The 72,089-nt window shown below is 32.5% G+C and overlaps 5 protein-coding genes and 2 pseudogenes across 6 annotated transcripts in view; 4 read left to right on the top strand and 3 right to left on the bottom strand.

Moving 5' to 3' along the window:
• The window catches only part of LOC120152530 (transcription factor MYB108-like), a 1,263-nt gene extending 765 nt beyond the window's left edge, over nt 1-498 (top strand). The window contains exon 3 of the mRNA XM_039164732.1: nt 1-498. This exon is cut by the window's left edge and continues 171 nt beyond it. Coding sequence (XP_039020663.1) covers nt 1-427 — 427 coding nt within the window. The 3' untranslated portion in view covers nt 428-498.
• A 19,490-nt stretch (nt 499-19,988) lies between these two features.
• On the top strand, nt 19,989-21,894 carry LOC120152499 (annotated as a pseudogene).
• Nucleotides 21,895-22,391: 497 nt separating this feature from the next.
• LOC120152497 (ER membrane protein complex subunit 6-like) lies at nt 22,392-24,172 on the top strand. Of its 2 annotated transcripts, XM_039164708.1 has the most exons (5): nt 22,392-22,493; nt 23,218-23,362; nt 23,438-23,633; nt 23,719-23,738; nt 23,937-24,172. In XM_039164708.1, the coding sequence occupies exons 2-5, from the start codon at nt 23,247-23,249 to the stop codon at nt 23,965-23,967; spliced, it is 363 nt and encodes a 120-aa protein (XP_039020639.1). In that variant the 5' UTR covers nt 22,392-22,493; nt 23,218-23,246; the 3' UTR covers nt 23,968-24,172. The 2 variants fall into 2 exon arrangements, with proteins under 2 accessions (XP_039020639.1, XP_039020638.1); XM_039164707.1 differs by lacking the exon at nt 22,392-22,493 and having other exon boundaries at nt 23,185-23,362.
• A 1,360-nt stretch (nt 24,173-25,532) lies between these two features.
• LOC120152502 (cell wall / vacuolar inhibitor of fructosidase 1-like) lies at nt 25,533-26,296 on the top strand. The gene has a single exon (XM_039164712.1). It carries the CDS (start codon nt 25,578-25,580, stop codon nt 26,136-26,138), a length of 561 nt encoding a protein of 186 aa, XP_039020643.1. The 5' UTR covers nt 25,533-25,577; the 3' UTR covers nt 26,139-26,296.
• Nucleotides 26,297-31,549: 5,253 nt separating this feature from the next.
• On the bottom strand, nt 31,550-32,506 carry LOC120152559 (peroxidase 40-like). Its single transcript, XM_039164759.1, has 3 exons — nt 32,337-32,506; nt 32,054-32,219; nt 31,550-31,976 (listed from the first exon to the last, which is right to left on the bottom strand). Exons 2-3 carry the CDS (start codon nt 32,190-32,192, stop codon nt 31,582-31,584), a joined length of 534 nt encoding a protein of 177 aa, XP_039020690.1. The 5' UTR covers nt 32,193-32,219; nt 32,337-32,506; the 3' UTR covers nt 31,550-31,581.
• A 5,929-nt stretch (nt 32,507-38,435) lies between these two features.
• Nucleotides 38,436-40,139, bottom strand: LOC120152501 (annotated as a pseudogene).
• Nucleotides 40,140-55,656: 15,517 nt separating this feature from the next.
• Nucleotides 55,657-56,755, bottom strand: LOC120152558 (transcription factor bHLH148-like). The gene is made up of 2 exons (XM_039164758.1): nt 56,552-56,755; nt 55,657-56,468 (listed from the first exon to the last, which is right to left on the bottom strand). Exon 2 carries the CDS (start codon nt 56,431-56,433, stop codon nt 55,768-55,770), a length of 666 nt encoding a protein of 221 aa, XP_039020689.1. The 5' UTR covers nt 56,434-56,468; nt 56,552-56,755; the 3' UTR covers nt 55,657-55,767.
• Nucleotides 56,756-72,089: the final 15,334 nt, after the last annotated feature.

The raw sequence follows: 72,089 nt of genomic DNA, 5'->3' as shown, positions 1-72,089 counted from the left end.
GGCCGCCTCCGCCGCTACCGCGACCGATAAATCCGCGTCGCAGATGTTCTCACGACGAGGGGTTATGGGGGTTGAATATGCGGCGCAACTGACCCCGGAGAATTCGAGCACCGTAACCGTGGCATCATCGTCGGACTCGTTCGAGGCGCAAGTTTCCCCGGTTTCGGATTTAACCAATTGTTACAACAACGGCTTTCACGTTAATAACAACCCTAATCCTGGTTATAGTTTCCAATCCAGCAGCCGAGTTGATTACTCCGACCTATCGGACAATTTCTACAACAACAACCACAACCATGGCGATGTCGGCGACGATTTTCCGACCAACAATTATCAGCCCCTGTTGGATGGTGGTGATCTTTCGGACAATTTGTTGAATGCTGAAGATTTTTTGTTCTTACAGCAACAGTTCAACTTCAACATGTGAAAAAAAATATACGTCTTATAGAATTTGGGGTGAAATTCAACTGTATAGAAACTTAAGGGGGCAATAGAATAATATCCTTGGAATTCTATGCGTAGATTGTAGAATTTGTCTAGTGGTTGATGAGTTTAGTTTGTATTTTGATACTTTTGTCTTCTTCTTTTATTGGGGAAATTTGTAATTTGAGACTTTTGTTTTCAATTATTCATTTTAATCCCATTCATAGATATTGGTCTTATTGTGGTTTTAGTTCCTCTATCATATTGAAATTTTCGACTTAATCCCTCTATTGTTACGGACAATATGTTATATTCCACCGTTTAATCAGACATCCTATTTATCTAATTTTAATTATTAGTGCGTTTTAAACTAATTAAATTCCTTTCACACGTTTTGATTATGGTTTACGTGCTTCTTGTTTGACGGTAATAACTATGGTATTACGTGGTTTATGGTGTAATTGAAATATAGTCCCTCTTGAACATAAAACAATTCAATTTAAAATGAAATTCATAGTTAGGGATAAAATTATAATATTTAAAAGTTTAATGACCAATTTAAAATGAGTCATAGTTTGGAGTGAAAGTAGAACATTAAAATATTTGAGAACCAATTTAAAATGAAGAATTAGTTTGAGGGTTTATGATTGAATTAACTTTTTTTAAAATGAAAAATAATTTATAGCCGGTGATGGCAACCATCTTCGTGTGTGAATACGAAGATACACACTATAAAGGGTGGTGGCACGTGTGAAAAAAAAAGGTGGGCGAAGCACGTGATGGAATAGTGTAGAAAGAGGGATGGCGGCAGGGGAATCTCTGTAGGCCATGTGCCTATGGGAGAAAACAGCCATGTGCCATGTGGTCCCATAACTGTTTGTGTTAATATTGTGACACGTGTTTTATGTACGGAGTTTATGTTTTTCTTTTCCCGCTTGAAGATTCCCAGCAAAGCCTCCCAGCGGCAACTCTTGAAACAGCCCAATGCAACAATTCCACGTCAGCCTTACGATTATTTTATCTATTTTATATTAAAATCGGTATGGGGTGTGCAAATTTAGATATCAGATTCGATTCAATCTGAAAATTTAAATATCCAAAAATTTTAGATATCTAAAATAGTGATTTGTATCTGATCCAAAAAAACTCGAATATCTTAATTTTTGGACATCCAATATTTTAGATCGGATATCCGAATATCAGAATCTAAATTTAAAGTGTAATATGAAAAAAAATTAATTTTAAATTTTAAAGTTTGTGATTTAATGTAACTTATTCAATACTTATACTATATATATATATATATTTAATTACTCACACACAATAAATAATTAAATATTTTAATTTTTATTATGTTAGAACTTTAATGGGTTGGTAAGTTACTTGGACTACAAGGTAGTTTTTTTGGTACATTACCGTGGGCTCCAAAACTATTTAGGGGAGAAGGGATATCAAAAAATTATTTTGGGATTTACGTTATTTCCTATAGTGCATAATAAACTCGTCATTTTGAGGTACCAAGTTTTATTATAAAAATATTTTTTTTAAATTTTTAATATAAATTTATTTTTTAAGAAAAAATTAGAATTCGTCACCTCAAGATGAAGAGTCTCTTTTAACGTTACAAATTATCATTTTTAATATCTAAACTATCCTTTGATATTTGGTAAACTACATGTTTAATATATAAACTATCATTTTTGTTTTCTTTTAGTATCTCAATTTTTATTTTTTTCAAAATTATACATAAATTTTACTTTTTTATTTCATTTTGGTACTTCGATGTTGAAAGTTTAGCGGAACAAGCATGACATTTTTATGGGTAAATTACATCATTTATTACTCAACTATCTTCTCACTCCTATTTTGGTCAATGTAGTTTAATTTTTAAATTTTGTGACATCATATTTTTATTATTAATTTATTAACATATAATTAAAATAAAGCATTAAATTTAATAACTTTCAAATTACTCCTAATTTAATCACTCTAACTTTTAAATTTACTTTTAACAGCGAGGTACCAAAACAAAATAAAAAAATAAACTTTAAATATAATTTTGAAACAAATAAAAATTTAAGTACCAAAAGAAAACAAAAATGATAATTTATATATTAAACATGTAGTTTACACAATACCAAAATTCGATATTTTTGCATGGGTATTGTTACACAAGAACTCGTCACCAGTTCCAAATTTAAAAGAAAAATCATATTAAAAATTAAAAAAAAAAGAATTTCACAAGAAATATTTAAATATTAGACTCGAAATAAAAAAATAATATCTTATGAAACACGTCATCTTGAGATGATGAGTTCGTCCTGCACTGTAGAAAAAGTCGTATATCCCAAAATAATTTTTGAGGCCTTATTGGGCCAAATAATTATTTCGGGTGCCCTATTGGGCCAAAAAACCTAAGGGGTATCTAGACTCTAAAAGTCCAATATATTTTAGGATTTTCAGATAAACCGAAATTGAAATTTATCTGATTTGTATCCAATTCGATTATCAGAATTTTATTCCGATATCCAATCCGAATCATCCAAAATTAAAAAAAAAACATTTCAGATATCCAAATTTTCGAATCGGATCTTTTTGCACACCCCTATAATAAACTGCTACAAAGATCAATTTTGTTTTCATAAAATATCAATTTAAGCATAGAAATATTATTGTTTATCATTTTTTTCACATTCTTAAACAACCTAAAAATTCTCTCAACCTCGTAATCCAATAAAGTCTCCTGTCACTAATCTTGGTCATTTGATCCATGGCTTCTCAAATAAGGACTCATCTGATCGTAATTTTTCATATAAGGACTCATTTGATCCATCTCTTAATTTTGATGAAGTTCTATTTCGAAAGCGATCCCCCCTTAACCACAAAACAAATCGATGGAGTTTCAACCGAAGTTTTAATCGATGGAGACATCATGTTCCTAAGGCGTAACAACTTAAGGAAATGATCCTGTTGGGTTTCCACTATTGGTATCCAAGTTCATTGTGCTTATCTTCTTTCCCCACTAATCTCAAAACCCAATCCTATGATTTCATATCATACCAATGTAGTACATGTTTGAACTAATATTGTACTCAGATGTTCATGATTAAGAAACTTATTGAATTATCAAAACATGACTAAATTCAAGTCACCTAACAAGTTAGTGCCAATATTTATTAATCCATCTTGAAAATAGAACCAAATTAAAGTTCATCAAGAAGTTTGGGCCTAATTTTTTAATCGATCTTGAATTAAGGATCAACTTGAAGTTAATTAAGAAGTTAGGGCCAAAATTTACTAACCATAATTAGGACTAGATCATAAGATATTAGAATATTCAAGCCAGAATAGTCAAATTATATATATAAGAAAACTGACTACTAAATCTTAAAACATAACATGACCAAATTGAGTGAAATATAAAATTGTATAGCCTGAATTATCAGATATTTAACAAATTAAGGGCCTAATCAAAAGTCCACCCAAAAGTGGTAGGACACGAAGGCAATTTCCCGTAAAACTAGTCAAATTTGATATAATTGTAACACCCTAATTTAGGGGCTAAATTTAAGAAATTATAAAGTGGTGGATTTAATTGGTATTTTAGAAAGAAACGGTGGATTTTGTAAAATTTCAAAGTTGGCAGACCATTTTAAGAAGTGCAAGAAATTCAGTGGCTAAACTCATTATTTGACCATTTTTCTTTTGGGATGAATTATAACACTCATTCCCGTATGTTTTTTTTTCAAAAAAACATCAGTTTTCCCCTTCCCCCTCAACCCTTCTTGCAACTTCGATCTACTCGTCGTCCGACCTCCGATCGACGAGCCGAAACCACCATCGTGTTCGTTGTCAACCGAAGAACAAAACCCCTCAAACCTTTCGTCGTGAATCGTCGCCGTTCGTCGTTAATTTCAGTCGGAAGTATCACCGGTAATAACTTGATTTCAATTGGTTTTTTGTCGATTCACGACGATTTGAGCATCCGTTTACGACACCTCCTGCACCATCGTGTTCCTTGTATCGTTCCGAGTCTGTCAGTGTCATCGTTGGTCTCCGTAGACGGCGGCGCGTGAGGAGGTGAAGCGGTCAAAGTTTCTGATTCGTTGAAATCGAGCACTCCACCGTTCAAAATTGTGAACCGAGCTTTGTAAGTGCCTTGAAATCGCTTAAAATAATTTTTAGAAATTTTTCGGGGAATTTTTCGACACCATAGCACTGTTCACGTGCCCCCACTACGCGTGGGGAAGGGAAAAATGACCTGTTTGACTGGTTTTGGAGCTGTTTTGACCGGTTTGACCGGTTCCAACCGACCCGACCCGTTTACCCGACTCGACTCGTTGACCCTACCCAACCCGTTGACCCGACCCGTTGACCGGTGTTGACAAAAAAAAATTGACGGGCTTTGACCAGGCATCAAACGACCTTTGACTTTGATCGATTATACCTATCCTGATATTTTTCGATATTCCAAATCCGATTCTGCAGTATATTTTTCGAAATTCGAATCCGAAGGCCTCGAAATTGCCAGTCAAACCCGTTGACTTTGATTTTGACCAAAAATTCTAAATTTTCGAAAAGTCATATTTTATGCTTTCGACGTCCTGAATCCGAATATGAAGTCTGTTTCTCCAAATTCGAACACGGTAAGCTGTTTTTCACTGATTTATCATCCGATTCGATCCGTTTTTCAGAATTAAGCTCCGTTTTAATGTAATTTCTGTTGATATGGATCCGAGGAAATATTGGAAGATGATTTTAAGATCAAGGGTATTCGAATGGAATTTAATGGTCGATCAGTATGGCACGGAAATTGAGGTAATATTTTACTACCTCTTTATGCTTTATGGAATATGTTGATATTGGTAAATGCATGAATAAGATAATGTTGATCACTTTTATGGAGTTGATTAATTTATACACTCGATATGAATGTGGTAGAAATTCGATAACTGAATACAGATCGAATGATTAATATAAGAGATTGAGGGATTGTTAGAATTAAATTACAAGTTGTGATTAGTGATAAAGAAATAAGCCATGGATTTGTAACTTATATTTTATATCATCAAATGTTAAATGTTAAAGGTACTTGGATGGGAAATTATGAGAATACTCTGGTAGGGTAAAATTACGAAAATACCCTTATGTTGTAGGATGACAAGAATTGTCCCTGGAAGTTGGTTAATAACTCTGAAAATACATATTGATCCAATATAATTACAGATGTGCATAAGAAATGATAGTTTTGATTAGAAAATTTGGATAAGTGGGTTTTAATGCCAAAAAGGGTTTGCGCAAGATACTAGAAGTTTGTTAAGGAATAATTTCAAGATCAGAGAATGTTCGGGAAAGCAATTGACCATAAGATATTTAAATTATAATTATTTTCGTTAAGAGCTAATATCGAAATTATCTTATTAGGAAATTACAAAAAAGCCCCTAAGAGGTAAAATAGTCCGAGTTGACCCTGAATGAGAATGTACTTTGAGGATTTGTACTTAACTCGATTAAGTACGAATTTGATTGTTAAGATCCTGACTTAGTGCAGAAAATTCTTGATATTCCGTTGGTAAAAATCTAAGAAGGCACTTGACCCGAAAATATCTGAGTTACGAGTAAATACCTGAAGAACAATTTATCAAGGTGTTCTTTTATTAGAATTGTTCAAAGGGACTGAAATAGATGATAAATTAGAATTAAATAATAAGACAGGATGGAAGGAAATGATTGAAATAAATCGGATTTGTAGAATGATCAGAATACTTCTGTAATGGAAATAACCCAAGAATATCACCAAGCTCAGGAATGATTGGATATCATCGAGCTCTGTAATGAATGGAATAAAACTGAACACCAAAATGACCAAAATACCCTTATAGTCTATACTAAGTAAATGTCTTGGATTAATTAAGAAATCCAAATAAGCATAGGTGTTGGACTATCTTTAAAAGTTATGGAATAACTTAAGTGAGCCGATCAACCGTAATGATATGTCAGTACCTAAACGACATAGGTATCAGTTGAATGTGCGTTCGTCTTCTCAAGTGTGGTTCGATGATAATTTTGAAATTATTCAGCTCAGCTCAACTCTAGATCACATTCAATACTAAGAATTAGACGTTTGTTCAACAAATCAACCACGAAGACCAAATAGAATGGAACGGAAGTACAACATGTATAAAAAATTCAGGAACGTTTGAATTACTCTAGAAAATTCCGAAGTAACTGTAATGGACTTGAATGCTAAATGAACTAAGTAACCTCGAGGACTAAGGATTAAGTAAGTGATTTGGATGAGTCTGGAAACATAAGTGAACATACATGATGTAATGTTCTTATGGATCTTGAACTACAAATCAAGTACGTCAGCATTTCATGATATAGTGGAAGCATGAACATGAAATAAAGACATTGGAAGATTTATTCATCGATTATTTCAAAGATTATATATGGACTAGAATTTGTGGTATTAAAGTGTAAATACCCTGTAAGGACAATGAATTGACCAGTCGATAAGCATTAATTCTGGGAGATATTCATCTGAAGTTGTTTGATAATGAAATCAATCGACATAGACTGTAAATGTCCTGAGTCTTCATTTCTTTCTTATCAACTCAAGTCTCATTCTGAATAATTGATAATTACTTCAGTTATTGGACTCTTCAAATAATGATTCTAAATTCCGATATTATATCGGTATATTGGAGATCCTTATTTCTCTGTCTGCTAAGATTATTCAGTACCTCTGAATAATATCTGTAAACTCTGGTGTGTTCCCTAATCACATGAATATTTTATATGATTTATGATTTGAATTCTGTTATGATACATGACATGGATTATGATTTGATACTTGACATGAACTATGATTTGATTTTTGATATATATGTTTACGGACAGAACATGTTTTATTGGGGGTATAGTTGGAGGAAGAATACTTGCAAGTTCCTCGGCTTTGTGCTGAGAGCCTTACTGTTCGTGACGGAGTTGATTACTTGTAGGTTCCTTGGCTTTGTGCTCAGGGCCTTACTGTTCGTGATGAGGTTGTATGGTTATGGAGAACCTACACATTTTGTTCGTGACGGATGGGGAAATTACTATGGTTTTTTGAATAAAAAAATGTTTTAAAAGATCGATATCTTTTCACTGGTTATGAGAGAACACACTAGAAAACCTATTCTGATCTCCTGAACCTAAACATCCCAAATATTTTCCATCAGAACTGAATACTATCTGTTAATACCTGAAATATCATTGGGACCTCAGCTCAGCCAAAGAAATCTGTAGATATCTGAACTAATAAGGAAATATATGTTTATCTGTATCTGCACGTTCTTCAGCATCATCTGGTAGTTCTGTATTACTGAGCTTTCCGAAGCTCACTCTATTACTCAACATTGCAGGTTAAAAGAATTGTACCAGTGCAACTATCGTCATCAGTAAGAGAGTTCTTCCGGTGCTGTTTGCAGAGTACGGTACATTTAGGGGGCATGTAATTGTATTTTGTTTTATATACGAGTATAAAAATCTTTTTTTTCCTGCATAATGATAAATCATTTTATAAGTTTACATGTTCTGATAAAAAGTTTTAAATTTTCCGCTATTTTTACAGTGGGTCGCTCCGGTGGCCCTAATGTGACACTCCAGATCGGACCGGGTTACCCGCATCGGTCTAAGGGGGTTACAATAATAGTAATTTAGTAATCATACAAAAATTATTTTTTGAATAGTTTATGGTGACGACAAGTAGGGGTGTAAACGAGTGGAGGTGAGTTCGAGTATTGCTGAGCTCGATTCGACTCGAAAACTCTGAAATAGAGCTCGACTCGACTCGAAAAATCGCTAGCTTAAAATTTTCAAACTCGAATCAAACTCGAAATCATGAAATGAAGCTTGTAAAAGCTCGAAAAGGCTCGAAATGAAAAAAATGTTAAACTTAACTTGATTGAAGTCTCAAACACAAAATATTATATTTTTGAGGTGCTCACTAGTTTTTTGAGTCAAGTATCAAGTAGTTCGTTTGGGGTCATTAAGAACTTGAGTCGAGTATATACGATTTGAGTATTTATCGAGTCTTGACCGAGTCAAATCTCGAGTAGCTCGCGATCTGTCTCGCCTAATTTACAACCCTAACGACAATATAATATATGTTCAAAACCTTTTTAATCAATTAACAACGCACATATCCTACATACATAGTTATAACAAAAATTATTACTGGTACCACTTAATGGGTTCATCGTAAAAAAATAATACTATATTTTAGGTAACATTTATGATTTGAATCTATACATTATAAATAAAATAAATCAAGTTAAAATTATCATCTCTGAATTAATCAATAGATCAAATTTTAACGGAAAAAAACAAAATAGAGAGAATAAAATAACGGGAGAGACAAAGATATGTTGCTTTTAGTTGCGTGATAAACTTAGTTAAATAAATAAGAGGGAAAATGACGGAGCATATGCTAAACATGTTTTGCATTGTAATCCTCAAATATTTTGGGACAAGAGTTGGACCATCTTTAAATCACGACAATCACTTTTGTCCCCAATTACGACATTTTTTTTATAGAGTTTAAGGAAATTTGCTGTCCACAAATTAGGGATGGGTATAGGACCCGAATCTGAAGGGTTTTGACCTGAGATGTTCGGGTTTTTTTAAAAAAATTAGGTTCGGGTCGGGTCGGGTCGGATCCGTGCTTATGGTGAAAAATATTCGACCCGACCCGAAAAATATATAATTTTATCTTATATATTTAGAAATAATTACATTAATACCTATCTATATATTATTTTTTTAATTAAGTCATTGTTTTTATTGAATAAAAATAATATTCTTTTTATTTCGGGTCGGGTCGAGTTTTTAAGTTATATATCAGGTTGGGTTCAGGTCAGGTGGAATCTTGTTTTGGTCTGGTCGGGTCGGGTGGAGGGTTCCTTGTTTTCAGGTCGGGTCGGGTAGACAAAAAAACTGACCTAACCCAACCCATGCCATCCCTTATATAATAGTTCAATCAATCCATTATCTCATGCTTCTCCCACCTTCATTAGTGTTTGATTCGCGGAAAAATCATTATCAAGGAGAATAATCCTTTTCGGAATTGCATTCACACGTTTGAATCACGGAAAAGATTATTACTAATAGTAACATCTTTTAGTTAAAATAGTAGGGATGTGATTACCTCCAAATTATTAAGTATTAGATAATACTCACTATTTTGGACAAAAATAACCCTAAACTAATAAATTTTTTTATAATGATCCTTCTCGATTCTTCTTTTTTGTACTTTATTCAAAATTATAAACATAATAATAATAATATACAAAGAGTTTGATTTAATAAAATATTAATAAATTTGAGTATTTGAATTTTTTTTATTTTTAATGTTCAATATACTACTTATTTGTAATTTTATGAAAAATAATATTATTGTAAAAATGGAATTATTTAAAAGAATATCTAACTTTAAGTTATTAAAAAGTAGGTCTTATACATTAAAAATAATATCTTTGTCCACTTGAGATCATGATATTATTTTTTTCATATTATATTATACTTTTATATAAATAAATATGATACTTATGAAAGTGATTTAAAATATAAGTTTAATATACTAATTATATATTAAATGTAATTTTTCTCAAAAGTTAGATAATATAACAATTAAAATATTTTTATGAATTTTTATTCAAATATTTATAATTTAATTATTAAAGTTTAACTTAAAAAAGCATATATAGCATAATAATTTGGTAAAATATACATTAAGTAATCTTATATTCCTTCAACCAAACTATAACTTTATATTCCTGCTAAATAAACCAAATAAGGTAATACAACATTCCCATAGTAATGTTATATTCCAGTAATATTATTCTCAAAGATAACCTTACATTTCGTGAATCAAATGTCACCTAAATGGAAACTGGGGTTTTCTATTTGGGATATATCAATTTTAGTCCCCATAATTTTTCTAACTTCTTTCTTATATTAATCCCTAAGCTTAATTTTTTTTATTACCTCGATGATGTAAAACTCTCATGTTATGCCATATCATCAAATGTACTAAAATGCAAAAAATTATCAAATTCGGGTACTTTTGTAAATAGAAATTTAGTGATCAATGTTAAACAAAGTTTTCAAGTTTAAGGACTACAAATTAACATATCCCCCTTTAGGGAAAATAAAACTGAAATTAGTATGGACATTTTTTTATCAGTCTAGAATGACAAGGCAAAATCTGTTTAAGGACATTTAATCAATTGACAATAAACGTTAATGCATCTTTACGTATGTGGTGTTCGAACCTAAAACCTTAAAGGATAACAATAGTCCATTAATTATTGAAGTTGTTCGGTTCATGTAATCGGTATGAAATTGAATTCCTCTATTTCATAAAATTAACACAAAAATTTTCATAATTTGAAATGCAAATTCAATCTATTCCATCAATCAAAACTCAAATAATTTGATATTAAACTCAATAATTTTAGATTTTATAATTTTACAGTTTTTAATCCTAAATCATAATTTTACTTTCTTAGTGAGATCAAAGCAGCCAATTGATTGACTTCAAAGCATGTCTAAAAGGGAATCAAATCATGAACTTCCTGGCTTTAACACCGGTCGTGATCGTGATCGGCTAAAAATGTGTCGTGATCGTAGCTGATGGCATTTTGTGTCGGCATCTGGTGTCGGAGCCAGACGAAGATGGCATCCTTGTTATAAGTGAAAATAACTTGAGTGACCAAAAATGCCTTATAATATACGATTTTAACCAACTTTTTTGGGATTTGCAAAACTAATCAACGAATTCGCAACACAGAAGTCAAATTTGCAACTCGAATTTGACAATTTCGCAACACAAATTTGTTTTTCGCAACGCGATTTTTAAATTCGCAACACAAGAGTCCTTTTCGCAAAAGATTTTATAATTCGCAAAGCGCATTTCAATTTCACAACTCGATTTTCGAATTCGCAACACACATTTTAATTTCGCAACACAAGTTTTAATTTCGCAACACAAATGTTTTGGGTATATAAACTACGCAGCAACAACAACTCATAACCTAAATCCCTAAATCGCAACTCAGCCCATCTCCATCTCACTCTCTCTAGCGACATCCATTCCTATATCCGACGACATCCTTCCCCATCTCTAATTTTTTTTACATGATTTTATTTCTATATAATTTTTCAATTATTTCTCTCCCAAATTATAAAGTATCAACTTAATAAAGGTATGCTTTCCTCTAAGTTAGTGATGATATTTCATTTATAGCTTGTTTATTTAGTAAATTAATTTACAATTTGTAGAATGAAATCATCTAATGTTGATCATGTTTGGATAGACTTGTGTTATGGAGAGCCATGAGAGAATGTTAATGGTGTTTTACAATATATGACTTTACCCATGAATCTTCAACTAAAATTTTCATTAAAAAGTTAAATTATGAAACTCTAATGTTACATGTTTCAAAGAAATTGAGTTTAGAGCCTCTAAGTGGATTTAGGCTATCTTATCAGAGAAAATGTAAAGTTTATTTGTTAACCGACAATGAAGATGTTGAACGATTCATTGCTTACATTAGTGTTTCGCAAGATGATGTTACATTGTATGTTGTTGAACCTAGAAGTAGTGAAGTTGGGTCAGTAACGGGTAGTAATCAACTAAGTTCTTCAGCCCTAATTTATGGTGCTCACAATGTACAACGTTGTTATCAACCTCAAAATTTCATGGTTTCACCATAATTTCATCACCAAGAAAGTTTTGTTTCATCACATTTCCTATACCAAACACAATATCAAAATCCACAACTTTTCCCTAATCCAAATCATATTCAACTTTCAGCACCAAATTTCGATTTTCGTATTGTCCAGTTAGACGATGATGAGCCAACAGATAAAAATGTGAGTACTAGTTAGTATTCGAAATTTGATCTTGGTCAATACCCGAACTTTGATCTTGGTCAATACTCAGATTTTGATGATGTTTCAGATCAGATTTGGGGTAAAAGTAAAGAAGAAGAAACATACCCTTCTTATTACAATAATGATTTTGATATTAGTCAATACCCAGATTTTGATGATGAAACAGCCGCTGCCAAGGCATATGTTATTGATGATAATGAGGAGGAAGTTACGACTGTGAATGAACATGTTGAACATCCATTCCGTAATTCATATAACCCTGAAGAAGAAAAAGAAGAAGAAATCCCCAAAGAAAAGAAGAATAAGAAAGTGCCACGGGAGTATAACTGGAATATGCCAGAATTACTTCCGATACCGGAAGAAGAGTTGGTAAAGATAGCAGTTGATTGTTACACAAAAGTTATTCGTATCAAGAAAGATGATTGTTTTGATACAAAGGAAGACTTCAAGATAGCTTTGTATACGAAATGTGTGGAAGATGGGTATCAACTAAAAGTTAACAAATCAAGCAAATATCATTTCGAAACAAAGTGTAGGATTGACAAAAATTGTACGTGGCGTATGATTGCAAAGAGGATAAAAGATTGTGAAATGTTTCAAGTTTGGACTTTTATTGATAAACATACATGTTCAAGAACCCACGTTTTTCCTCACCATAGACAAGCAAACAAAAATGTGTTGAGTGATTTTCTGGCTGAGTTAATGTTTTTGAATGGCAGGGTATATCAGGGACTTGAAATTATGACTGATATGAATGCTTGGTTCAAGATTAGTATATCATATTCTCAAGCTTTGAGAGCTAAATTTTATACCTTGGAATTGTTGAGGGGGTCGCCAGAAGCATCGTTTGCCCAACTGTCAGCTTATTGTCACAATTTAAAGCTGAAAAATCATGGGTCGGTAACTCTTATCAAAACAGATAGAGATGGACGTTTTGAGTTGTTGTTTATCGCCATTGGTGTTGAGGTTAGTAAATCAATATAATTTTGTTGACTCATTTTTGTTAGTTACATGCATTTCATATTTAAATGATTATATTTTTTGTGTATATTATTTTGTAGATTCGTTCGTTTATTACTTGCATACACCCAATTATTATAGTTGACAGAACACATTTGAAAGGTCGATACCTTGGAGTAAACTTATTAGCAGTTGCCATGGATGCTAACAATGGGATACTGCCAATAGCTTACGGGGTTGGAAAATCTGAAACCTCTGATTCATGGACATGGTTTGTGGGGCATCTTAGGGATTGCATAGGTCCTATTAGCAATCTGACAACCATATCTGATAGGGCAAACTCAATTGACAACGCTATTAGAAGGTGTTTCCCATATACTTTTCATGGAATTTGTGGTGTTCATTTGTACAGAAATCTAAAATCAAGGTCTGTTGGTATAAAAAATCACAAATGGTAGGTCCATGACGTCTGATGTGTGACCCCGTCATGCAAGAAAAACCCGACGTAAAGCACCTACCTCATCGGGCCTCTAAAAATAAATTAATATATAAATTAGTAAATAAATAAATAAATAAATAATGTCGAAAAAAGGTTATTTTCATTTTTAGTATAATATTTCTTATAAAATTAAACAAACTTACCTCTTTGCGTAGAGTATGAACCTCATTCTACAACGATGAAACAATTTCACGTAGAGCACCTACCTCATCACGTAAAGCACTACCTCACCACGTAAAGCACTATTGTCATCACGTAAAACAGCTACCTCACCACGTAAAGACCCTACCTCATCACGCCATACACCATTGTCATCATGTAAAACACCGATCTTATCATGTAAAACACTGACCTCATCACATAAGGCACCTAACTCATCCCGTGGAGGTAGAGAACGGGGAGATAAATATCGTGGCATCTTTGCCGGTTGCCTATCATGAGGTGATGGTGGAGAAGATGCTCGATGATGTGATGGAATAGGTGATGGATCTCGGTGTCGAGGTTTAGAGTAGGCTAGAGGTGATGGCTCTCGGTGTCAAGGTGTAGAATCAGCTCGATTAGGTGATGTATCTCGTTGTCAAAGTAGAGAATCGACTCGATGAGGTGATGGATCTCGGTGTCGAAGTGAAGAATTGACTCGATGAAAAAGTGGGGGTGCTCATCATCCGTCCCATAAAAAAAATGCCTACTAGTTTGCTACCAATCAGTGACAACCTCAGCCTCTATGGGTATCAATGTCTGTAATTAATAGTTTGCCTCCTAACAATATAAAAGCCCAAACAAAGTCAAACGTATACTAGTAATAAATTGTTTATATATGGTAGTATTTGTGTTTACTTACATCATTGATCGTCATATGTGGTAGTATGTCTTCCCAATCCAACAGCCGGATCCTCTTCCAAGTAATAGCCCTAGGAATATCATTTGAATTCTTGATGGCATAAGTACGCATACTGGGAATTGCCTCAAATATCCAAATCTATAATATAATACACAAACATTAATTTTAGTAATTGTTAAATAATTAATTTGGAAAATTATATAGAAATTCTTACCTTAAAGGCCCAAATAAAGCCTACCAAAGTGTATTTGAAACCATGCCCACGCAAACTACGCCGGTCCTCAAAGGCAGACGACAATTTTTTCCAAGTAAATTTCCATATATATGAACCCCACGGAAACACGTTCCATGCATCTAGGTCATCTACTAATAATATTAAATCATTACAAATAGGTTGTTTACCCTATTTAGCTAAAAAACTGGCATACAAAAGTAACAAAAGGCATACTCGAACAACATCAAGGTATTTTATCCGAGTAAAACCATCTTTAAGAAGTAATATTCTCAAATCGTCGACGTGTAAAGTGACCTTCACCTTTGCCAGGTCAGGAAAAACCCGAAATAACCATGATGGGGTTACGATATGACTAGTGTACGAATCTAATTCATCGTGTCGTCCGAAACGTAGACCAATGACCAAGTAAAACTCCTCTCACCCAAAACGAGTATACGCCGGTGGAAAATGAAACCATATCTCCTCATCGCCATGTTGTATCCCCTCGGGTAGATCGTTAGTCATGGTCTGTAGAAACAAATGAGTCAAAAAAGCATCTCCACTCGGATGTTGTACTTTCAGCCATGGCCCGGAACAAGTATTCTCAAACAAATTTCTTTGGACAGGTGTAAGTGTCGACGCAATTGTAGTAGCTAGGCTTAATTTATTCCTTAAAGTCAATGCAGCCAAAAAAAATTCCTAACAAAATCAATAAAAATACTAAGTTAGATATACTAATAATATACCAAAAACTACAAATCATACACAATAAACAGACATGATATTAAACAGGGAAAATATAGCCAAATATGTTTCAAACTAGCCTGGTATTCACCCAAGTTATTATTCTATCATAGTTCACAAAATGCATCAGATAACATTCCAGAAGTAAGCACTTATATAAACATTAAAAATGACAACATATATGTTTAGTGCAGGTTCAAGGACAACATTCTAGAAGAGTATTAGTTTTTTCTTGAAACTTAAATTCGCAACACTGTGAAGTTAGTATTTGTATTTGTTTTTTGGTTGAAGTAATGCAATTCATTCAAGTTTCAATTTGCAGAAGAAGAGTAGTTTATTCTTGAAACTTAAATTCACAACACGAAAATCACAACTCGAAAATGAAATTCGCAACTCGAACGTGAAATTCGCAACACGAAAATCAAAACTCGATAATGAATTAATTGCAAATACTAACTTCACAGGGTTAAAAACTAAACTGTTTAGCAGTATTGGCAGCAACCGAATGAATTTACTAAGCAATCTAAGTGAAATTGTTAATCTATATATTGAAATTACGAGTAAATTTAATATCAATTTAAATATGAAAATGATTAAGTATCTAATAATAATACAAAAATTTCAAAATAAAAATAATTAAAAAAACTAACCCTCGGTGGTTGATTTTCTATTTGTGGCCATGAATGGTTGTGAGAGGGTGGATGTGAGAGATGGAGGGGGGTCGGCGGATATGGGGACAGATGTCGCCGGATATGGGGACAAATGTCGTCGGAGAGAGTGAGAGATAGAGATGAGATTGAGTCGCGATTTAGGGGTTTATGTTATGAGTTGCGATTTATGGGATATACTATTTATATTTGTGTTGCGAAAGTAAAATTCGCATTGCGAAAGTAAAATTCGCATTGCGAAATTGAAACGCGCTTTACAAATTATAAAATATTGTTGCGAAAAGGACTCTTGTGTTGCGAATTTAAAAATCTCATTGCAAAAAAGAAATTCGTGTTGCGAAATTGTCATATTCGAGCTGCGAATTTGACTTTTGTGTTGCGAAATCCAAATTCGTGTTGCGAATTTGGAAACTGTGTTGCGAAATTGGAGTTCGTGTTGCGAATTCGTTGGTTATTTTTGCAAATCCAAAAAAAGTTGGTTAAAATCGTATATTATAAGGCATTTTCGATCACTCAAGTTATTTTCTCTTGTTATAATTATATTCATGTAATGGTTTGAATTTTTCCTATTATTTTCTCTAAACTCATTTTTGGTTTAATTTTCTTGACCCTCCCAAATTCGGACGAAAATTTAAATTTACTCATCATTAACTATATACATTATAATTTTTAGAATAATATCCACTAAATGAGCATTAAACAAAATAAAGAATTTCCCAAAAAACAATGAATTTAAAAAATATAATAAATTTGTATTATTTTTTAATAGTATAAAGTGATTAGAATATAATATTTGTTTATAATCTTTTTTAATCATCGATAATATATACACCATGCGCAATTGCTCAAAAGAAGAACAACATTCTCTTTAGTCATCGAGGCCACTCAATAAGTGTAACACCCTTAGACCGATATGAGTGACCCGATCTGATCTGAGGTGTCATATTATGGCCACCGGAACGACCCATAGTAAAAATCCAGGAGAAATTAATTTTTTTGTTAAAACATGTAAAATCATAAAATAATTTATAATTAAAATACAAGTTCAGAAAACCATTCATATATTACAAGCAGAATTAAAATCATACAAGTTACAGACTCAGTATAAAAAATCAAATGTGACCTATATGCCCCCTAATTATACAGGTATCGTACTCGCCAACAGCGCCGAAGGAACTCGCAATGATGATGTCGATAACTGTACATGATCTACTTGTTAACCTGAAATGGTAAGTAAAAGAGTGAGCTTTGGGAAGCTTAGTAATACAAAACTACCAGATGATATTGAAGGACAAGCATATAAACAACAAGCATAAACATTTTCTTATTGATATAGGCATCTACAAGTTTTCGAGATAAACTAAGGTTCCACTGATATTTCTTCATGTAACAGACAAGAAACTTATAGTTCAGAGGAAACGTTTATAGACCAGGGTCATGAGATTGAAACAAACGACTAGTGTGTCATTTCAAAACCATAATAAATGAAATAATATTCTATAAACAATAATAATAATAATATATTTTAGTAAAACATGTTTTTAAAATCAATGTAGTACACTTCATCCGAATACTTTATGTGAAATTCCCCAGGACATCATCCATAAGGACTTTCCCTAGACCCTAGGATCTAGAAGTCCAATATGAATGACAAGAAAAAAAAAAAGGATTTACCAGCTAGCTGGATTTCAGAGACTCCAGAATCATATCCAATCAATTCCCTAATAAAACAGTTTCAAATATAACCAGTAATATCATAAAACAGAAACCAGAAGTTTGGTTTTTATTTAAAATACGGAGTTTTCCTCCAACCATACACCAAATGCAGTACCCCAGAACATGCATCTATAAGGACTTACCCTAGACCCCTAGGATCTAGGAGTCCAATATGAATGATCAGAACATAAAGGATTTACCAACTAGTTGGACCTCAGAGTCTCTAGACACCTACCCAAATAGTACCCCAATAAACAGATCAAATAGCTAGTAGACATTAATATCAGAAATCAAGAGCTAATTGTACCTCGTGTCAGAAATTAGAAACCAGATATCATGAATCGTACTTTATATCAACCAGAGAAAACATTTTTTTTCAATAGGAAACATACTAGAGGATCCATATATTTTTCGAAAGCACTTGGAAATTATCATGAACAAAAAATATGAACTTACTCAAAATTGATTAGATTTCAGGATCGATATCCCTATTAAAAGGGTTTAATTGCTAACAGATCTAAATAGACATTCAGAGATTGATTTTTCAAGACCATTTAGGATTTCGGGTAATCATAAATGTATTTAGGAACCTTTACATCAGAATAAATTAATATTTCAGATATAACCAGAGTGATTCCATTATTTAAGCCATCAGGGGTATTTCGGACACTTTGATTTCTAGTGGATTCTTAGCAACTTAATCCAATAAGGGTGAAAAGATAATTTATGGTATTCAAGATTCATGTTGATTTGTCAGGAAATCGAGTCAACTTGAGCTGAACAAATCCCAACACTACGATACCTCTTAACCACTCGAATCAATACACTTCAAGAATATTCACACTTTAATACTGACAACACTAATCGAATTGATCATCTTCAGAACCATAATTGAACGGATCTTAAGGAACTGTACGTATTCCGATGGTTTTTGTGTTATTTATGTATTGCAAAAGTCTCCAAGATAACTGGCGTACTTGGGTCATCTCCATAACTTTGAGGGGCGGTACAATAATTAGATTTCTCGATATTTCTAGCATTATCCAATAACATTCACTTATTTCTAGGTCATTAGGATATTTGGGTCATTTTAGTACTCGAAGTTACTTTGGTCCTTTAGAGTTCAAGGTATTTCACAGCTCGAGAATATTTTGGTAATTATGTTTAATCCAAACATATGAACTTTTTCTAGTAATTTGGTCAATTATGTCCTTTCATTGTTATTTTTCACTATTAGGGGTAATATTGGTTTTTTTTTTGCAACACGATGACATTTTCATAATTTTACTCCATAGGGTTATTTTTGTAATTTCTTATCCAAATATTCTTGGCACTAAACCTTAAAAGAAAATAATCGGAATTTACAGATCCTAAGGCTGATTGTTGATCTTGAATTTCTTTATTATCGGTATTTCAATTTCTTAAGCAAATTATTCGAGTCTTATTCAGTATACCAACTTTATACCGTACTCAATTATAGTCTTAATCAATTTAATATCCTTTTACAATATTCAATACGAATTTAAGAATATTCATAGGAATTTACTTGACTAAACATTAAAAATCATGAATCAGTCGATTACCAACATGTACTGTAAAGCTTGCATAGGGTAATAAAATATTACCTCGATTTTTGAGCAACAACGGTCAGTCATTTAAACTCCATTTGAATGCTCTCACACTTGATTTCGACGTCCCATAATATCTCGGTGACATAGCAAAAGAATTTACTTTAGAAACGGAACTTAATCGGGAACACTATTTGAATCGAAAGATAAAACACTGAAAAATAACTTATCAGATTCGAATTTGATGAAACAGACTTTAGATTTCGAACTCAGGGCGTCGAAAAATATAAAATATGACTTTTTTTTATAAAAAAATTGACTTTTTGGTCAAAATCAACGATCAAAGTCAGAGTCAATGGGTCAACGACTCGATCAACGTGGATTAGGTCGGTCAACGACTCGGCTTAGAAGCTTAAACAGTTTGATAGGCAGTGCTGGTCCATCCTGATAAAAACATGGGTAATGAGAAGGCTGTGGAAGCTTTTAAAAAACTTCAAAATGCATATGAGGTAATCTCTCGGTTTATTACGTATTTCCCCAGATATAATTTTCATTTCTTTTCTGATAATAATAATGATAATAATAATAATAATAATAATAATAATAATAATAATAATAATAATAATAATAATATAATAATAATAATAATAATAATAATAATAATAATAATAATAATATAATTCCATGTCTAGGTCTTACTTGATTCCATGAAGCGGAAAGCATATGATGACGAACTTAGGAGGGAGGAACAGCTGAACTATTTCCGTAGGTTTCAAAATGCTTCTCGAAAGGTTTGAAATGTTCTTCACTTAAATATAAAGGCTGAATGTCTATCATGTTCAAGTTTCTTACTTGAAATTGATTATATATATATTGTGTATATGTATATGTATCTTTGCTTCATACTTGACCTTTTATTGCTTTTGATTGCCCAGAATGTTGAACATGGTATTTTTCCTTCTGGATTTGGATGGTCCGAGGTTGATGGGGAGGAAGCTTTTGGAGAACCTAGGCGAATCGCCTGCAAAAAATGTGGTAACTTTCATGTCTGGATGCAAACAAAGAAATCAAAATCTCGAGCAAGATGGTGCCAGGTATTTCTTTTCTTCCTAAAATACCTTCTATACTTTTTACGTTGTCCTTCAAGCACATGACCCCGATTTCGATAACATGGTGTCTCTAATAATAAATTATTTATGTTTTTTGGAATATTGTCTAAAGGAATGCAGAGATTTTCATCAAGCAAAAGATGGAGATGGATGGGTTGTACAATCTTCACAGCCCTTCCTTTTCGGGTTATTGCAGAAGGTATTCACTTTCCAGTTTCCACCCCTCATCACATGCCGATACATTTCCTTTTCGTTTTTCTACATCCTTTTTTCAGCATATAATCGATTATACATTCTCTAGAAATACAGTTGAAAAATAAGAAGAATGAGAATTGCTTCTAAATACACAGCTAGTTACTTCCCCAAAATGAAATACAGTTTATGGTTGAGTTTTTTCGAGTTGATACTCTTAAGATTCGATTCTGTATGTTTACATTAATAGTTATTTCGTTATCGGTGTAGGTGGATGCTTCCGCTGCCTACGTCTGTGCCGATAGCAAGATATATAATGCTACTGAATGGTATATTTGTCAGGTAAAGCGATGTTTATAGTAGTATTTGGTTATTACAAACGAACCATACAAAGTATATGCTGGAAGTTCGACCCTAAATACATGTCAGAAACTGGTTAGTACGAAGATATCCGGAGCTGAATACAGTTCTAGAACGGGTTTTGCATGGAATTTTCATTCGAAACTTGCAATCTGCATCCTCGTCTAGACTCTTAACCTCGATTTTATTGCAGGGAATGAGATGTCCACCGAACACACATAAGCCTTGTTTTTACGTCAACACTAGTTTGGCATCCTAGCATAGTACCAGCAAGGGATCTAGTTCCGGACAGAGAGGCGGAAAAATACAGATGCCTAATCCGGAAGAAACCATGACAGCGGCAGAATTCTTGGAGTGGTTACAGAATGCAGTACAAGCAGGCATGTTTGACGATTTTCTGAGTAGCTCCTCCACGGAGAGGCCAGTCACTAAACCCGGAAGTGGCTCGAAGACTAGTGGTAGCAACACGGGTGGTGGTGGTGGTAGCTGTAGTGGAAACAAGAGGAAGAAGAAAGGAAAGAAACAATGGTAAACCGTCATCGAGTTGCTCGATGACGATGATGATTAGAAATCCCCCCGGGAAGCATAAATCATGCAGATTTTGTATAGCATTTTATCTTCGTCCTAACTTCTTATTTTTCGGTCAAATAAACAGATATGAAATAGATTGTCGAGGCTAGGCTTTGTTTCTTTTCCTCGTCTTTGAGTGGAAAGAGCAGCTGACAATAGCTTATAACAACGGGAGAGGTTTTGCTTTAAAGGTTTAATTATGGTTTTAGTCCCTTTATTATGTTAAAGTTGAACAATTTAACCCCTTCTATTTTTTATAATTTGGTCCCTCATATAATGTTTATAATTATGTTTTTAAAAATTATAACTATGTTTAATTATTTGTTTCAAAACTGGAAATCTCTGATAAAAATTTCTTAAAAAACTCTTTGGGGTGTTAAATTAAAAATTTATGTATAGTATAAGGGTCAAAATATATATTTAACCAATTAGACTGAAAATACGAGGTTCGATCTCATTGGTTTAAAATTTCACGATGTGCAAAAGGCTCCAACAGACCTGATCTATGTAACATACTATTATATTCGGTGACCTTTCTGTAATTTTAAAATATTTTAGGGGAAATCGAGGATTTTATTAAAGTGGGGGGATAGATCAATAATGTGCGAAACAACTCTCTCGAAGTGAATTCCCAATAGCGGAACAGAAGAACAAGCTAGTCTTTCACATCATATTCTCCGATCCTCTGGGTAAATCTTTGTCTTCGTTTTTTCCTTTGAATTTCTTGTTTATGATTGTAGTACACTGCTTTGTAATCGGAACCGGCTTCTAATTTATTTAAATTGTTTGTTTTTGAATGATTTCTCGATTATTAGATCTAATACGATCCCTAGGTTTCAATTATCTTGGATGTGAAATAAACACGTTGATTTTTCTTATTTTCTCTCTTAATTCGTGCTAATTAATTCAAAATTTGATATTCCATGTTCTTTTGAGTCAAATCTCTAGAAGCTGCCGCCCTCACTTCTCTTGCGTTATTGGAATAATAAAGTTTAGCTTCTTCTTTTTTTCCTCTTCAACATGCCTTATGAATTTGGATTATTTAGTTTCTATTGGTCGCTTCTTGAGCAAATCTCACTTTCCGATTTGTGTCTTCGAGTTGCTCCGAAAAACCTTGTTAATGTTCCTGTGAGATTTTGGGATTTGACGTTCCTATGCTTTGTTCCAAGTGATTGTGTTCCACTTCATTAGGTAATTGGCCTTGTGATAAGGCTGTACCGAGGGGGTGACAACTAGGGCATTTGCCCCGGTTGGCTCCTCGAAGCTCCTTCGATCCATAAACTTTAACTAATATAAAAGCTTTGGTTTTGGCCTTGCTGGTTTTTTTCCCCTTTAAAATTATCGAATTGGGATCTTTCATAGTTCGAATGATATTCATGGTTAACTTGTGTATCTTTTTTTCTTTCTTTCAAGAAAGTTGTAGACCACATAAAGAATACATTATGGCTGGACATAGTGATTCCAGTTCGTCTGAGAAGAAATCAAATGAAGCTATGAATGATGTACCAGTTTTTAGCGCAGAGAATATGCAAAATAACATGAAAGTTATATACTACAGGTTTGTTTTTCGTGTTTACAAGAATGCGAAATTATGCCCTGAAAGCCAATTTCTAAGTTCTGTTCTAATTTGCAGCCGAACATTTATGTCTATCATCGGAGGGGTTATTGCTGGGATTTTAGGATTCACAGGCTTTATGGGGTTTGTCTTTTATTTTCTTGTCATGACAATTACTTCAATTGGACTCATAGCAAGGGCAAAGTTCTCGGTTCATTCATACGTCGATAGCTGGAACAGGATTATACTTGATGGTTTCATGGGTGGACTTATGGTAAGCTTCTTTATGTTTCGAGCTACCCTACGTATTCCATGTTCTAAATTTCCATCAGCTAACAACGTTCTTTAAATTTTTGCAGTCATTCGTGCTATTCTGGACGTATCCTTTGTCTATCAATGCTACTTGGACACACACACACACCCACAGATGATAACACTCGATGTTGAACCCTAGTTGTTAAATTTTATTATTCGGCTTTGCCTCTGCCTGTTTTTCTTTAAATTTTTGCTAGTCATTCGTTCTTTAAATTTTTGCTACATCCTTTTTGCCTCTCGGTACTTTCTTTAACATCGATAGATTTGCCTATGACATTGTGCATATATTCTGAAGAAGAATCTGCAACACCTGACCGGCAAGAGAAGCCGTTTGGTCGCAACCGAATTCTATGGTGTTTTTGTTTTCGAGTCATGAAACCATTAACGGGTTTACCTTTTGATTGTTCTAGTCTTTTTTTGTACCATTTTCTTGTCCCAGATTGAATCAAACTTCGGGGGAGGTATTTACGTCTTAAATGTTGGTAGCGTTGTTGCTGATCTCTTTATTTTCTATAAAAAAATGCTTAAGAGCATAGTTGAGGTCTCCGAATTCACCATGTCAATATGGACCGAAGGCATTAGTCCGAAAATTTTAAATTCTCTTATAATTTAAACTTTCTTTTGTATTTTCAATTAATCTTTATAAATTCACCCTTTAATATAAAATTTTGTGTCTAGCCTGACCGTATCATCTTCGGACCGCTGTCGTGTCCATGCAAAGACAGTGAAAGACAGAGTATCGTGGGGTAGGCTGAAACACCTTTTTCAGTCATGGATGAATCATGCTACATCAATTCTGTTGGCACACGTCTCAGTTCAATCATTGAAATATTAGACTGTCTTGTGTTATTTATAGATTTCATGCTAGTCTTTTAATTTATATCCGAGGTTTACGTTTGAGGTTTGTGATTATTTCTCAGATGAGATCGATTCAGTTCGGTATCATTTTTAAGATGAGATTGGTTTGGTTCACTCATGTTTATTATATTTTTTAAACCGACCATTTTAATTCGAACATGATTAATTAAATTTACTTTATCAATAATATTGTCATAAAAGTTCAAATATGATCACTTATTTAAATAGAGCACGCCATTTTAATAATTGAATTCGTTCACTTGGAGGGTTGAACTTTCTCGGGGGATTGAACATCATAAAGGAGGATAACGATAAAGATAAGCTAATTACCTTTTCCCTCTCTGTCTGCATTATTGCATGTAAAAGGCTATCTTTTTCGATACCCGACAAAACTTTGTCCTTGTAATTAAATTAAAATTAAATTTAGGACGTAAAAGATCTAAATTACATCGTTTTTTTATATCTAATTTAGCATAATTTTCGAAATCAAGTTTTAGGTGGGGCATAATAAGTTATTTTGTTAAAATTTTAAATCTATTTAAGATTAGGTAAGTTTAAACCATTTTTTCTAAAACATATTGTACTTTTACTATATTATATTTAGATTGTCTAAATTATATGTTTAATTTACGATTATGAATATAAATATTCATTATTCCTTAGAATATTTCCTATTTTAAATGGAGTAAAATTATTTGTTTCTATAAAAAAACATCTCTAATTAGATATATGATGTCAACGAGTATTGGTACAAGTGGTTGGGATTTAAGAATTTAAGTTTGTAAGGTCAAGTTCGAATCCCACCACTGTCACTCTTGATGGGCAATCTGTAAAGTCCTATGTAAATCTCACTTGAGTCTTAGATATACCCTGACCCTGGATTGGAGAGTTACACTTGACCATATATATATATATATATATATATATATATATATATATATCTTTAAAAGTAATATTTGTGTCCAAACTCTGTTAAATATCTAGTATAACTCCGAACTTGATCGGATAATCCGGATACACCATAGCTTCGTTTATCTATTTAAAGATGAGGGTGGATGTGTACAAAAACACTAGAAGAATGAACAAAATCATCTGTTTTTCTCTTCACTGCCTCATATTTTCCCTCCCTTTCTCGCCCGTAAATTCTCGAGAAAATGGAGCAAGCTTGATCGACACAACTTGCAAAACAACGCCCTTTTACAACCTCTGCGTCTCGGTGCTCCAATCGGACCCTCACAGCTCGAGCGCCGACATACCGGGACTAGCCCAGATAGCAGCGAACCAAGTGAAAGCCAAAGCCACCGCAACGCTGAAACAGATCACGAATTTACTTAAGCAATCCAAAGATCAAAGCTTGAAGAAGGCTTTGCTCGACTGCGTCGATTATTACAACGCCATCGTCGAGTACGACGTTCCGACCGCCATCGATGCCGTCGTGAAAGGTGACCCTAAATTTGGGGTACAGGGTTTAAACGATGCGGCCAATGAAGCTCTGGCTTGTGAGAGGAGATTCGAGAAGCAGCCCAAGTTCCCGATTGAAGGTGATAATAAGGTGGTGCATGATCTTTCGGCTGTGGCTTCTTCCATCGTTGCCTTGTTGCTCTGAATCTGAGTGCCTTCATCTTTTCTTTTTCTTTTTTGGTTGTAATGGTGTAAGAAATTCTTCATGATCTAGCTTTATGTTTGGAATTTACAGCTTATGTATGCTTGCTACTGAGATGGTATATGGAAAGTTAAGAAATCAATTAAGTATTCATGAAAAAATTTGCACATATTTGAGTTACCATAATTTAGGGTAAATATTGCGTTTAATATTTAAATTATTAATTTTTTTAGTCGAGTATAATTTTACTCATCTCTAATAAGTGGTCGTTCTAAAAATTAAAATACGAGGTCCAAAATTTTAATATTTTATTCTAAAATTTTTTGAGTATACAAATTTATCATTTTTTCTATTTTCATTAACAAATTAAATTAAATTTAACAATTTTCTTAAAATAATTGATATGCAATAGCTTTCCATAGAATCATATACATCTGCCTCTGTCCCTAATGACCATCTATTTACTCGTTGACATTTATTGACCGACCATCGTCCTTATAATCACCCTAAACTAATCTACGATGATATTTTAATTTCATTCATGCTTTTAATCTTTATATTTTGCCTTTTGGTCCAAATTTCTAAAGTGTTATACGACTGTTATTTTCCTTACTTTTTCCTTATTTCTGATGCGAAACTGACTCAAGTAGAATCCCTTTGCACTTCTTTATACACCGACGAGCTCGTCGTTCCGGTACTTTGAAAAAGGAATCCCTTTTTGTTTTTTTTTTCTTTCTGCCATTTTGAGTTTGGGATATGGTTGTTAATGGTGAAAAAGGTGGGTTTTTTCAGGCGGTTGACGTGGCAAGCCTTGAGTAGCTATCTCATTTCGTTGATGATTCCTTTTCGGAACACTCTGCGGCGGCGTATCCGACCGGAATGTTATTGGAAAAGCCCAAGTTATCAGGCAACAAATTGCCTGAACCGGAAACACTAGTTAGGACTTGTTTTAAAACTCCGGTTCCGACCAAAGCAAGAAGCAAGAGCGGTCGAAGTGGTGGTCGGGTTTGGTCTCTTGCCTTTTCCCCTCGTACGTAATCCCCTTCAAATTCCACTTCGTCATCTTCCTCTAGCCCTTGGTTCGTTTACTCAAGCAGCGTCACCGGTTCAGCCTATGAACCCCTTCTGCTATAATATCTATTGTTAACGGACTAGCCTTCTAGTTTTTCTAGTTTCTCTTTGCATGTGTTAACTACCCAAGAAAGAGGTTGATTTACTTTATATCACAATTGAATTAAAATTCAGCTTTTGATTGTTTTTTACGTGTAGGTTGATCGTGGCATTCGATGGTAGATTTTGAACTTTCAACGTCCTAAGCGGTAACCGCAAGCGTAAACTTACTATCACTTTTCTTTTGTTATAGGAAGTCGAAAGTGGCATGTATATGGGATAGATGTTAAGTACATGTCTATGCTTGTTCTTTTGGTTTACTATGATCAAACTTAAGCTCTAAACATTATATTGTAACCGCACACCCTCACTTTTGCTTGATGTTTGTAATCACTATTTTTTATCCTAAATCAAAATATAAAATAATAATATAAAAAATATAGAAAATAAGAAAATAAAAGAATAAAAAAAGGAAAAAGGGTAATCCCTGAATATCCGGGGCATTCAATGCCCTGGTCACTGTTGTTGCACCATCCCCTGCCATCGTCACTGTGCCACCACTCCCTGCAAACTGCTCCAACAGTACCAAATCATTGATGTAATTTTTAATTTTTTATTGTTGTAATCGGTTTGTTATAAAACCCAAAGCAACCGAAATGTGAAAGGGGACTCCGAATTCAAAACAAAATAAAAAATAGAGATATTCAGGGTTCCTCGTTTTTTATTCAAAAAGCAATAAAAAATTTCTTCCCCGTTTTTTATCATTGGAAACAATCAATAGAAAGCATTTTTTATTATTTATTTTCGAAGCAAAAAAATGAAGAAGAAAAGAAAGAAAGTTTTTACCTCTCGGTCGGAGCCTCGCCGACGATCGAAAACACCATCGATGAATCCAAACGATTAAAGGAGGCATCGTATCCCTGGAAATAACATACTTCAAAGGTAGCTCGATCCAACAGCTGACGTCGGAGATCGGGGCAGTGGAAGTCGAGTGGTTCTCGGCTTATTTCATGGCATTGGGGGTCGTTTTTCACAAAATCGAGCTCGGATTTGTGACCACCGCGTCGAGGAGAGCAAGCCCATGAAATTTGGGCCAGAACAACCACCAGCGACTATGGCGGTACGGCGGGTGGCACACCCGTTGAATTCTGGGAAAGTTTAGAGATAATAGATAATTTCTCTCTATAAAAAAAAGAAAAAGAAAAATGATAGAAGAATGAAAAAAAAGGAGATAAAGGGTATTTATACCCAAAGCAAAACAACATCGTTTTGGTCTCCATGCCCGTGCGTTTTGGCTTCAATGGTATAATCACGAGCTCAGTCCTTGCCATTTCCTTCGTTTACAATTTGGTCACTTATTTTATGATTAATTTTTTATTTAGTTAGAATGCTTGTCCTTATTTCATAATTTTTCCATTTTATGTTCTAATGCTAATTTTTGGTTTATTTCCTTTCAGGTCCTCTTATATTTCGCTCGTTTTTACATATTAGTCAACGTTTATTTGCAACATTGCATGTTTTATTTTGCGTTTATTTCAATTTAGTCACTTGTTCAGTTTCTTTAATTAATCATTATTTAGCCCCTGAACATTATGTAAATTTGTAATTTAATCCTTAATTTTAATTGATTTATTGCAATTTAATCCTTAAATTATTCATTTCTATATTAGTCCCTAAGTTAATTTTTTCAGTTTTAGCCCTATATGATTAAAGCCCTTACATATTAGTCATTAGACTTTTACTTTTAACATGTTAGTCATTGAATCTTTTTATTATTTGATTTTGACATGTTGATTTTTATTATTTTTTATTTTAGTACTTGTTTGCTACGTTATTCCTTTGAAATTAGTTACTAATTTTTGTTTTGTTTCATTTTAGCCACTGATTGATTCTGCCTCTTTACTTTATTTTGAATCTGATGTCGTAGTTTCAATTTATGCATTTTGGTCACTGTTTACTTCTGATTTGATACTATTTTTATTTTTTATTTTATTACATTTTAGTCCTTTACTTAATGTTTTAATTTTAGCTTTGCATTTTTTTATTTTAATGTAGTCCTTTTTGTATTCATTAATTGCTTTTAGGTTTTGTCTTTAATTTCAATTTCTTTAATTTAGTCCCAATATTATATTTTAATTATTAAACCTTTTGATTTAGATTTTTAATATTAATCTAGATTACTTAGATTTTAGGTCTAGTCCTTAAATTTAGAATCCTTTAAATTTGGTCCCTAAACTTTTAATTTTAGGAGATTTTTCTATTTGGTAATCGCTTATGCCCGAGGTTCCGAATTAATTATTCGATAGTCCATAATTGATTAAAGTTGATTAAGATTAATATTAGAGCCTCCATCTTAGGCCTAATTTCATATTTAGTCATTAAATTAAGAGAATTCTTGATTTGGTCCTCGCTTTTGCTTGAGGTTCCAATTTAATTATTCGAATTGCAATAATGATTAAAATTAATTTAAGTTGATATTAGAACCTCCACTTTATATTAGATTTCAATATAGTCCTTTTAATTTATGGAGTAATATGAGTTGGCCCTAACCTAAATGCTCGAGGGACCATATTGATTATTTGATTCAATAACTGGTTAAGATCAAGTAGGATTAATATTAGAACCTACATATTTAGGTTTATGCCTCTAGGTTCTTTAATTCTTCATAATTTGATGCCTTAAGTTAGAAAAAGTATTAATCTACCCTTAGTTTGATTAGGGTCAATAAAAATTGTTTGATTGCATCTTATTTTAAAACCTAAGGTAATGTTCACTTATTAGGGAGTCAATAGTATATCTCCCGCAAGTATGCTCTGGGGGTGACTACTGGTGATTCCCGAAATAGGCCGACATCCTTTTCAAGCTCGCATCATGATTTTAAAATATTGAGGCAATATCCGGTTATTGGGCACAATAGTTGATCTCCCGCATTCATGCTAGGAGGCGAATGCTATTGGCTTTAGTAAACGAATACCCTTTTCAACTTTGCATCCGTAATGATTTTTAAATTAGGTAAAGTTCGAACTCAAAATTTTCGATTCTAAATATAGGGTAATCAACTAGGTACCAATTTTTTGGCGCTGTGGGAGTGCTAATCCTTCTCCACGCGTAACTGACTCTCGAACCTATTTTTTGGGTTTTGTAGACCCTAAAACTTGATATTTTTATAAAAATAAAATGTTTTATTAAAATTATCCGGTTTTTATGGTGTCTCAATCGCACCTTAAAATGGTTAGTGGCGACTCCTCACATTTCAAAATCTTTTCAAAGAAAAACTCCTAAGTCGTACTAAGTTTTTCCCCGCCCGGAAGAAACCAAACATGTTTAAATTATAAGAAAAAAATTTATACGATTTTTCATTCTGACGTATACATATAAAATATCCCTTGCCCAGTTATGTCTGCCAAATCGGCTAGGGGTGTTGCGGTTTTTTTTCGTTAGACACTTATCATTGTTTGAAACTTGAGGTAGAGTTTGAGTAGTATAGTTTAGCCATCGACAATATAAACGTAGTAGATGTAGCTCTTTGAACTCGAAACCTCTAGAGAGAATAATATTCCCTTTAGTTACTAAATTCAGGTTTAGTGGTGGTAAAATGAGCTCGAATTTAAAAATTTAATTAAAAATGGTTCAATATAAAGAAAATTGAATTAATTTAAGTTAATAAACTCACATATTAAGAAATTTTAACACAATAAGAAATTGAACTTGTGGTTGATTCGAATTTGAATTCAAATATAATGCTAAAAATAAAATAATAACTTATTATTAATTTTTTTTATAAGCTTGTTAATAGTGTGTGGTCTAGATTCTAATGGGTAATTAGTGGAGATAATTGATGATATTGTAAGGGTGTTGTTAGTAATTAAACAAGGGACTATTGATTAATTAAACCAGTGATGGAATTAGTCCTTATCTCTTACCATTACCATTAGATTTCATCAAATTCCATTGATAGTAACTTAGAATCAATACGAAAGAGTAATTTTATAAAATTCTTGTCAAAGAAGGAGAATTAAGGAGGTGTTTTGGCTATGGTGTTTGTAACATCTCGACTTCTACCCAGTTGCAATCGAAACTTAAATTAATTCGAAGTAATCGAACGTTCACACAATTTACATTCATCAATTTAAGAACTAAATTATCATTTATAATATTTAGAAGGGTTCCAAAGCAATTAAAATAATATAGACAGTCTTGGGTTTTTCCATGTAAAAGAAAATAATTTTTTCTTTTGATAAGTAATGAGCTGATTTGATGCACTTGAACGATAACTACGTCAGTAAAATTTTATGGTTGAGTTAGGTCGAGTCGAGTCGGACAACAATGGAGTTAATTAATTAACAACACGGCAATTCTTCCGAATCTGGCCATCGGTCCCGGTCAGTACCCCTAAGCTTCCCATTTTCAGCATCGAATCCTTGAAGTCCTCGAAGAAGTCCAAAGGGTTCTCGGCATAGGAGAGTACCAGTTGTCGAGTTTGATAATCATCCGTGACGAGCGCCTGGTCGGACGGCAGCAATCCCTCCCCAGAAAGAAGTTTAACATAATACTGGTTGTCGAAAGTCGCGGGGCTGACAAGATCGAGCTGCGCAAGCCTCGAGTTCCCGTCCGCTTGAGAGCACAGCTGCTGCAGGTTTTGAACGAAATCGACGTTGATATCCGGACCATTTGAGCCCTGAAGCCGTGTGCTGAACGTCGAACATCGAGCCATCCCCAACGTGTGTGCACCTGCAACAAATGCCAATGGTTTCATGCTCATTTATGCACTTTAAAACATCTGAGACATGTAAGAAAAAACACAGTACCGGAAAGCACAATCATGTCACTTAACGAGAGTCCAACGTTTCGGAACTTGGCGACAAGTGTTGGCACTGTCGAATTTGGGCCTGGAATGTTGTTTGCTGCTGCTTCTTTACTAGCAATCAAGCTGTCTTTTCTCCCCATTTCCACTTCCCAACTTGGTCCCCCTGACTGAATACTCGAATATATGTTCGATCCGGATTCGTGTTAGATACGAATATATTCGATATAAATGGTTTCGATGTCTAAAAAAGTATTCTTATGTGTGTGCAATATGCATGAACTCACGATAACAACAGTCTCTGGCAGCAGTTGCAAGAATATCCGCACAAAAAACAGTCCGAGGGCAAACGGATTCGAGCTCCGATTTAATAGCGTCGATAACTTCGAATCCCCTCAGCGAATTCAAGTTTGGCGGCGCGGTTTTCTCGCCGACGAGATCCTCGGTGTCATCCAACAACACCGAACCATCACAACCCTGCAAAGTCACAACATCCAACGTCAATCACACATACACATATTATTGTAGGACTCGTGGAAATGGAGAAGAAGCAACGAAGCCGCCATCCAGCGTCTTGGGACACCGCATTTTCGACGAAGGAGAAGATGATGGATTCGGCCTCGGGGCAGCTGTTTAGATACAAGTCGATCTGCAACACTATGGTAATGTCGTCCACGCATGTTTCGTTCATGGCGCCAGCCACAGTAATGGAAAGCATTACCATGCATAGACATAAAATCAAACACTTGGTCATCTTTCTATAATTCTATTCTTTTACCACTTACAGACTGCAGCTTAAGTGTATATATATATAATGGAAGGGGTCAAGTTTGTGTATTTCGTCATTAGAGTAACAATATGATACCTAACGCCATGTGCTGCTGCAGATTGAAGATTTTGAAGTATCAAGAGCAGTGATTTAAACTATTGTCGCGACCGTGTTTTCGGTTACGTTGTGTTTATAGCGATTTCGAATATAACGAATGTAATTGCTATCACTACAGGTATCGTAATCGTACAATAACGGTTTTAAACGATGCCATTACTAGTATATAACGGCTATTATTCTGATACCGGATCGATACGTGATAAGAGAAGCTGTGGCTAATCTGCCATTTTTGAATTAGTAGTGTTGGGCTTTGAAGTGGACCCAGAAAAGTTAACAGAGAATATTTTGTGTTCTCAATCCTCATCATGGACACAAGCAGTGTGGCTAAGTTTAAGGAAATATTAAAAACAGCCCATGCAACATATATGAATATGTGATGGATTGAAATTAATGAGGGGTACCGGTAATTAAAAATATGTATATTATTTTTTAAATGATTAAAATTTAAGTAGTTATGTAAATTAAAAAATAATTTAAACAAATATTATCTTACAATCACACTAAACTAATAAAAATGAATATAATATGGGCTTATGGTGTATAATTATTAAATAAAATAACATAAAATTTTAAATATACGTAAAAGATTACAGAGATCTAAAAAAGTGAAGAAAAAATAAAAAAGAATCTTTTTTGATAAAAAATATTATAAATATCTAAAAGTGAAAAAAAAGAATTATAAAAAAAATAATAAAAATTACTCCCTCCGTCCCCCTAATTTTATTCATTATGAACTTTTTAAAATTTTTTAAAATTTTACCATAATTATTTTAAATACTTTAAAAATTAAATTTTATAAAATATATATTTAAAACCTATTTCATTGAAGGTATTTAAAATATATTTTTATATTTTTATTAATATTAAATTTTTAAAAAATAATGAATCAAAGTTAAAACAATTGACAAAAAAAGTTAATAAAAGACAAATTTAATGGGATAGAGAGAGTATACTATAACATGAGTGATAGCTGCTCGATCAAATGTTAGCAGTATCACCCTCTTAAATAATTAAAAAAATTAAAAACTAAAAAGAAGAAGAAAACCAATAAAAATCAACATTTTTAAATAAGTATCAAACACCAACATGAATACAACATTTAAAATAAATTCAACATGATATGTGTGTAGAGGTGGCAAATGAGTCGTTTGGATTAGGTTTGGTTCGGTCATTTCATTTTAGAATTAATTCGGACTAGGTTTGGGTCGGATCGGGTCATTTCGAGTTTCGATTTTATTAGGGTATATAGTAAGTCGGGTCGTGTCGGGTTTGGTATCGGGTCAGGTCCGATATCGGGTTGGGTTAAATCGGATCAGGTTAATATATGATCAATTATTTTCGGTTTGGGTCAACTTTGGATGTTCAGGTCAATTCAGGTTGAGTTGGGTATAAGTCAAATCAAGTATATATTGAATTATTGATATAGTTTTTAAAAAAGATTGAGTTTGGGCAAATTAAATTCAGATTAATTTCGATTCAGGTTATTTTTGGTTCGCTTGTTTTCGGTTCGGGTTACTTTCGGTTTGGCTAAAATTCGTGTCAGTTTTGGTTCGATTCGATTTTTTCGGTTTTGGGTCAAGTTTGGGTCATCATGTTCGGGTCTATTTCGGATCACGATTTGGATATATCGATTCGGGTAGTCGGGTTCGGGTCAAATTTACCATGTATATATGAGTGTTTGAATATCTCAAAATCTATATGATAAATATTTTTAAAAAATAAATTTATACAAATACAAAATAAAATAAAATGAATTGTGATTATAACAAGATAAAATTCATAAGTAATTGGATTTATAATTATAAAGTTCATAATTATCACATTTTTGTTTTAAAAATTTTGATCCCTTACAACTCAAGACAGCATCTAAGTGCTCAAAATTCAAAAAGACAACTCAAATTTATTCTTCTGAAATATATATATATATATATATTATTTTGAAAATTGGATGACAAGATTGGATGCTCAACCTCATCTACATGTATACACCCCCATATGCCTCTACAGAAATTAATATACCTTCTTTTTTCTTTATCGAATTCTAAGAGTATATATAATATATATATATATAATCTCTTAACTAAATAAACATGTTAAATTGTATTTGAACTTATAATTTTTAAATTATTACAACAATAACGATGATGATTCAGTTAAAACTCGATTAATATTCTAATTTGTATAAAAATATTTGAGTATATTACTATTAACCTCAAACAAGAGATTTTTGAGTTCGGAATTTAGTTCAATTGGTTATGTAATAGATTGTATGTGGTAATATTCTAGAAATTTAATATTTGTATTTTTTTTTTTTAATTTTCATATTGAAATCTCACAGAATATGAGAAACTTTTTTTTTTCTTTCCTACCTTTCTAGTTCGATTAATTATAGCGGTTACAATAGAAAGTTTCTTTTTTTTTCTTAGGAAACAAACAAGACTTAGATTTCTATCTTTTCAACTTTCCAACAATGTCTGAGCAAACCCTATTGAGCCCACCAGCTAAGGAAGTGTTCATAAACACGAGGCAAAAGAGAAAAAAATATATATAAAAGGAATCCTATCCCTTCTTCCTTGCGACGTTGAGTAAACTAGTGACCAACCTATGTTTACACTTAACAATGAACAAGTACATAGATTCGACTGGTTTTGGTTTAATCATGTGAGATTAATTTTTTTAAAAAAAGATTTAGGTTCAGATCAGAATAGGTTAGATATTTTAAAGATAAAGTCGAGTCGAATCGAAATCGAGTTTAGGGTGAAAATCTATGACCTAGTCTGGATAATAATATAATCATATCCCTTATATATTTAAAGATAATTAAAAAAAATTTCTCTTTATATTTTACAATCAGGTCCCTATTTTATCAAATAAAAATGAGACCTCTATGCATGTTGTTGAACCGGGACAAATTTTAGGTCAAGTGAAGTCTTCTTAATTTTGGATTGATTCGAGTGACCGATGAAAGAATATAATACTCATATCAAATGTGATCAACCAAGAATCTAACTCAACTCGACCATGCCAACCCTTTTTACACCATATATAAGGGATCCACAAAAATATGATATTTTATCTTTTATATTTAATATTTTAGTAATCTAATTGTTAAATTTATTTTATATAATTATTGGTATACGATTTATTGATCAATTTATTCATATTGAGTATTAAAATGACTTATTATAAGAATGACTCACCATAGTTTAGGCTATGCTTGGAATGGAGGATAAAGGAGTAAGCATAACTTTTTTTTGTTAATTTAATGGTTAAGCTGCAACGTAAAAGAATGATTATGAATCTTAATTATTTAATTTATAAATTATTCATCTTCTATACTACTAATTAAGAGAATTAATGTTTTAACTTTTTTACATTCATCAAATGATTTCGTAATTTTTGTTTTTTTTAATAGTCTGGGGGATTATAAGATAATATATATTTATAATCTTTCTTAGTCACTGACAATACACACACTCTGTAGATACAATTGCTCATACTTAGGAATTCTACGGAAAATAACACTCCCCTTAATCACTGATATCTTTACATGAATTTTATTTTGATCTCTTTAAATCAACATACACGATTAATTAATATGAATAAAATATGATATATGACGTTGAAATTATTAAAAAAATATAATATTAAAAGTGGGTATATATATATAGTGTCACATTATTCATGCCAGCTTGTGTATACAAAAATCTTCCAAAGTGGATCCCCACATTAGAAGAACTTAAACAAAAGATACTAAGAATACCCTTTGGTAAAGAAAGAAAAAAGAGACGTTTTATAGCACTCACGTACCTTATCTTCATTCATACATGATATATATTATATACACAATTGATATGCTATGTCGATTGAATTTAGTTTGGCTAACTACTTCTAAAAGATTAAATATGGTTGAGTGTAATTATTTATGATTCGAAATCAGTGGCGGATGCACTCATGGTTGAGCGTAAGCACGTGTCCACCCTGAAATCCAGATTTTCTTTGATTAACAATTTATTTGATCGATGGTGTCCACCCTGAAATCTAAATTTTATTCGATTAGTGACCCATTTTATTGATGGTTTCCGCCCTGAAATTTTATTTATTCTCACCTAATTAAAAAAATTTATATTGTTAACATATATGTGTCTACTCTCAAAATATTTTTAGATCCGCTACTAATTTAAAGATTCGAAGAGATTATGTTAATTTAAGTATTGTATAAAAAAATCTATCATATTATAAATGTATCTACAGATCAATTGGATTAAGTCCAAATAATAGAGGAACTGTTTTGTTTATTTGAGATATTTCGCTATTTGTAATATTTAATATAAATAAATTACATTAATATCGATTGTTTTTCAATGACAATACCATGTTTTGTACCAATAATGTTGAGTGTAATGGTAAGACATGTTGCACTCATAAAAGGAAAACCCCATATTATTGGGAAGGACAATACACCCTAAACATAAATCGTAAAAAAAAACATAAAAATACTGTACTAATCTATATATATTATATAGTGCAATTCCTTGAGTTATATCTATATATAATACAAATACACGAATTAATATACATACATTCACACCTATACATATAGGTATATATAGAAAATGCTAGTGCGTACATAACTTATCGCCAACATGAATATATGCCATATGAAATATTCTTTTAAATGATATCCAAAGGAATGCATGTAACTAGAATTGTTCTATATCTTTTATATATATATATATATATAATGTCTTTATACCACTCATATACGAAAAATTATTATATGGTCCCAGCTAATTACGTTATCCGTCACAACTAATAATATTCGTTCATAACATTTTTTTCCAATGTCAATCCTCACTTCTTTCCTACATGTAAATAAGTGGTGGGTAGTTATTTTAAAATTCGTGGCTCTCATTCACTGGGACCATAGATGACACGGTGAACCGTATTTATCAAATAATTTCTCGTCATATACGTACATATATATTTGTATAAAAGTAGTTTGAGGTCTTGTAATTCTACCAAAATTACTTTTATATACGAAAATCTCTACCCATCCTTATTCTAATATCTATATATTATAACACTTATCCATTCCGTTCCGATTTCATCATTGAGCCTCCATCTCTTCTATGAAAATTAGCTTAAAATGAAGATCCAAAAAAGGCTAACTAATTGAGAGGAAGGATTGCCGATGTTGGTTATCAAATTTAAAATACTGATGTTATATAAATTTATATATTTTATTGATCGTGTTTAAATTTATACCGTAAATGTAACATATACAAATTATTCGTAAATCATCTTCATAAACTTTATGGATACATTTCATTGCCCTATCATCTCCTACATTCATTATTGTAGAAATGCCCCCTTTTTACCCATAAAGTTAAACAACTTGAATCGTCCCCATTACAAGAAGTATCTACTTTTTTCTCATAAGAAAAACCCTAACCCTAATCTACATCCCCATCAATATGCATGGGCGCACACATTGAAAAAGAAAACAAAAAAGTAATAAAAACCCAATATATCAATGATTGAATACTTCTCTACATACAAAGAATAGCCACAAGAAAACCCAAAGTACAAATCTGATTATTTTACAGAGGATTAATTAACATATGAGTAAGCAAGTTAGAAAACTACATTACCAGTGCTAAGCACATAACTGATTAAAAACCCCATTTTTTTTCTTCCTAATGATCATCTTCCTTTGCCTCTATCCTCATCGGTGTGGGAACAATATCTTGAAGAAGGCCATGGTCTCTAAGTGATAGAGCTGAAGGATTCGGATTGTTGAAACGAGGTTTCTCTTGGAAGAAACAATTGAACGATGGATTATGGGTCAAGTTTGAGCTCATTGTGGTAATGTTCAATGAAGCAGATGATGTGTATATATAGGGTTGTAATTGTTGGTGCTGCTGCTGTTGGTGGTGGTGGTGTAGATACTGAGGTTGAGGAACAACGAAAGACGGAGCACAGAAACTCGAGGAATCAACGGCGGATCCGATGGTTCCTCGAGGCATTATCGGACACGGATGAATATGCTGGCCTTCGTACGTCGTCACGACGGTGGTCGGATCGTCGGACGATCTCTCGACTCTCTTCTTTACCCCACACCTGCAGTAGTGCAACGATAATAGCTCCTGGTGTTTTTTCCCAATCATTTATTAAATTCCCACAATTAACCGAAGAACATATTCAAAAAATGATATAATAATTAAACCAAAAGTTGATTGATAGATTTTATATTAGATTTCAATATATATATATATATATATATATATATATATACCTGGGATAAGGGCTGTTCTTCACAGCTTTTTGACCATACTTTCTCCATCTATAGCCATCATCTAAGTGATCGATTTCACTCTTGGTCACGAAGGCAAATCTGGGTTCCCTCTGCTTCTTTTGATTCTTGTTTTTGGGTTTCAACCTAAACCCATCAAAATTCTACTTAAAAACAATCCAAAAAGAGTGTATGTGTGTGTATATATGTATGCATATATAATCCATGGCTTAAAGGAGATGAAGAAAAGCTTACGGTTTCTTTGTTTGTCTTCATCATCATGATCCCCAGTTTTGTTCTGCTCATCATTTGCGGGTTGTTCATTGGAAGAAAGAGATGGAAGAAGAGTTTGGTGTTGCGGGGTTGTTCAAGACCTCGGAAGATTCCGGCACGGCGGAAGTCGCCGGAGACAAGAGGCTTCCCTGGTAGAGATGCTTGGTGTTACTGTCGAGCTCGTTTAATAATAAATCGTGGCGGTGGTGGTGGTTAAACACTGCAGAAAGCTCAGCCGACGATGGTGGTGGGAGAATCGGAGACTGATTGAAAGAATCGAATAAAGAAGGAGCGACAAAATCTTGATGGATACCGAGCAAATCCATGAAACCTAATGATGATCCCCACTTATCACCACCATCGCCACCACTAGCTTCACATGATGTTCCCGCCATGTCAAAGATGTTTCCAGCACCACCACCACCGAAGGCTGGTGGCGGAATCTCGTCGTTAAATATCATATTCGCCATGGGATTCTCTTGCTTCTTCTCCATTCAACTATTCACATATTCTCTTGCCTTTGATTGAACTGAAAAAAGAAAGAGAAAATGGGAGGAGTGTTGTATTGGCGTGTTTCTTTTCAAGTGTTAAATGTGAATGGATTTTTTTTCTCTTACAATTTGGAGAACAGCTTGGATATTTTTATTCTTTTTTCGGGAAGAAGGTGACCGACACTTGCCGGTTAATTATGAATACGGGTAATCACTCTATCGAATTAAAAAATTAAATTAATTAAGTTGTCAAATTTATAAAATCTAAATTGTACCGAGTCAAATTATTTAAGTTTATATTTAAATTTACATAAAAATATTTATAATATTATAGTACTAATTAATTTTAAATCAAACGATTTTCTATAATCATATATATATATATATCTTCGTACCTTTTTAAATGTGGCATACTTATAGCTGAAATTTTGTTTATATTTTTTAAAATAGAATAAAATATATAAATTGATTTAAATTAAAAATTTTAACGCTAAATAAAAAAAATGAACTTTTTAATTCGAATTAAGTTTTGTTTCCCTTAATTGTATTTTTCAAAATTAAGATAAGATGTTGAGGGCATTTATTGATTTTGGACCGCCCTCTCGTTGTTTGGGTCCACTTTTGCGTATGCGTATTGCTAACCGGTTTAACCGGTTGTGTGTGAAACGGGGCTATGTCCTTTTTAGTTCTTTTCGCGGTTCGTCTTTTTAACTTTTTTAATTTTTTCGAAGGATTAACTAAAATTATATTCGACACATCAAAATTAAAAATAGTTTATATAAAAGATATATTTTTGGATATTGTAATCATCATTTTTATCTCAATATATTAATACAAAAAATGCAAAAGAGGGACAAAGTCCCTTAATATCTAGGGCATTCAATGTCCCGACTGCCGGTTATTATTTCTGTTATCTCTATTCTCTACAAATTATAGATGTAATTTTTTTATTTTTTGTTGTAACCGAGTTGTTATAAAACCCAAATCAAACGATGTAAAGGGGCTCCCCATTTTATCTTCACTTACAATAATATTACTATTTAATAAAATATTACAATTATAATAATATTACAATTACAAATCAAGACATAAAATATTTAAAATACTCCTTTTTATAATCGAAGAACTAGATAAATATTTAAATATAATAAAAGGACTTCTAATACACTTTAACTACTACTATTATTGTTTTTGAATAATATGGAGTGATGAAAAGATAGTATATATTTAAAATCTTTCTTAATCATTAATAATATGTGTACGCACATTATACAGACGTGATTGTTCGAATTTAAGATCTCTAAGAGAAAATAACGCTATCTTTTATTATTAATAATAATAATTATTGTTTAATTAGAATCTTTTATGATAGATTTTGTTCACTCATTTGAGAATCATTTTCTAAGAAACAAGAGGAAAAGATAAATCCATGAAACTTTTCCACACTTTAGACTCCCCCATGTGCCACATAATAAGGGTATTCAGATCTAATCCAATCAAAAAAAAATAATCTAAAATCGATCTAAGAAATCGATAACCGAAAAAAATCGAAATCGATTTAGTGTGTTTGATTTTTTTTTTTAAAAACCGATTGGTTCGGTTCGATTTCGGTTTAAAAATCTAGAACCGATCCAAACCGATGAAATATAATATTGAATTTACAAGCTTGAAACAGCCCCCACAAAATATCACAAAACCCATATACAAATACATATTCAGCTTCCCTCGACACGCATGTAACAATTTTTCTCCATATTATAGTCATCGATGCCAATGGGAAAAAAATGGTGCAATAAATGATAATAGCAAAGAAAGATAGTATAAGCTTTTGGTTTTTCCTCAGTTCTAAGGTAGAGAAAAAATTGACAGGCAAAACTTAGAAAATGTGCCGTTTTACTTTTATGGGTAACATACTGACGAGAAATTGATTCGTTTCTTGATTTGTTAAAATATATATTCTCTTTGTAAGCTTCACAAGCTTGCATTTGTTAAAATATATATTCTCTTAAAAATTACTTACAAATATGAATTTGTTAAACTTAAAAAAATTACATGGCTATTCTTTCGAACAATATTTTCCTAAAGGTTCAAATATGAATTCTCTCGATGATAATGTAATGTACTTTTTGGTATAATTATTGATTTTTGATCTATTGATTGATTAATTTAGATCGGGTATTGCAGAAGCGATAGTGACCCTCCCAACCTAGTTTATTCTATTCGCAACCGTCAGGATTCAAAACCCTCGACCTTGCTTAAGATATCTAGTGTCTCATACCACTAGACCAACTAGTTGTTGGTGATAATATAATGTATTTTATCACTAGTGTTGTTAAAACCGAACCGACTGATTTATTAGAAATTTGTTAGTGAAAAAATTATTGATAGAGAAAAATGTGTATTCAATTAAACACGAGATACTACAACAAAACATGTTTTTAGCGGCTTTTTTCAGTCATATAACGACGGTTTTAAACGCTGCTAAAAACTCTTGTGACGAAAAAAATGCCGCCAAAAGTACCGTTAAAACCAACGCCACAAAATGTGATTCAAATTTTTATATTTCCATAAATAAGAGGTACAAATAATCTATTATAAATATATAGATCCACATAATAAAATGCATAAAATTTTATGTATCTTAAAATTTGATATTTTTCTCAAACTTGATATATCCCAAAACTTATCACAAAAAAAATTAGCTGATCCTATTCTCATATGTAATGGGGTAAAGGGAGGTAGGGTAGTAGGCTACCCCCAACGTCAGGTTGAGAGCAACTTCCGTAGAAGACCTCCGACAGTCAGAATTATGAATTCTAACATTACAATAATTACAAAGATCACAAAAAAATTAATCTCTTTAATATAATTTTCTTATAATTCTAAAGTTAAAGACTTACTAATAAAATTTCTGGTCAAAAAGAATTTTTAACTGAAAAATAATTGATTAATCTTTAACTACTAGAATTATAAAAAATCCCGATTTAATTATTAACTAAAATTTGAGTCATACGTAAAAATCACCATTAACATAAATTTTATCTAAAAATTAACCTTCAAGTCTCCAATAATTTCAGCTCTTATGTTAATATATGTTAAAATATTATCGAATCGATTCTCATTACAAATAAAAATTTATCACAACAAATTTGTTATTACATGCCTTAACATAACTAACAAAATCCGTAACAATTTTTAAAAAAAATCCCGACTCGAATCATAATTTTAATATAAAAAAAATTTAAGGGAAAAAATTAATCAACACGAAAAAACATATAATATATTATATAAAAAATGGTAAAATTTAACATAAATTTACCACGAATAAAAGAAGGAAAATAAATATATAAGGGCATTGTAAATGCTGACGTAATATATACAACAGCAAAACGAGCCTCCAGCACATTACTCGCTCACTTCTTCCCCGACAAGCCCACGCCAAGTCTCATAAATTTTCAATTTAATTACGACATTTTCTACCATTTTAAAAATATTTAATTAAGAGAAAATAAAATTAATTCAATGCACAAATAAGCTATGACATTTCTCACCATTTTTTTAATTTATTATTAAATAAATACTAAAAAGTATAATTAATGGAGAACTTTATAAGCAATATTAAGTGATGTATGTAACACGTAAGAAGGATTCGACTGGGTAGGAGCGTGAAGAACACGGATAAGTCTGGGCGCTTGGTTATGGGATCACCAAGTAAAGCCTGTAGGTAGGATACATCGATCACCGACTGAGTAAAAAAACAAAAGAAGATAATTAATGTTGAGTTATTGTTGACCACTGCTTCCAAAAGTCTATTCTAAAAATTACATCGACTCCATACGTTAAGACCCGGTCAAAAGGATTATTTTTAGAATAATTATATATATTTAATTTATTAGCTTAAGGGATTACCTTTACTCCCGTAGTATATTCAATTTATAATTTTTATATTTATCTTATTTTCGTATCAATTTAGTCATTAAAATTGTTTAATTGTATCATTTTATACCCTACCCCTAACTTAAATCCTAAATTATAAATCATAAGTTATAGTTTAAAGTTTACGTTTATGGTTTAAAGGTTATGGTTTGAGATTTAGGGTTTAGAATTTATAGTTTTAAGTTAGTGATAGGGTATAAAATGATGTACTTGCGTAGCTTCGAGGGCTAAATTAATGCAAAAATACGATATGAGCGAAAATGATAAATTGAGTCTACTACAAGAGTAAAAGGTACCCTTTTGCCTAATTTATTAATCAATTGATTTAAATCATAATATTATGAGATAATTTTTTTTAATTCGATTTATTCCATTCACAATATCAAAATTCAAATTCATAGTTTATCTATATAATATACCTCGCCAGATAAAATTATTAAGATAAACTATTCATACGTTGATAGATACATTATATTAGATTACACTAGATTATATCTGAAGATTACTTATACATAATGATAAAATATTTATATGATAATTTATTTATTATTTTGATTTTTGAAAAAATGTAGGAATGGAATGAAGAATTTTAATGGGACCAACTTTCATGGATATAAGGAAGAGTGTAGTACCATTAATTGATGATTGATCTTTACCCAAACATATCTATCTTTTATGTAGAGATTGTACTCTTTCCCCCCTTAGCTTAAGAGAGTTTATGAATAATATTAATAACTTAGATGTAGATGATGGTCCATAATTTAGTGGGGGAAAGGTAGTGTCCATAACCCATAATGGTAGCCTTTTATCATCTCCTACAAAACCCTATATATAAATATTTTTCTTTTTCTAGTTAATATATTTGATTTTTTTTTCAATGGCTTAATACCAAAATAAGTGTTCAAACTATACCTCTCAATTCTCGATTAGGTTCTTAAACTATTTTTTTATCCATCTGTCTAACGTTACAGACGCTATCATTTTAGGTGCCCAAGTCGTCAAAGACGTTAATTTCTCCGTTAAGTGACACGGGTCACAATCTGGTGATTTTAAAAAATTTATTTAAAATTTAAAAATTTAAAATCATATATATTTTTTTAAAAGAAAAGCATAAAACATTTTGAAATAACCCAAAACTTTGAAAACCTTCATTTCAACTCCTAAACCCATGTCGACCTCACCCTTCATCGTCGACGAAGCTCCACTAGACCTCATCTCCCCACGGTAACCAAAACTCCCATGAAATCGTGACAGATCGACGTTTTATACCCATAAATCTTAGGATGAAAATTACAATCCTACGCGATTTTGACGATAACTATGACGGTGTATGACTAGGAGGATGGCAGGGACTACGTCGGCAGTGGTGGTCATGGTCGGAAAGGGGGCGACGACTTGTTAAGGATAGGATTTTGGGATTTTAGGACTTTTTTATAATTTAAGAGAAATTAGTGTTTTTCACAAATATAATAATATTTTTTAAAAAATAAATTTTAAAATCACCAGATTGTGACATGTGTCGTTTAACGGAAAAATTAATGTCGTTGACGGACCGAGCACTTAAAATGGTCACATTTGTAACATTAGACACTTGGATGATTCAAAAAATAGTTTAGGCACCTATTCAAGAATTGAGGTATAATTAGGCACTTGTTTTGGTATTAAACTTTTTCAATTTTGCAAAAAAAAAAATGAATATCAAGCCACATCCTAAGTTTTACCCGAAACTACAATCAACCAATCATAAAAATTTCATAGTTTGATGATCAGTGTAGTGAGTCAGAGAATTACATGTTTAATTTTTTTTTTTGAGAGAGAGTGACTCTTACAATCGAAATCGAATTGAGATATAATATCAAACAACAAAAGGGAAAAAAAACGAGTATCTATAATTTTATTAATACACAATACAAATAAACTCAAAATTAAAATTAATTAACCATATATTAAATATTTAGAGATAGGCACGTAATGGGGCAGGTCGGTTTTCTGGTGGCCCCAACCCGACTCGCAAATATATATCTAAAATCTAATCATGTTTTGTCCCGATGAATTTTAGATTTTTTTCCGCCCTGAATCCGTCTTGATTTTTAGACTAAAACTCCGACCTCGACCTGACCCGATTCAAATATATTAATATTTAAAATAATTAAAATAATATATTTATAAATATTTATTATATTTTATATGGTTAAATTAATATATTTTATAATAATTAAATAATATATAATAAAAATTCTTAAAATATAAAATATTATACATAAAGGTAAAATTAACCGGGTTGGGTCGGTATTTTTCACCTTAAACCCAATCCTGTCCCGCTCCAAAGTTATATACTATATAACCAGTCCCGCTCTAAAGTTATATACTATATAACCCCTCCCGCCTCATCTAGAGCCTTGATATTTTAAAAAAACCCCTATAAAATCGGGTTGAAACCTGTCGAGTCCATATATTTTTAACCATCCTATAAATATTTGAACTTAATATCATTATGATTATTATTTTTTTCATCCATCAACTACCAAACCCAAGTTTAGATTCATTGATTGTTTGCTATTCAATAATTAGCTTAATTTGATTAAATAAATATTAAAAACAAAACTAATCTTGGGTTTACCATAGTTTTCTTCATGTGTCATGATTCCAATTCTAGATTAATGTTGACGTCGTTGTTCCACTAATGAAGGTTGCAAGGGAAAACTTGTTCCTCTTGATTACATATTGTTTAAACAAAAAGTTAGATTCTAGAAAAAAAATATAATTAATATACAATTATACATAGATAGGTACGTATTCTTTTTTTTAAATATTAATATATGATATTGGTGTATTTTAATATATTTTAAAAAAAATTATATGTAGGGGTCGATATTATCAATTTAAATTTAAATTATATTTAATATCATTTATTAACTGGTCTCTTTCTATCTTTATATCTTAAAGACTAGACTAAATAGTCAACCCAACAACTTGAATTAGACATCCACAAGAGTCTTGCTTATATTTTATATTTAGACCAAGTCAATAATTAATTTATATTATTTTTACATTAAAATTCCCTATCGTAAAATTAATGTTTTTTTAATAGTCTGGGATAATTGTAAAGTAGTATCGGTTTGTAATTTTTTTAGTCATCGATAATGACCACAATCTACAAAAGAATTGCTCGAACTCAAGACCTCAAAAGAGAACAATACAATCTTTAATCACCGAAAATATTAATATAAAATAGATTATATATATACAAATTAAAAATATAATGGTAAATCATTTACGAGTAATACACATTTTGAATAGACTATCACTAAATTTAATTATAAAATATAATTAGACTAGTAAATAAAATATATATTCATATCATATACTAAAAATCAAAATGATTTTTAATATAATATTTATTGTCAAAATAATTGAGAGTATTTTGAACAGATGTCTCCCTATAATCATCATATACTAAAAAATATATTTTAAGTTTTTTTAACCTTAACATTATAAAAAATAATTATTATTGCATGAATCAAAGGATCTTAGTTGATTATGAGATTTATTATTATTTCTATATATTTCCCATATGAATACTGATTTAAATATCGACATTCATTATCAAATTAATTAAGAAAATTTAAATAAACATTTGTTTTTTCAATTAATTTTTTTTAAAAAATATTATCTTATGTTTATTCGTACGTATATTCAAAAGTAGTTATTATCTAGAAGAGCACTAATAAATTTATCTCAGTGATTAAAGAAATTATTACTGTTCCTATATGTCACGAATTTAAACACCAGAAACTATAACAGAATAATTAAACTTTCATTATTATATAATTAAAATATTTATAACGAATATTACTTTATAATTAATTTATCTTGATAAAAAATGAATGGGAAACGCCTAGCGGAAATTGCGGCAATGGGCAGTTAGGAATGTGAGTCAGAGATTTGTTTGCAATAAATAAATTTAAGTAATTGAAATTAAAAGGGAAAAAAGTAAAAGTCAACAGTAATATGACCAAATAAATAAAATAAAGTGAAAATATAAAATGTTAACGTAAAAACGCGTCCATCTCTGTAACACAAAGGAACAAAAATACATTATTTAATTAAATTTAAAAAACAATTTTTTTTTTAGAAAATTTAGAAAATAGATTAAAAAAACCAAAGAAATGGCCTCAAACACTTGACCTCGGGACATAATATCACCCTTAGGGATATAAAAAATTGATCCGACCTGTAAAATTGACTAAAATTGATTTAAGTCAAAACTGTTTATAACCCGAGGAGGTGGTGATCCGAAACTGATTCGAGTCCGAACTGGTGTTGACCTGAACCCGAGTTGAACCTGAAAATTTACGACATGTACCTGAACTGAGAACGACTTGCACCCAAATTGAACATGATATTGTGATAACCAAACCCAACATGCAACTAACCTGAGATGAACCTAAACTTGTGATTAACCCGATAAATAACTAATATTATCTGACTTGTTATCAACCTGACCCGTAATAACCTAATCTGTAATTGACTCAACCTGTAAATGATCCGATCTATTATTAAATTGAACTGATATTTAAGTGACTTATAAGATACAATTGATGAAGTTGTGAGATTTTAAATTTATAATAAACTATGATAATTAATATGATTACTTTTTAGAAGTTAAAAATATTATTAGTTATGATAATTTTTTTGACAATTAAATAAAATATAATAATTAATATGATTACTCTTTAAAAGTTAATATAAACTGTTAATTATAATAATTAAATTAATAAATTTACTTTCTATATTAATTATAATTCTTATATTATACAAATTAATTATAATCAGTAAATTAATTTTATTAAATAATTTATTTATTGAACATGATTTTATTAGATTATATAAAATTAATTTAAATATTTACAAGTTGAATTTATTTATATGTATTAATTAATTAATAATTTAAATATAATTTAAATTTTAAAATATATATATAAATGATTAATTTACTTGAGATTGAAAATTTAAATTTTAATCATCAATTTAAAATTGAGTGGTGAGGGAACTTTTTAGAAGAAAGATTATTTTTGAGGGAAAATTGAGTGTTTAGAAATTTAGAAGAGGTAATTGTCAAATTTTGACAAATTGGGTTTTTTTTTTTTGCCAAAATTTAAAAGAGGGAAGAGGGAAAAATTTATTTTTTGGGAATTTATAAATTGGAAGAGGGAAATTTCATTTATTTTTTAATGTTGGTGCCTTTTTTAATTCCCAATAGATTTTTTGTTAATTAGAAACACGGTCCTCTAACATTTAGTAGTTTTCTGTTTTGTAATTTGGTTTTTAATTTCTTTCATTTTAGTCATGGTCACATTATAAATCTTTTCTTGAATTTTTCAATTCAATGCAATTCAGCACTGTATACATTCTAATTACTTTTAATTTTTCCTTCTTTCTTTAATGTGTAAAATTATTAAATGTGAATATTAATTTTAGAATCTTTTATTTTAATCACTTATGTTTAATGATATATATATACACACACCTATATATAGATACTTTTATATATATGTGTGTATGTGTGTGTAATTATATATATAGGTATAAGTATACATATGTATAAGTATATATATACTTATAAATATAATGTATAGTTATATATATTATATTTTTGTATAGTTATATACTTATAATGTATGCATAACATTATCATATTATAAGTATTATATATAATATATACATGCATTATCATATTATCATAACATTCATCATAAGTATTATAATATATATATATATATATATATATTAAAATTGATCTAATTTTCTTCAACTTTTAAAATAAATGCAATTCAGTCCATTTTTATATTAATTTTAATTTCATATTTTACAATTATTTTGGATTTGATCCCTACATGTTGTGTAATTTATTTAAATTTTATTTTGTAATTTCATATTTGTTCAATTTAGTCCTTAAAATTATATTTGTATATGAAATCGACCCGCACTTATTTATATTTTTTTTAATTTACTTCAATCTAGTCATTAAAATTATATTTGTATATGAAATTGGCCCATACTTATTTATATTTCAATTTGATTCCTCATACATTCTCAGTGTTTAATTTATTTAAATTTTTGTATGTAATTTTTTTTGTTCAATTTAGTCCTTAAAATTATATTTTTATTAAAATTGACTCGCAACTATTTATATTTTTTGTAATTTACTCGAAATCATATACAATTAAAAATTACAATTCGTCATTCATGAAAGACGAAAAATAATTAACCCGAAAAAACCCCAACCTGAAGTCAATTTGTACCCGACAAGATTTATATGTCAATAATGTGACCCGATATGAACGAGTTTTGACCTGAATTCCATCTGAATCTGAATTAACCTAGAAATTAACTAATTTGGACCTAAACCGTTTTGACCTGAAATGACATCAATCCGAACTGAAATTAACCCAATCCAAACCTGAACTGAATATGATTATAAAAGCAACTTGAAAATGACCCGAATTGATTTGACATTATGAGTCAAACTATCAAATTGGCCTAACATGACCTGTATCTGATTTGACCTGACTTGACAGGACTCGACTGGAACCTGAATGATTACATGATTTTACATCCCTAATCGCCCTAACTTTACGTGCACATCTCTTTGCCCTTATCGAAGCTATAGGCATTCAAATATGTACAATATAATATTTGTTTTAAATTTATTATATTTTGATTAGATTTAATTGAAAAGGATTGGAATTCTCCTTTAAATTTATGTTTAGATTAGATAAAATTAGTTTTTCGAATGATAAGTTTGGGTCGAATTAATCTCATATTTTGGGTGAAAATAAGTATCCGACCTAGGAATGGTCATAGGTTAGGTTGGATCGAGTTTTTACCCCACCTAAATTTAACCTAAAAATTAAATTCCTCCAACCACATTTAACTCGACTCAAGATTAGAAGGGTGTCACCTGATCTATATATATCAAGTTGAATCAGATGAGACACAAAATTTTAAAATTAGATGGGGTTTTGAATTAGGTGGAGCTTCTTTATATTTGATTCGGGTTAAAGAGTATTATACTCAAGTCGAACTAAAAGTCCGATCCATAACGATCCTTATGGATGATATTGAAAAATGTATATACGTGAAGGGTTCCTAATGGGTCTAGAATCCATGATCTAAATAAATATAAGAAAATAAAAATGAACAACTTGACCAACCGTCCAAATGTGCTTACGCGTGATTTCTTTTACTTATATATAATAAGTTGTGACAACTAACTAATAATTCGATTTTGATTTATCCAATTTACCATAACATTATGTTTTGATTATAAACAATGTAAATATAAAGTTTTTTGTTACTTTCAATTTAAATATCAATATGAATATGATGAACCCATTAAGTGACCTCAATGATTAAATGGAATGCTATTGTACAAATCAGACGATCTCAATGGTTGAAGAGATGTCTGTTATCTCCAGAGGTCTTAGGTTTAACCACAACGAATGTATGATATTTGAGCGATCATTGTCAAATGATTGAAAGCAAGGACGGAACCACTAAGGGCTTGGCAGGCAATGTGACACCCCAGCCAAAAAATTGTTTTTTTACCTTTAATTTATATATATAATTTAAATACTTATGGAATAATTATGAAATTGCCCCTCCATTTTAGAAAAGTTATACTTTTCCCCCTTGAAATCATGTCTTCGTCCTTGGTTGAGAGCAGGGCCGGCCTTGAGCATAGGCGAGGAGAGCGACCGCCTAGGGCCCAGGTTTGGAGGGGTCCATTCTTAAAAATATTTTTAAGTTTAATAATTAAAAAAATATTTTTAAACATCATTTTTATTTCAAACACTCGGAAACATGGTAAATATATTTGATTTTTATAGTAAACTGTGATATTTATGGTAAACTGTGATTTTGACTATTTTTGTCTTACATTACGCGTGTAATGTTCGGTGTTCGCAGACACAATATAAGGGACCCATTCTTGAAAATATTTTTAAGTTTAATAATTAAAAAGAATTAAACATTATTATTTTTTATTTCAAACACTCGGAAACATGATAATTCAGTGAGTCCCATTTTGATGATTGGGGGGGAAACCAGGTGTGGGCCTCCATTTATCTTTTTGTCATCACATCCTGGTTTAGGACCCTTAAACCGAGCCTGGTTGGAGCCTCTAGAACAGACACTGCATAGTAATATAAGATTTTGAAAACAATATTTTGCGACAAGTATTAATAAGTCTCACATGGCCCTTTTATGATGGTGCTGTTGTCGACCGAAACGCCTCCCAACAAGTTGAACTCAAAATTCAAACCCTGCAGAGACTGTTGCCATGCAATAAGTCAAACAACGACACATTGATATTGAAGCTCACAAACAGACTTAAGACCCACACAAATTTGATAACATAATCCCCATGCCACTCATTATTTTATAAAGCCTCCAAAAAGAAAATACCTAATGGCTTTGATTGCAACGCATGCATGCCCTTATTGGAAAATAGTATTATTAAGATTTGTGACCTAAATTTTATTTTGAATCGATTCGAAAAATTGTAGTGCGACTCATTTCATGGAAGAAATAAATTAGAAGAACGATGTGTTCGAACAAAACTCCATTGATATGAACCTTGTTAAATATCTCGTCTATGTACGAACGTACATTTTTTATTAGTGCGACTCATTTTAAATTCGGATTGAATTGAGTTTTGGGTAGAAAATATATATATATATATTCCGGTCAGATTAGATCAATCAGAGTTTTAAATAATGTTTGCGGTCACGTTTTCGATCGCATCGTGTTTATCATTGTTGTAGATATAACGGATGTTATTGCGATAATTGAGGATATCGCGATCGTGAATTTTTTTCGAAGGATCTGATTTTTTAAAATAAAAAACCTGTTTTTTTTTATTTAAAAAATTAAAATAACGGAATAATAGAGGAATAGCGGTCCGCTATTGCAGCGATTGGTCGCGATCCGTTAAATTGCGGCTGCAATCCGCCGCTATTGGTGTGATCCCGCTTCACACTGTTATTTTCCGTGATAGCGGTTTCGGACACCTCCGCGACCGCGATATAACGACCGTGACACCGTTATTCGATCGCTATTTGAAACCCTGATATCAATTGTAAACTCGATTTAACTGGACCCCTGCCTATCCTTACTTACATCGATCCATTTCACCATAAAACCTTAAACCCCACCTAGGTATTTGGCCAAAATAAAGTTAAGGTTTTAAGACAAAGAACTAAAGGTCTGTGGGCAGATAGATGAATAATTTTGACCTTTTTGATCTTCCATGTGAAAACCAGACGTTGATTTCCTTCACCAGCATATGGTTTTTCCTTTTACCTTTAACACCAATTTAGGATTTAAATTTAGAGTTTAGGATTTAAGATTTCGAGCATCAAGAATAAGGGTGTTCAGATCCAATCCGATCCAAAAAAAATAACCGAAAACCGATTCAAAAAGTCGATAATCGAAAAAACCGAAATCGATTTAGTGTTTGATTTTTTTTTAAAAAAAAACCAATCGGTTCGATTTCGGTTTAGAATTCCGAAATCGATCTAAACCGAACCGATATCTATTACAATGAAATGTTTCCATATTTCTTGTATAGTTGACTTTCCTATTAAGACTCTTGAATATATATAATATAGGTCAAAAAAGTTGTAACAAGATTATTGAAAATGCAAGAGATTCTTTTACCTACTGTTATGCTAATTTACAAATTATAAATGCAAGGATTTTAAAGTATTGTGTGTTTTTTTGCACATTGTTTGTTCATCAAGATTTTTTTTAAACATCCAAACCGTACTTAATTGTATCGGATCGGATCGGATTTTTTTAGAAACATCCAAATCGATTTAAACCGCAAACATATATACTTTCGGATCGAATGAATTTTTAGCCAAAAATCGATCCAAACCGACCGCGTACACCCCTAATCAATAATATCAGAAGTTATAAATGTTTAATATCAAATGATTAAGAGATATCTTTAAACATACAATATATTGTACTTACTCCAGATTAATAAAAAAATTAAATTTAAATATCTTTGAATTTTTTTTTGGCGAATTATTCTTATAAATTGTATTTTGCTATTTTGAATTTAGTTAGTGTTTGTAGTGAATGATTTTATCGATTATGATGTATTTAAAATGAATATGATTGTAAGAGTATTATTTGATCGGTGATTATAAATCATTATGTAAACATCATTAATTATTATGTTAGCATCGTGAACTGCTACATTAATGTATCAAATAGTTATTCACTTTTTCGATAATGTTGAGTTTACGTCATAGCAACTTGGTAAGCAAATCATTATGAACTCGGTAACCGTACCTAATAGTAAAGTTTGAACACATTTACTTTCAACATTTCAAGGACACAACAACAGAGACTAAAACGAAAGCATAGACGAAGTATAAGGACTAGCATGAAATTTAGCCTTTTTGGTTATAAAACCCCACCGACAATAGCGTGAAAACCTGGGCCGAAGTTGAAACCGAGCAAGCACTGTGGCAGCCCAATTCATGTCCTGAAAACAACCGGAAAAAAACCTGACACGAACCCTGTTTTTTGGAACCATATATGTTTTGGGTGTGAAACCATTACCAGGTTAGGCCTAACGCCATGTTGGTTTTCTGACCAAATCAGCAACATTTTCAAAAGCAAGGCATTTACAGGTGTGTGGCTGACACAATTGCAGTGCTCTGCTCAAGCTTTGTTCCACAACCCCTTTCACATTGAATCAGATCAGCGCACCCTTTTGCCAAGTTCCAAATTTGCACCACAAGCTTTCTGCAATTCATGGGACAGTGGCAACACCTAAAATAATATACATATAAGGACGGGCTTAGGACAGTGGCAACACCTAAGATAAGATAATGGATTCACTTATGAAGAAGCGAACCTTAAATTTTGGTATCAATTATCAGTTGATTTAGAGGAATTAAGTGTTAAGTAAAAGTTAAGAATTTAAATCATAGTATCGTGTAGAAGGGGTCATTCGAAATTTATATATTTTATAAGATTTTATTTAAATTAACCTATTATTGGTGTTGCTTCCAAAAAGAGAGATGAAGATTTTTGTCAAGGAAATAAAGAGAGATTAATTTAATTAACTTTTGGAATAGGTGAAAAGTATACATTTTCTATATAACCAAGAAAACTAAAAGGACTGAAATAAAGAATTAAGTTTTATATGGGCTAAAAGCGAAATATTTCATTTTATAAAGGGGCCCAAGAATAGCAATATTTCCGACCCAATAACACTTTACACCATTTTAAAATAGGAATTGATAGCTGCAGATTTAATTTAAGCCCATTTCAAAATTGGACACCTTATCAGAAGCAAGCGGTGGCCGACTGGGGGGTGGGTGGATATTGACGGCCGAAAGTTTCATTGATCATTGTTGATCCCATCCTTCAGTAAGCAGTAATTGCCCTATTTGATTCGCTACTACTCCCAAACAACAATTCTCTGCCAAACCCATCCGGCAATGACATCCAATCAGTTGCACGGCGAAAGTGACCCACCGCCACCACCAGTCTACCTTTGGGAATAGGAAGTGCTTAAATCCCATTGAATTGAACGACAGATGCGATCACTGCTGAAACCTCACTCGGTCATCGTGATCATCCCATAGATTAAATTAAACTAAATTAAAATGCGATGAAAATTAAATGAAAACAGAATATGTGATTACTCAAGAGATGGGAGATGGAAGATACTACTAGCAATAATTTTTTGGGGAAAGAGATGGGGATGACAGTTGGCATTTGTCAATTAAGTGAATAAATAAGCATTACTAGCTAGTCGGCGGCATTGGCCATTGAGGCGGAGGAGCCGAGCTAGAGGTAGCGGCTCCGGAGCCAGATAACAGATCGGCGAGGGCGCTCATGGCTCGAACCTGCATCTCAAGCGCCGCAATGTAATCAGTCGCTTCTTCGAGAATTACAGGTAACGGTTCCTCCCGGCAACCGGGAACCAATCTGCCGAGAACCTTTACTTTCCTTTGAACACTCGGTCCACTCTTCGCTTTCAATTTCAAAATGCAAACTCTCGGTTTCTTCGACCGGCTGGTCCTGGTTACGGCAGCAACGGAAGCGGCGGTGGATCCCCTCCGCAACGATGATTTCTTCTGCTTTCGAAATTTGAGCTTAAGCCGGCTCGTCAAAATGGCACGACTCCACCTCGTTCTCCCCTTAGCCGAGACGGCCAAGGCTCTATCCGCGACTTCACGGACGGCTCGACCGCCGTGCGGAGCCGAATGGGAAGGAGTACTATTGAGATTGATATTGCTCAAAGCTTGAAGAAGCTTCGAGGAATAGATTTGTTGCTGGGTCTCCGATCTCCAGGCGGCGTGGCTCGGCGGCTTTTGGTTCCCTTTCATCATCGGATTCTTCTTCGTTTTCCTTTTGATACGCTGAGAATTTGTTGTGTTCTTCACTGAATTCGTCATCAACGATGTCATGTCTCACCGTACGATACAGCGATTTATGATTCGAACTGTATGGACAGAAAAAGACTTCCGGATTTTAGATTAAAAAAAAATTCAAAATCAAAATTCTGGAAAGAAAATAAATTATTACCGGTGTGAAGAACACAACTGAAATTGAGAGAAAAGGATAACGGGGTGAGAGAGTGAACGGAACGGGAACGGTGGTGGTGGTTTTACAGAGAGCCAAGGCGAAAATCGAATTCACTTGAGGGAGGCTTTGGCTTTTTATTTATGGCTTTTGTGGCCTGTGGATGCGACCTTTGGTGGAGTGAAACGGATGGGGGTCGGCCAGGTTCAGCTGGTGGTTTTAGACTATAGCTAGTTAGGCAATGCTCGGCTCATACTCCTTAAAAGATTTTATAGTTAGACTCGACTCATTGCTCGTTAAAATTTTCTTCAATTCGTACTCGTTAAAAAAATTTATTATTCGACTCGTTGCTCGTTAAGCTTATTGCTCGCTTAGTTGCTCGTTAAATTCACCAGAATTTTTATTTTATTTTTTAATTATAAGTAAAATCTATTAATACTATATAGAACTTAATATAAACGTAAATTAATAAATTTAAAAAAAAATCAAAAGAATATATATAACAAATTCAAAATCTAAATACTAAAATAACAATCCATAAATATATTAAAATAATAATTAGGATATTAAAATAATAATTAGGAGTTGAATTTAGGGTGTAGTAGAATAATAATTCTCTAATAAATAATTTAATATTTTAAATTATTTATTAGAGAATTAATAGATTAGTAGTTTATCATCTTTTATTATCTATTAATAATTTAATAATTTTTCAATATAACTATTAAAAAGTTATAAAAAATAAAGAGTTGTTCATGAAATTATCGAGTCGAAGTGGACTTTGTTCGACTCAATTCGTTAAGGTCTCAAGCCGAGTCAACCCGAATCTAGCTTTTATCGAATTTTGACCGAATCAAATTCGATAGCCTCGGCTTCAAAAGTTTTTTAACTCGGATTTTAACCTAAAAATTAAATTGAATAAAACTTTTTTAAATTTTATATTCTGTTTAAATTTAGATGAACCAAAAATCTAATTGGATCCAATTTATGCTTATCCTAATATATATAACATATCTTTGAATATAAATATAAAAATGTTTCAAAAAAATACATAAATCAAAATCTTATAATCGTTTTCAGTGATAGTTTCGAGAAAATAATAATCCACATAATTTATCCTATAATTAAGTAGATATAAAAATTAATCCTTCAATACTTATTAAAATATTTATTATAATTTTTCAAGAGTATTTCAGTTCTAATATTTTATTTTAAGATAAAAAGGTCTTTAGCATTTGATAAAATATATTTTTCCAATAATATTTTGGCCTTTAATCTTTTATTTTAGGGTAATTTTTTTTCTTATTTTAGAGTGATAATCATTTGTTAACTAACAATTTTGATTTATAAAAAGATATTTTTTACTTCAAAATAAAATGTTAAATATCAAAATACTTTATAAAAATAAAAAATTAAAGTGATTATTTAATTTTATGTTAGGAGTATTTTTTTTAAAATATTATGCAATTTTCTAAATAATTTCAACTTTGTGCTCCACATTCCCTAACATCAGTCAAGAGCCAAAATCATTGTACCATGTGCATGCCAGTGGATTCCAAAAATAGATTAAATGGAGGAAATCTTAAAAGTGAAATATAATAAACTAATGAAAAACTAGTTGACATTATGAGGTGTGCGACATGATAAGCCAATGTGAAGATTGATTCAAGATTTATTTAAACTATATTTAGAATCAAACAATGAGATTTAGAGTGAGAAAGTATGTAATGTGGTAAGAAATAGGGGTTTTCGCGGTTGGTTTGGATCGATTTTTGGCTAAAAATTCATCCGATCCGAAAATATAAATGTTTGCGGTTTGGATGTTTCTAAAAAAATTCGATCCGATCCAATTAAGTGTGGCTTGATTCGATTTAGATTTTTACGGTTCTTGAATTTTAATTTTTCAAAATAATTCTTGAATTTTTTCATAAAAAATAGCATATATATATATATATATATATATATATATATATATAACAAAAGCTAAGAAAATATATATTTTGGATTGTGAGCGAGGGGCTGTGCTCGAGGAGGATGAGAAGAGGCGGAGTAAATTGGGAACGAACGAAAGTGGGCTAGGGTTTCAATTTTTGGCCAGTGAGTGATCGCGAGCCAAGAAAAAAGTTTCATTTTTTACTAAACTTGAAACGGTGTCGTTCTGCGCAGGGAGATAACCATTCATTGTAAGAGATTATCAGTTCGATTCGGTTTGGATCGGTTCCAGATTTCCAAACCGAAACCTAACCGATCAGTTTTCTAAAAAAAACACACACTAAATTGATTTCGTTTTTTTTTTGTTATCGATTTTTTGAATCGGTTTTCGGTTATTTTTTTAATCTGATTAGATCTGAACACCCCTAGTAAGAAAGAATTAACAAGAACAGTTCAGATCAAACCTGCAGGAATATGCAAACCATCTTAGCTCATCAAAATCTGATAATAATGTAATGCTATGTCAATAACTTCGTTACTCGATCTGAATCTGAATTCAACCTGAATTATCAAACCAAATTCAATAAAAAATAAAAGATTCATAAATAAAGTTTTTCGAACACGAATAAATCACAATTTAAATTTGAATTTAAACATGAATAATAGAATTTGAAAGCAAGAATGTTAAGAAAATTTATCTTTCACCAAGTAAAAAACTTTAATCTACTCAAACGAACTAGAGTAATTCGATTTTTATCTCGACTCCGCTCGATTACATCCTAATTCAACGCTTGATTGATTGCACCAACTTCATAACTTCGAATACATATAAAGTTCAGCAAAACCCTATATATGTAAATACATACAGTGTTTAAACTAGCTATAAGTCCAGTGTGATTGCAAGATAATCCATCAATATGTCTATAGTTATGTATAAGCCATTGTTATCAAACCAAATAGAGATAGACGGAAGATTTTATATTAGAGGGAGTGAGCTTACAAAATTTTAAAAAATAAAAATATTTAATTATAAAAGAATTTGAATTTTTTTAAAAGAATAACTGCTACTATTAACCCTCTCAGTCTGGGAAGTTCTACAGTGCGACAGGCTTAAAAACGGCTGTAGACACCCGTTTTTGTCCGGGTTTTTTATCGTTATTTTATTATTATTATTATTATTATTATTTATTATTATATTATTAATATTACATTTTACATATTTTGCAGGCCAAAGCCCAATACAACAAGGCCCAACAAGACCCGGTTCAGGCCCAATACTCAAACCAGGCCTGGATTTGGCCCAAGTAATTAGGGTTTCAAAACCCTAAATCATCCAGCCGCCGCCAGCAACAGCAAATGGACAGCCGCGCCACCGTCACTGTTCCGGCCCACTCCGATGGTCCAGCCGCCGTTCCCACGTCGCCAGTATCATCCACAATGCAAAATATCACCCAAATCAGTCACAAATTAAATCAAATCCAAAACCCATTAAAAAATACCTAAATCCCGATAAATCGGGAAATTTGTCCCTACCAAGATCAGGGACCCTTATCCCTACGCTAGCATCATCACCATCTCACCAAACACAGCAAAATGGACCATAAATCAAGTAAAGGTACCAATTTTGAGGGGGGGACATTCGGTTGAAAAAAGGGAGAGAGGTGGGATTCGGTTTTCAGAGAAAAATCCCATTCGATTTTCATAAAAAAAAAGAAAGAAAGAAAACTAATAGAGAAAGAAAAGGGCGAAGCCCTTACCTCGGTTCAAGGTCATTCCAGTGGCTGCCGGAGTCGAAGAAACCGTAGGTTCCGTTGTAGATCTACGGAGTTTGGGCCGTTTTCAGGCCAAACGGATCTCCGATCCATGCTCAGGGTGAAAGGGTGTTTCGAATGATGCCTTCCTCTCTCCTCTCCGACGCCGGTGAACGGCGGTGACCGCCGACGAGAGGCGGCCGGCACGGTGGAGACTCCACCGGTTTCTGGATCTCATCTCTCGGTCTCTCTCTTACTCTCTCTCTTCTCTGGGGAAAAATGAAACAGATGGCCTGTTTTGGGAGTTATTTGGGCTATTTATAGCTTTTGCAAAACGGCGTCGTTTTGAAGGGACGAATTCTGTAATTTCACGCATGGGGTAACTACACTTTAAGTCCCTTCTCCTTTGTAATGCTCTATTTAAGTCATTTAATGAAATTATTATTGTTTTATTTCGAGCCTTTTAGTTTTTAATGATTGCATTTCAGTCATTAATTTATATATTATGTTTGCTGATATTATAATTTGGTTGTGATATTTATATTTATTTCGTTTTAGTCACTGTTTCAGTTTAATGTGTATTTTCCTTTGATATTCGAATTTGGCCCATGAATTTATGATTATTCCATTTTAGTCACTGTTTATTATTTTATTTAATTACTGTTCGGCCCTTTATGTTTCTGTTGATATTTTAATTTGGCCTTAATATTTATGCATGTTACATTTTGGTCACTCTTACAGTTTATGTATTTTGTATTTTGTATACCATGTTCGTATAGTTTATATTTTGGTCACTAGATCTTCTGTTGCTAATTTTTATAAATTTGTACATTGTATTCTGCAGTTATATATATTTTATTTTAGTCCTATTATTAAATGTAATGTTATTATACTCATATTTTACTTTGGCCACAATGTTTGTAGTGGTTTCATTTTAGTCACTGATTTTGTATGTTGTATATTTTGGCTGATGTTCAAATTTGACTCTAAGATTTGTAAATCTGTTTATTTTAGTCACTAGTTTACATTCAGTTTAATTACTATTTTAGTCCCTACGTTTCTGTTTTGCTATTTTAGTCTTTTAATTTTCTATTTTTCTGTTTTAGCCCTTTAATTTATTATTACCATATTAGTCATTGTAATTATTAAATACTTACTTTTTGGCCATTTATATTTTGGGGTGTAACATTCTTTTAATCCCCTATTTATGTACTTTTCTCATGTTATGTATTTATTTGTACCATATGTAATTAAATATGCTTAATTTTATTTGTTGTAAATATAAATATTTATTTCACATATTTCTATTTCTATTTATTTCCATTTTTCTTTATTTAAATATTGTCCAAATACTTGTAAGTACACGTATGCGTAGAATGAGCGTGGAAAGTATCACTTGGTCGAAGTGGTGCGATCCGATACGGCATTTTAACGACATAGGAACTTGCAACAAGTCGATTATATTTCACTAATTAATTTGTGCAAATGATGCAATGTGTGTTATATTAAATAGTAATTTATTTTATTTTATGTAAATGTCAAATTCAAATTTTGCATTTGTATTCAATTCACATTTTAGTTAATCAATTTATTTTGTTGTATGCAAACATCAATTTTATTTATATTCGATTCACATTGCATCAAGAGGGAAATATTCTTTATGGATGAGAAATAGTCGAGTTAGCTTTCCCCGATGGAGGATTGCTAATTTCGAGACTTCTTTTCGAGTTAAATAATTTTCTCTAATTATTTAATTCGTAGCAAATTAATTAACGTTCGATAAATAGATCATATTTTAACTTTATATTTGATTTATAATTTCCACCATTTATAACGATGTGTAAGCGACACAGTACCAGTTTTGGGCGTTGTGGGGTGTTTTACCCTTCCCCGCACGTAACCGACTCCCGAATCCATTTAAATGAATCTTTGGTAACGCAGACCGAATCTTGTCTTAAAAAATGATTTTTCTTAAAATTGTTTTAAAAGACGTTTTTAGGTATTCGACCTACCTAACCCAAAGGTTGATGGCGACTCTTTTTAATTTTATTCAAATCAATTCAAAATCACCCATTTTTTCCAAAATAAAGTCGTAATCGTTTTTAAAATAATATTTAATTGATTAAAAAAAATGGTTATGACAGCTTGGCGACTCTGCTGGGGACTTTTTTAGAGAGTCAAGCTGTAGGTCGCTTACATATTGTCGTTGTGGTTGAAATTATGAGTTCGAGTCTTTAGTTAATCTATGATCCGTTTATTGAAGTTTTAATTGCTTCATTTTTTATTTGTCATACTAACATTTGATTTTTTTTATTTCAGATCGGTCCAAGTTTTTTGTCGTGTTTTTCTTTTCTGTTTTGAGTCAAAGGTAGGTACGTTCCTCCTCACACACATCACTCGCATTAGCATAACATAAGCTCTAGACACGAGCTTCGATCCAAATTAGTTGGGGTGAATGCTTTACGCTCGTAAGAATTTATTCTTCGTATGAGTTTTAGCAAATAACCCATGGGATACATACCTTATACCTTCGTAGGAATTTATTCCTCGTATGGGTATAAGGCAGTGAATCCCCTCGAATTGAACTCGGTCCGTTTGAAACCTGTAATGGGTAAGGATTGAGGGTCTGGCAGCCCAAGGGGGCACCGACATCAAGGACAATTCGAGTCCCTTTTTTCCGTTAGAGTCGAAACCAAGCATATAGTGAACCGTCGAACGACCACCCTAGGTATAGTTATATCGAATCTCTGTCCGTCAGTAGGTGCCCAAACTAGGTGTGCACAAAGGAGGAGTGTTTCTAAACCCTTATCTTTTATTTTAATTTCGTAGAATTTGTTTTCTTTTTGAATAAAAGCATGCGAACTAGATACCATGCGGTTAGGACCAATTTTTTTGAAATTATTCATTTTGGGTAGATAACATGTCCGGGTAGGATTGTTATCTATTGAAAGCATGCTCGGGTAGATATCATGATGGGTAGGTGTTATATTCATCTTTTAATAACACTTTTATCTATATCGATTGTCTTACCTGTACTAACTAATTTCTTTTATTTCCTTTGTGTGCACTAACTTATTTATTTTCTGTTGTTTTTGTTTTTTTCATTCTTCTTTACATTGCATCATCATAACATAATGCGAAAATGTTGATCAGCAAGGGGATATTCGAGAGAAAATTTTCACAAGAAGAGATAAAGGTTTTCAACCAAGCAGTCGCGTACACAGACAGGCACCGAAGGCTAAAAAGAAATGCACAGAGTACGAGAAGGAGACTTGCTCAAGACGATCGTGAAACGTTCGAGACTAAAATGATGAGCCACTGATCCGATGAGTGATCCAGCAGTCGAGTCTTATCTACAATCATTTCATCGCTAGTTATCAAAGAGTGACACACCGACCTCATTACCACCGAGGCATTAACGGAGTCAGATTACAGAGCACTTGAGGGGCATCATTATTGAGGACGAAGATCCGAGATGAAGCAGTGATCCATTCCAGGCTCACCATCTAAGCGAAGACATGTTTGTAAATTGGATTGTCTTGTAATGTGAAAACTTTTATCTCTGGTGAAAATTGTTCTAAAATATTCATCGTTGGGATCAACATTTCTGCATTTGCATTTGCATCATTGCACTTTGCACAATATCCATTTAAGCATGTTTACATGCATTAATCATACATTGCGGGAAACTTTGAGGAAGCACTTCTAACTGTGCAATTGCATTCACACAGTACTGAGAATGGATGCAAAATTTGAGGTATTGAAGAAAGAGTTGAACGAGAGTTTGCAAAAGATACAAGCTGAGTGGGAGGTTAAAATGGAGCAGATGCAAAAGACTACCGTGGATTGTATCTTGCAAAATCAAAGTGACCTGGTGGATCAAATGGTAATAAGATTGACTGAGCTTAACCAAGGAAAAGGCAAAGAGAAGATTTCCTTGACCCATGAAACGGTTAAATGTGTGAAAGCACATGCTAGTTCGCAACCAATTATCTCGTCCAACGGGACTCCTAGTCACCTAGCGACGAGAAGAGCCAAGAACGAGATCCCAGATAATTTGAAACAGTGGTGCAGAGAGACATTCCATGGAATGAGAGGACAAACCTCTCACAACGGGATGGATGCAACAGAATTAGTACTAGTTCTCGACTTGGTGCTCCCGCCCAAATTCAAGATGCCCGAGTTTGAAAAGTACAGGGGAACCAGTTGCCCCAAGGCCCACCTCACGATGTTTATTCGAAGGATGACTGGATACACTAATAATGATTCGATGTTGATCCACTGTTTCCAAGATAGTTTGATTGGACCCGCTTCTAGGGGGTATAATCAACTGAGTCATACTCAAGTCCGCTCCTGGAGGGATTTGGCTAGTGCTTTTCTGGGCCGATACAAGCACATGATTGATGTGGCCCCCGATTGAACAATGCTTCAGAATATGAAGAGGAAGAATTATGAGAGTTTCCGACAATATGCTCAACGATGGAGGGATGTCGCATCTCAAGTGCATCCACCAATGACTGAAAAAGAGTTCATTACTCTATTCCTCGATACATTGAAGTCTCCATATATCGACTACATGATAGGGGTTGCCACTAAGAGTTTCTCTGACATTGTCATGTGTGGAGAAATGATCGAAAGAGCAGTCAAGAATGGCCAGATAGGAGGCACTAGTCATTCCGACAATGAGGAAAGAGATGATATTAACATTGAAGGATCTTATCTGGCTAATCTGGGGACCAAACCTCATAAGGCATTCTGTCACATCAATCCAATCCCAATGACATATGAGGAATTGCTCCCAATGCTAGTTGAGAGGAACCTTGTGACTCCAGTTCAATCCAAACCAAGAGAGACCCCATATCCTGAAGGCCATGATATTAACGCCATATGCAGCTATCATGTTGGGAGCTCGGGGCATACCACTGACAACGGCGAGACACTAAAGCACAAAATCCATAATATGATTTATTCAGGGGTATCCTAATACTAAGCCAGAGAAGTCATTGCATCAACCACTTGCATCCATAGAGATTGTTTTGTTTGAACTCGTTTTTGTTCTTTCTTCAATATTTGCTTAAATATTTTTAATCTTTGATGACTGAAATGATGCTACCTTCTAAGGTTAAATAATTGAACAAATTTTAATCTTTAGTTCTTTGAATATCGAATGAATTACATATTCTTTTAATTCTTCAAGAATTATAGATTTTTGACATATGGCAAGATTGGACCTATCTTATCCCGTCTAAACCCAAAATAAAATCTCTCGATTTTTTTTACCTGAAATAATTCCTGGTCACTACCAAATAACCAATTTTTGACATTCTATCTCTTTGAGACCTTGAAATATTCTTTTAGACCTTGAAACATTCCCTCTCTTTGAGACCTTGAAACATTCTTTCCACCTCGAAACACTGCATTTTTTTGAGACACAAAAGTCATACTCATACCTGTCTTTGAGCCAATAAAGCCATCATCGTCTTCTTAGACGTAAAACCAACATTTTCTACCAATAAAACCTACAGACATTGAGTACAAGATGTTCACTTGAACATAAACCTTCCTACGAAGAAGACAGAGTGTGGGGCATCTCGCATCAATTTTCTGAAGACGAGCATGAGCAATTGAGACATGTTGAGAGCAAGAAGCGAAGAGAAAAAAATAGAATTCATTCAAAATAATTCTATCATGCATTAATTACTATTTTCATTTAAATAAAAAGTTAATCCTGAAAATCTATCCCCCTAGGGATACCTCTTCTGCCAGGACTTCTGTGTATGAGATGATGAACGGCTTTCTTTCTTTATCCCTTCACAAAAGGAGAAAATGTATCCCTTGTGTCCCCTTTGAGCCTGAATGATATTTTCTTTTGATTCAACCCTAACCAAGGATCACCCTCCACACTGGGGGGCAATATGAAGGAAATCTGAGTGAAGAAAATTGATCCAAATGAGATACCGAAAGGTGAACCAAATGCCAAGTGCGAAGATCCAATGAAAAAAGAAATAAGCAAAGAAAAAAAAACAAAGAGAAAAGAGAAAAATCAAAGCAAAAATCAAAGAAAAAGCAAAGAACAAAAGAGGACAAAGAACACAGACAAAGAGTCTCCTGACTTAAATGACGCATTGAGTTTCAAACCGTGAGATTAATCAAACACAATCACTCTAGAATCACTTGACTCGAAGATCATAAAACATCAAGAGAAGGACATGCGAGTAGATTCAAATTGAGCAAAACAAGATCGAAGGCATCAGAGTTAATTGATCCTTGGTTCAAATACCCTTAAAACACATGTTTGGGCCTTTTATCCCTTTCTTTCATAACCCTGAACCATGACCTACATTACGTGCCTTACAAGTCCCTTCTAATCATACATGGATTTCTAAGCGGAAGAGACTATCCTCATATTTCATCCCGCCTATCAGGATTAATATTTTACTTATAAAGATTTTCTAAAATCTTTAATGCATGATAGAGAAAAATAACACAGGGGGGTTAAAGACGTAAAATTCTGAGTAACGTTTTGAAACCAAAGGAGGATTCGAGTTGAAAACCTGAAAGGGCGGCTCGAATATGAAGATTATTACATAGGAGACGATTGCTCAAATCCCTTGATGAGGCATCACACAACATGAATGAGAACATGAGAGTTGGGAGTCAGAGCACACTTCCAATAGCTGAGTACAGAAGCTACTCCATCAGATCAGAGAACATCAAATAAATGAGAACACTATACTGTTGACCAAAATAACCACTTAAGATTTTTTTATCCTTCCTTACTTAACCATCTCTCAAAGATAGCATTGATCTTGACACTTGTCAAATAGCTATAATTTATTGAAGGATTAAAAGAGTAATTAATTCTTTGATATCCAATGAACTCTTGTTTTATGATTTGTCAATTGTGAAACCTTAAAAGGGGCAATATTTTCATATCTTTTGATTAAACATTTTTCAAAATTATTTTTAATTGATATTTTCATACTTTTGAAAATAAAAGAAGAAGAAAAATTTTCAAACAAGATAATCTCTGGAGGCATATCTTAGAATTCAACAAATATCTCACCGAAGCTCAGAATCGAAGCTGGGGCAAGAGAAAGCTAATTTTTGGACAAAATTTGATGGGACAAACAAATGGTCTCAGGTCAAGGTTTGCAAGAGTACACCATGGTGGAAATGAAGACAAACTGAATCAATGATATAGTGAAGGCTGCTCTCGCAACCATTCTTCTTTCAGCTCGAGAAAAACATACATCAACACATACATACATACATACATACATACATACACATACATACATGATACATAAATTTTGCATCAAACATTTATCATCATGTGAATTAAAGACATTTTTCTCCTCACTTGAAGACAAATTCAAAAAAAAAAAAAAAAAAAAAATCAAATAAATTTCATATTGACATCTATCATAACATCCAAGATAGTTAGTCAAAAGTGCATCATTCTGATCTTTTCAGGAAATAAGAGCTCGGAAATAACCAGATGTTTTCAACCTGAAAGAACAATGCAATCCACATATTTGGCTTCCTGAAGTCAACAATCAGATCTTCTGAAGACGTTTCCTCAACATGCAGGAATCAATAGACAGACTATGCGCTCTTGAGATTATCTTATTAAAAAAACAAAGTTTCGTCTCACTAGAGACAGTTTTCTTAAAAACAAATTTTATCTCGCTTGAGACAACTTTCTCTCTAAAACAAATTATGTCTCGCTTGAGACATTTTTCCACAAATTTTGAAAATTTTAAAACAAATTGCGTCTCGCTTGAGACATTTTTCCTTTGAGATACAAATTTTGAATTTGATTCACTAAAAACAAAATTAATCTCACCTTAGATTCTTGTTTATTTCAAAACAAATTTCGTCTCGCTTGAGACCTTTTCCCTTTGAGATCAAAATTTCGAATTTGTTTCGCATTAAACAAAGTTGATCTCACTTGAGATCGTTTTCTCAAAAACAAACTTTGTCTCGCTTGAGACAATTTCTCTAAAAACAAATTTTGTCTCATTTGAGACTGTATCTTAAAGCAAATCTCGTCTCGCTTGAGACATCATTTTCTCTCATAATACAAATTTCAAGGTTGTTGTACTTAAAGCAAAATTAATATCACTTGAGATTTTCAAAGCTGATTTGTCTCGCACGAGACATTTCCCCTCTTAACAAATCCTGAAATTGTTTCATTTGAAACAAAATGAACGCTTTTGAAAACACCTTTGAGATTATTTCCATATAAACAAAATCGACAATATTTGAATCTTTTAAAACGATTTTTTATCTCTTAAAGACAATTTCTTTTGAAAAAAATCTTTGAGTTTTTTCCTCTTGAAAAAATCTTTGAGTTTGTTCCTTTTGAATAAAAATCTTGGAGTTTGTTCCTTTTGAATAAAAATCTTTGACTTGTTTCGTTTGAAAAAATCTTTGAGTCTATTTATTTTGAAACAAAGTTTTGTCTCTCTTGAGACAATTTCGTGAAAAATCTCTGAGTCTGAAACAAAGTTTTGTCTCTCTTGAGACAATTTTTTTGAAACAAAAATCTTTGAGTTTGTTTCTTTTGAAACAAAATTTTGTCTCTCTTAAGATAATTTCTTTTGAAACAAAAATCTTTGAGTTTGTTTCTTTGGAAGCAAAATTTTGTCTCTCTTAAGATAACTTCTTTTGAAAAAAAATCTTTGAATCTGTTTCTCTTAAAATGAATTTTGTATTTCTTGAGACAGTTTCTCTTGAAGTAAATCTTTGAATATGTTCATTTTGAAAATCTTTGAGTTTGTTTCTCTTAACAAAATCATCTTTGAGTCTATTTCTTTAAAAACAAATGTTGTCTCTCTTGAGACAGTTTCTAATTAAAAACTAACTTTTGAGATTGTTTCATTTGAAACAAATTTGGTCTTACTTAAGATGTAATCCATCTTTGAGTCTATTTCTTTTGAAACAAAATTTTATCTCTTAAAGACAATTTCTTTTGAAAAAATCTTTGAGTTTGTTTCCTTTGAAACAAAATTTTGTCTCTCGAGACAACTTCTTTTGAAAATACCCACATTTGAGATCGTTTAGACAATTTCTTTTAAAACTACCCACCTTGGAGATTGTTTTTATTAAAACAAATTTTGACTCCCTTGAGGCAGTTTCTCTAGAAATACAAAATCTTTGAGTTTGTTTCACTTAAAATAAAACCATTTTTGAGTCGTTTCACTTGAAACAGTTTCTCTTGAAACATTTTCTCTTAAAACAAGATCATCTTTGAGTTTGTTTCTCTGGAAACAATGTTTTATACCTTAAAACAATTTCTTTTGAAGAAAAGTCTTTGAGTCTATTTCTCTGGAAACAAAATTTTGTCTCACTAAGATACCATTTTCTGAAAAACAAAGTTTTGTCTCTTATGACAATGTCTTTTCAAAAAAAAAATCATTGAATCTCTTTCTTTGGAAACAAAATTTTATGTCTCTCGAGACAGTTTCTTTGAGAAAAATCTTTGAGTTTGTTTCTTTGGAAACAAAATTTACCATCTTTGAATCTGTTTCCCTTGAAACAAAATAAACATCTTTGAGAACGTTTCCCTTAAAAACAAATTTTGTCTCATTTGAGACAATTCCCTTTAAATGCCATCTTTGGGTTGTTTCCTTTGAAACGAATTTTGTCTCTTTCGAGACAGTTGCTTTTGAAAAACTTATCTTTGAGTTTATTTCACTTGAAACAAAGCAAATATCTTTGAGATCGTTTCTCTTGAAACGAATTTTGTCTCCCTTGAGATAATTTTTATCAAAATTCAATTTTTGAGTTTGTTTCTACTGAAACACATCTTTGAGTTGGTCTCCCTTGAAACCATTATTCCTAAGATGGCCAGTAGTCCTCATCACATAGGAACCGTGTCATTCCCAGACCAGATCTCCTCATCACGTAGGAGTCGTGTCAACCATGGATAACCAGCCGTCCTCATCACGTAGGAACCGTGTTATCACCTTTAGATGGCCAGAACTCTTCATCACGTATGAGCCGTGCCATTCCCCAGACCAGATCTCCTCATCACGTAGGAGCCGTGTCAACCATAGACAACCAGCCGTCCTCATCACGTAGGAACCGTGTTATCACCTAAAGATGGCCAAGAACTCTTCATCACGTAGGAGAAGTGTCATCCCTCGATCAGATTTCCTCATTATGTAGGAACCTTGTCACTTTTAGACGACCAGAACTCTTCATCATGTATGAGCAGTGTCGTCCCCAACAACCAGTATTATCCAATTTCTATGTAAATGGAAGAGAACCAGACAAAAAACGTGTTGTCTTATCATCTTTGCCCTATTCTTGTTAACACAAGAATGTGCAAAGAGGGGCAGCTGTAGACACCCGTTTTTGTCCGGGTTTTTTATCGTTATTTTATTATTATTATTATTATTATTATTATTATATTATTAATATTACATTTTACATATTTTGCAGGCCAAAGCCCAATACAACAAGGCCCAACAAGACCCGGTTCAGGCCCAATACTCAAACCAGGCCTGGATTTGGCCCAAGTAATTAGGGTTTCAAAACCCTAAATCATCCAGCCGCCGCCAGCAACAGCAAATGGACAGCCGCGCCACCGTCACTGTTCCGGCCCACTCCGATGGTCCAGCCGCCGTTCCCACGTCGCCAGTATCATCCACAATGCAAAATATCACCCAAATCAGTCACAAATTAAATCAAATCCAAAACCCATTAAAAAATACCTAAATCCCGATAAATCGGGAAATTTGTCCCTACCAAGATCAGGGACCCTTATCCCTACGCTAGCATCATCATCATCTCACCAAACACAGCAAAATGGACCATAAATCAAGTAAAGGTACCAATTTTGAGGGGGGGACATTCGGTTGAAAAAAGGGAGAGAGGTGGGATTCGGTTTTCAGAGAAAAATCCCATTCGATTTTCATAAAAAAAAAGAAAGAAAGAAAACTAATAGAGAAAGAAAAGGGCGAAGCCCTTACCTCGGTTCAAGGTCATTCCAGTGGCTGCCGGAGTCGAAGAAACCGTAGGTTCCGTTGTAGATCTACGGAGTTTGGGCCGTTTTCAGGCCAAACGGATCTCCGATCCATGCTCAGGGTGAAAGGGTGTTTCGAATGATGCCTTCCTCTCTCCTCTCCGACGCCGGTGAACGGCGGTGACCGCCGACGAGAGGCGGCCGGCACGGTGGAGACTCCACCGGTTTCTGGATCTCATCTCTCGGTCTCTCTTACTCTCTCTCTTCTCTGGGGAAAAATGAAACAGATGGCCTGTTTGGGAGTTATTTGGGCTATTTATAGCTTTTGCAAAACGGCGTCGTTTTGAAGGGACGAATTCTGTAATTTCACGCATGGGGTAACTACACTTTAAGTCCCTTCTCCTTTGTAATGCTCTATTTAAGTCATTTAATGAAATTATTATTGTTTTATTTCGAGCCTTTTAGTTTTTAATGATTGCATTTCAGTCATTAATTTATATATTATGTTTGCTGATATTATAATTTGGTTGTGATATTTATATTTATTTCGTTTTAGTCACTGTTTCAGTTTAATGTGTATTTTCCTTTGATATTCGAATTTGGCCCATGAATTTATGATTATTCCATTTTAGTCACTGTTTATTTTATTTAATTACTGTTCGGCCCTTTATGTTTCTGTTGATATTTTAATTTGGCCTTAATATTTATGCATGTTACATTTTGGTCACTCTTACAGTTTATGTATTTTGTATTTTGTATACCATGTTCGTATAGTTTATATTTTGGTCACTAGATCTTCTGTTGCTAATTTTTATAAATTTGTACATTGTATTCTGCAGTTATATATATTTTATTTTAGTCCTATTATTAAATGTAATGTTAT

The sequence above is a fragment of the Hibiscus syriacus genome, unplaced genomic scaffold, assembly GCF_006381635.1.
Source record: "Hibiscus syriacus cultivar Baekdansim isolate YM2019G1 unplaced genomic scaffold, ASM638163v2 tig00111092_pilon, whole genome shotgun sequence".
NCBI lineage: Eukaryota > Viridiplantae > Streptophyta > Magnoliopsida > Malvales > Malvaceae > Hibiscus > Hibiscus syriacus.
This window is presented reverse-complemented; position numbering and strand designations above follow the sequence as displayed.

Coding starts and splice junctions, on each gene's coding strand:
- LOC120152559 (XM_039164759.1), bottom strand. CDS start 32,192: ATGGGGAGAAAAGACAGCTTGATTGCTAGTAAAGAAGCAGCAGCAAAC. Junction 31,977..32,053: donor TGACATGATTGTGCTTTCCG/GTACTGTGTTTT, acceptor CATTTGTTGCAG/GTGCACACACGTTGGGGATG.
- LOC120152497 (XM_039164708.1), top strand. CDS start 23,247: ATGGCTGGACATAGTGATTCCAGTTCGTCTGAGAAGAAATCAAATGAA. Junction 23,363..23,437: donor ATGAAAGTTATATACTACAG/GTTTGTTTTTCG, acceptor TCTAATTTGCAG/CCGAACATTTATGTCTATCA. Junction 23,739..23,936: donor TCATTCGTGCTATTCTGGAC/GTATCCTTTGTC, acceptor TAACATCGATAG/ATTTGCCTATGACATTGTGC.
- LOC120152558 (XM_039164758.1), bottom strand. CDS start 56,433: ATGACATCGTTGATGACGAATTCAGTGAAGAACACAACAAATTCTCAG.
- LOC120152502 (XM_039164712.1), top strand. CDS start 25,578: ATGAGGGTGGATGTGTACAAAAACACTAGAAGAATGAACAAAATCATC.